This window comes from Triticum aestivum, chromosome 3A, assembly GCF_018294505.1.
Source record: "Triticum aestivum cultivar Chinese Spring chromosome 3A, IWGSC CS RefSeq v2.1, whole genome shotgun sequence".
Lineage (NCBI taxonomy): Eukaryota > Viridiplantae > Streptophyta > Magnoliopsida > Poales > Poaceae > Triticum > Triticum aestivum.
This window is the reverse complement of record NC_057800.1, coordinates 37130622-37181884: the sequence shown is the minus strand read 5'-3', so window position 1 is coordinate 37181884 and position 51263 is coordinate 37130622. Positions and strand designations below refer to the sequence as shown.

At 46.7% G+C, this 51263-nt stretch overlaps 2 protein-coding genes and 1 pseudogene across 3 annotated transcripts; 1 reads left to right on the top strand and 2 right to left on the bottom strand.

Annotated features, from left to right (window-relative positions):
- Nucleotides 1–10607: 10607 nt before the first annotated feature.
- On the bottom strand, nucleotides 10608–26126 carry LOC123056686 (protein FAR1-RELATED SEQUENCE 11-like; annotated as a pseudogene).
- A 1018-nt stretch (nucleotides 26127–27144) lies between these two features.
- Nucleotides 27145–30401, bottom strand: LOC123060058 (receptor kinase-like protein Xa21). The gene is made up of 2 exons (XM_044482625.1): nucleotides 27824–30401; nucleotides 27145–27725 (listed from the first exon to the last, which is right to left on the bottom strand). Exons 1-2 carry the CDS (start codon nucleotides 29985–29987, stop codon nucleotides 27340–27342), a joined length of 2550 nt encoding a protein of 849 aa, XP_044338560.1. The 5' UTR covers nucleotides 29988–30401; the 3' UTR covers nucleotides 27145–27339.
- Nucleotides 30402–43443: 13042 nt separating this feature from the next.
- Nucleotides 43444–47934, top strand: LOC123060057 (probable pectin methylesterase CGR2). Of its 2 annotated transcripts, none has more exons than XM_044482624.1 (7): nucleotides 43444–43647; nucleotides 43870–44072; nucleotides 44179–44218; nucleotides 44675–44716; nucleotides 45628–45993; nucleotides 46770–46825; nucleotides 47466–47934. In XM_044482624.1, exons 2-7 carry the CDS (start codon nucleotides 43950–43952, stop codon nucleotides 47610–47612), a joined length of 774 nt encoding a protein of 257 aa, XP_044338559.1. In that variant the 5' UTR covers nucleotides 43444–43647; nucleotides 43870–43949; the 3' UTR covers nucleotides 47613–47934. The 2 variants fall into 2 exon arrangements, with proteins under 2 accessions (XP_044338559.1, XP_044338558.1); XM_044482623.1 differs by having other exon boundaries at nucleotides 44179–44242.
- The last annotated feature ends 3329 nt before the right edge of the window (nucleotides 47935–51263 follow it).

The window sequence follows — 51263 nt, the reverse complement described above, 5'->3', positions numbered from 1 at the left end:
TACATGCAACAGTACAGCTCTGAAGATGGATTGGTGGCAGGTGGCTGCGGTGGCCTCATACCCGGCAGGCGTCCTGGTTGAGGAGTGCGCCGGACTGGTAGGGGCCCCATACCCGGCAGGCGTCCTGGTTGAGACCTCAGGTCTTAGATATTTAGGTTTGGCTGCGATGTCTGTTTGGTATTAGGCTCAGACTATCTGCGCCCCTTCATCAATTGAATAGGTGTAGCGACAATTGTTGCTTAGACGGTGGCTTTAATCTTGCTGTTGTATGGCTTTGTAAGGTCTTGTGATAATAATTAATAAAATGGCCGTATGCATCGCCCATATGCAAAGGCTGGGGGTCATCCTCCTTTTCTAAAAAAACAAGAATATCTGAAGGTTGGGTAGAGAGGAACAAAGATTTGGTGGAACCTCTCCACTTAGACCATTGAGACCAAGGCCAAGGCCGATAAGAGTAGAAATATTCAAGATGGCTTGTGGAAACCTGCCCGACAACTGATTAACACCCATAGACAGGTATTGCAAGCTCGAAAAATATGCAAACTCACTTGGGATATTTCCCTTGATGTGATTATACTCACAATAAATGGCGGTTAATGTTGTGATGTTGGCAATAGAAGCTGGGATGGTAACAGTAAGTTTATTAGAAGAAATCCTCAACACCTCAAGGTGATGAGGTAAATCAGTGGGAAGTTGGCCAACTAGATTGTTAGTTCTAAGATTCAGTACCTTGAGCTTTGAGCAGTTTGCGAAACTCGGCACTGTTCCCTCCAGCGTGTTATTATTCAAGAGGAGTGTTTGGAGGTGATTCAGGTGACCGAGCATGGGTGGGATCTCCCCGGTGAGCAGGTTCTCCGTCAAGACTAGAGAACAAAGGAATGTTAGGTTCTCAAGTGAAGAAAAATCTCGGCCTGTAAGGTCTAGAGAAGTGACACGACGTGGAGCCTTCACACTGCACATGACACCTTCCCAATCGCAAAAGTGGGTGCTCTCATTCCAGGACATCAGGGCTTGCTGTGGGTCGAGACTGATTGCGTCCTTGAATCCAAGCAGTGATAACCGATCCGTCTCGTTGTTTCCATGCGAGGAGGAGCTGCAGAAGACGACCACATCATGTGCACTCAAAGTCACCAGTACCAACTTTCATGCCCGGGTAGTTCTGTTGTACATATGTTGGTCGAGTTAGATTCCAGTATTCTCTTTATAGGAATGCATAGTAGGATGAAGGAGAAATTTAAATAGTATATACAGCTAATATAATGCTACCTCTGTAAACAAATGTAAGACGGGTTTTTTCGAACCATGCTATATATAAGACATTTTAGGTCACTAAAGTAGTAGTGGATATATTCATTATTCATGGAATGCACTTGAACGTTCCAGTGTGAATTACTTATCCACCTGGGGTTTGTTGGTCATCTTCTCCCACGCTAGCTTTTACTTCCCTGACTGGAACAAGAGCTACAGCTGCTACAGCCTACAGGGCAGAGGAACTGGGAATTTAAGTGATTAAACTAATAAAAAATGTGTTAATTAGCAGGTATTCATTACTCCACGGATGAATTACGTAAGTGCCTGCTCTTCTTCTTCTTCTTGTTGTTGTTGTTGAAAAGCTACAGATGCTGCAGAGCAGAGGCGAGACGTACAAAGCATATAATGTGTGCAAAGGTTTGCAGTTTGGAGCGAGTGTTTGATCGACCTTCACCACTACGGCCTTACTTTATAAGTACTAGCTTGCCGCGCGCTGCCCGGTCATCTTCGTTTAGTGTGCAAGTGGTTGGATCAGAATACAATATCACGTCTTGAATACCACGTACCTTTTCAAAGCTACTCCGTATATGCATGCATGCTATGCTTTCACTTTTTTTTTTAGAAAAGGAGGATGACCCCCGGCCTCTGCATCTGGGAGATGCATACGGCCATTTATTGATTATTCTCAGGACCTTACAAAGTATTACAATAATGAGTCTGAATCCACCATCTTGGCAACACATGCCGCTACTTCTATCCAAAATGATGAAGGGGTGCTAGCTGGACCACTACCCAAACCACTCACCTAAGCCTAACATTAAAAGCCGGAAACCGAAACATATTCGGAAGCCCCAGCCGAGCCACATACCGGGTCTGGGGCACAATCTGGTCAGACGCACTCGTGTGTCGTCACCGCCATCTTCCACAGGTCCGTCTTCAGATCATATTGAGGCTTCTACCTTGACTGGCCACTCTGCCATCGACGTCACCATGACGCCAGACAGCAACCTCCTCCTGCGCGAGTCCATCTCCGCGCATCAGGCGGCGAGCCTCCACAACGCCATGCCGCCGATCTTCGCCGCCATCAATGAGTGAGATGAAGTACCGTTCCACCATGGCATGTACAAGGTGAGGAAGGGCGAGGTCCCCATCGGAGACACGGCCGGAAGAGAAGCACCGCAGCCCCGAGACACTGCCCGGAGCTGCGACGCAGTAGTCAGGCGGGCCGCCACCAGGAACCAGACAAGCTCGCCATGCACACCCAGCATCCCCATGCCCAAGTCGGCGCCTTCAAGAAGGTGACGACGCTGTGGCGCCGCCGCCGCTTAGCCACCGGGGCTAGGGTTTTCACCCGGGCGCAGGGGAAGGGGGGAGGCAGGGGAGGTTTAGCCTCGGCGCCGCCACCAAGGAGGGAATGGTGTCCGGGACGCCATCGACGCCGTGACCGCCACCGGCGGCCAAGGGTTTCCCCCGGCCAAGCGCCCTGCCTCCACCACCGAACCAGCCACAACATCAGCAGGCGCGTGTACGCTGGAGATCCAGGCCGGCCGGAGGTCATGCATCACGAGCAGACCAGGATCGCCTCCGATCTGACGAGGGGAGCCCGGGGCCTCCCCGCGCCATGACCTGCGCCCACCGAGACCTCGCTGCCCGCGCAGCCGAGGGGATCCGACCTACCTCACCGACGAGCACTCCCCGCCGCCGGAGGAGCGCCGTCCGCACCAACGAGGCCGCCGCCTCAGATCCGGACCCTCACCATCGAAAGGGAGCGGTCTCGCCCCGCCGCCACCATCCCGGGAGCCGGCGCCGGCTTCGCCGGCCATTCCTCCGGTGGTGGCGAGGTGGGGAGGGAGGTTGGAAGGGTGTAAGGCGCCGGATCTGGGTTCCCCCGTCACCGCCAGAGAGGGCGACGCGGGGGACGCGGGGACTACGCATATCCTATGCTTTTTTTTTATCCAAGTGGCAGAAAAGAAACATCGATTCCTTTGCCACAACCACAATGGGCACATGGTAGTATATGTAACATCTGTGTGCGCCATCTCAAAACAACTGCCCGCAATGGTTTAGAGACTCTCTTTTGTTGTGCATGCAGAGAGAGACCGGGGAAGTCATCTCTTTAGGTTATGCATTTCAGACGGGCCTCCTCCATATTGAAATCCATAGTCACCACGCACAAGTACGATATCGATAATTAATTAACCTTGCCTACTCTTTCCATTGATTCCTGCTTTTACTTTAAGTTAAAAGAAAGGACAGGTAAGAGCCCCCGGTCTTCCATTGATTCCTATACTTGAATTGATGATTCAATACGGTCACGTGATCGATTGATGTGATGATCATGTATGTAGCAGGCAGGTTCTGACTGGACTTTCTAGCACGTAGAAATACAATAGCGGATCTGAATGTTCAGAGTGTTTTGGATGACATTCTGAATACACTTCTTCTTCGATAAAACCCCTCTAAACACTTTAACGGCTGAGATCGCATCGTACCCTTTCATTAAAAAGGGCAGGATCGTCCCAGCACATAAAAAGCCGCCGCCCGCGCGACGGGGCTGTACTTGCGCGACGGGGCTCTACGCCGACTACCCGTACACGCGTCCGTCCGCGTACGTACAACGACGACCAAAGAAAAAAAACGACGCGACCTGTCGAGCGACGTACTCGTAGCGACGTGGCGTCGGCTCGACGAAAAAAAAGACGATGCGGCGTGTGGGGACGAGACGACACGACGGGCGGTTGCGTGCCGTATAAGCGTCGGTCAAGGGCGGTTCCCGACGCGGCCGCCAACCCGATGCGCCATTAATGTCGGCGTTAAGCCGGGCATCGGTCACCTACCGGACGGCCTCCCCCACCCACCGACGTCTGCCTTTAAAACGCCGCTCGTCGCCCCGTCTGCCTCCCTCCAGTCCACTCGACGCGCCTCGACCCGCTCACCCCACCCACCGACGAGCTCCCTTTCCCGGCGGCCTGCATGGCGTCCGACGGCGGCGGCGGCGGCAGATCGTGGCCGACGAGCCTGGACACGCCGGAGACAGACGAGCTCATCCGTCTCGGATTAATGGTGCCGCCGGGCTGCCGTCTGCCTCATGCGTTCCACATCACCGCCGACGGGTACCCGACGAGGGGGCCTGGGGCGAACCCGGATGAGCTCCGCCAGCACGTGGGCGGCCGGTGGAACATCGCCGGCCACGCGAGATTTTGGGAGGGCAAGAACTACTGGGCCGTCGTCGTGCAGGCTCGTCGGGAGTTGCGGACAGGCGGCTCGTCGTCCGCCCCGCGCCGGCCCCCTTCGGCGGCCGCGCCATCTCCGAGCTCGTCTTCCGCCCTGCGCCGGCCCCGCCGTCCTCCTCCGGCGGCCGCGCCGTCTCCGAGCTCGTCCCGCCGTCCGGTTCCCGCCATCGCCCGGCCCGCCTCCCCTCCCGTCGTCGAGATCCCGCCGGAGCAGTTCGCACTGCGCGAGGACGGCGACCCCGACGACTGCCCCGACTATCTCATCGCACTGCGGGCGTCGCAGGCAAAAGCGGTGGCCGCGGCGGCGGCCGCGGAGGCGAGAGAGGCCGCCGAGCTGTAGGCCACACTCGACGCGGCGGCGGCTATGGCGGCGGCAGCAGAGGCCGCCGAGCTGCAGGCCGCACTGGATGCGGCGGCGGCCATCGAAGCGGTGCAGCCGCAGGTGGCTCCGGAGGAGGGCGACGGCGGCTACTGGGACGACGGCGGCAAGAGCAGCGACGGCGGAGACGACGACGACGGTGACGTCGGTGCAGGGGAGATCGTGGACCTCGCCGACTCCGACGACGAGTAGATTAGGATTAAGTCGTTATTTTAATTAAGTTTAGTTAAGTCCTGTTTAATTAAGTTTTTTTATGTTTTAATGTAAAATGAACCGTCGTTATGCTGAATGAACTATCGTTTATCGTTATGCTGGAATGAAAATTAGTATGAAATATTATGGACAAAAAGTGAATCATTTTATAAAATAAAAGTAGCCCGAAAGAAATTAAAATTAAATAGTTTACCGGTATAATTGAAAAAAGATGAAGAGAGGAAGAAAGGAAAAAGTATAAAATGAAATTCGAAGAAGGAATTTGTAATTTTTTTAAGAAAATTAGTTTGAAATAATTTTGAATTAAAAACAGTGCTTTAGGACTGTCGAAGCCGAAAACCGTAGAAAATGCAAACAGACCCAAAATGCACATAAAATTGGCACCCATGATTCTCATGTAGATAGAAGGCGATAAAAAAAATGGGCATGTTTGTAAGTTACAGAAAGAAAAGTGTTCGGTACAAACATTTTCGCACCGAAACCACCAGGTTGCACAGCAAGTGCCTGTGCGGTTTGCCGGAATGCGCCCAACTATTTGCAGCGTGTGTGGGGCCCCACCCGGGCAACCCACGGCCAAAATGAACGAAATCCGACAACGAACGCAAATTGCGTCACGTCCGGGCAGTATTTTAGGGGTTTTCGGCCCGGAAAATCGTAGAAAATCCATACGAACTCGAAACGCGGCAAATTTTTGCGTGCGTGCCTTGCATGGTCACTATGGCCCGTGAAAAAAAATGGGCACGTTTGGCGGATGCGAAGCGGAGACGTGCAACCGAGGGTCCCCTCCGGCCATACCGAAACCACCCCCTTCCACAACAAGTGCCTGAGCGGTTTCACGGAATGCACCCAACTTTGGCAACGCGTGTGGGGCCCCACCCGGGCACCCCACGGCCAAAATGAACAAAATCTGACAAGGAACGCAAGTCGCGTCATGTCCTGGCAGTATTTTAGGGGTTTTCGGCCCGGAAAATCGTAGAAAATTCATACGGACTCGAAACACGGCAAATTTTTGCGTGCGTGCCCTGCATGGTCATTGTGACCCGTGAAAAAAATTGGGCACGTTTGGCGGATGCGAAGCGGAGACGTGCGACCGAGGGTCCCCTCCGGCCATATCGAAATCACCCCCTTCCACAGCAAGTACCTGAGCGGTTTCACGGAATGCACCCAACTTTTGGCAGCGCGTGTGAGGCCCCACCTGGGCACCCCACGGCCAAAATGAACGAAATCCGACAACGAACGCAAGTTGCGTCACGTCCGGGCAGTATTATAGGGGTTTTCGGCCTGAAAAATCGTAGAAAATCCATACTGACTCGAAACGCGGCAATTTTTTGCGTGCGTGCCCTGCATGGTCACTGTGGCCCGTGAAAAAAATTGGGCACGTTTGGCGGATGCGAAGCGGAGACGTGCGACCGAGGGTCCCCTCCGGCCATACCGAAATCACCCCCTTCCACAGCAAGTACCTGAGCAGTTTCACGGAATGCACCCAACTTTTGGCAGCGCGTGTGGGGCCCTACCCGGGCACCCCACGGCCAAAATGAACAAAATCCGACAACGAACGCAAGTTGCGTCACGTCCGGACAGTATTTTAGGGGTTTTCGGCCCGGAAAATCGTAGAAAATTCATACGGACTCGAAACGCGGCAAATTTTTGCGTGCGTGCCCTGCATGGTCACTGTGGCCCGTGAAAAAAATTGGGCACAAAACATGTTTGTTTTTCGTGCAAAATTTATAAAAAATACAGTAAATAACAAAATTATACAAATAAATAAATAAATACATATTCAATATTATAGACTGGCCGCGGGCCCGACGCAGCAAAATATCTGCCCAATATCTGCACGAGCCGTCGCTATCCGAGGGAATATTCCCGACAACCGCGCACGTCGCCCAATCACGTCGCCCAATCACGTCGCGCATGCCCTTTTTGCGTCGTACGTGCCGACGACGCGCCCGATCTGATCCCCGTCGCCCGCCGCTGTCCACACTGTTGTTCCCCGCCAGACAGCGTCGCGCCGCCGTCAGCCCGCACTAGTCGACGTCACCACCCGCCGTCAGCGCCGGTCGTCAACGCCCACCGTCAACGCCCGTCGTCACCCAGCAATAGTCGACGTCACCACCCTTCGTCAGCGCCGGTCGTCAGCGGACGACGTCACCACTCGCCGTCAGCGCCGGTTGTGAACACGCCGTCAGACGCCGCCGTCAGCCGGTGTGATCGCCGTCGCCCGCTGTAGTCACCGTCGGGCAGGTATATATTTTAAAATTTTCAACATTATATAACACATTAGCTACGTGCAACGTCACATAGATATTTTTATATGCAGTATGGATATCGATGGTGTGATTGCATGTTCTATAGAAAAATGGGTTACTCTTGTTAATAAGTTAACATCAAGTCAGCGATTTACGTTTTACGAAACGGAGATGGAGGGCATGTTACGAATACCTTCGGTCAAGATGCGTGATAATTTCCTTGCGCTTATGATTCAAGGTTACAATCCTAGTAGTAAAAAATTCATGGTGGAAGAGGCAGCCAGAAAAAAAAGGGTTGATTTCACTGAGGCCTGATGATGTGTTTGCTATATTTGGTTTGAAGAATGAAGGAGTTGATGTTTCTAGTTTTTTGAGTATGGACCAAGGCAAAGCAATAAAAAAAATTCCAGCTAGTTTTGTTAACAAGAAGAATGGTAAAATATTGATTGATGATCTTATTGAGAAGATTGTGAGAAATAAAAATGCGGACGATGAATTTGTTCAGATGGCATTTCTCGTCCTGTTAGGGACTATAATTGCACCAGTGTCTAATGAGTACATTCCAAAGAATTATTATGCACTAGTGCAAGATGTCAGACAGATAAAAAAGTTCAACTGGAACGCATTCACTTTGCGGTTTTGTTTGTCGGAGATTGGTACGGTCTTGCAGCCCGGTCGTGTTAGGGAATGGCCACGTGGCAACCTAGCACTTCTGCAGGTATGATTTATTTTTTAAATTAAATAGTTGTATTATGTAATAATAGTGTAACACATGCTAAATGGTTGTTTGTTTGTTTTGCAGTATCTATATTGGGAGAAGGTGCAGCCAAGCACCGGTCCAAAGTATGATCCTTTAGCATTGTTGAGCCCCTTGATGAGGAATTGGACAGAAGCGGCAGCAGAGAAAAGAGACAAGTACGACTTTCAAAATGGTCGTGGTGTTGGAATGGTAATACGTTAAATATTTATTTTTTCCATTTAAAGTCTGCAATTAATTATTAATTAAATATGATTGTATGATTTTTTATGTTGTAGATCGATGACACCATTACTGAAGAGTACCGCTTAAACAAAATAAGAATGGAACAGGCTGAAAAGAACAAGAAATCCAGTACAAGAAAGTCTAACATTACTGGAAGGAGAACAGACGTGAGTACATCTGAGGCTTCAGCTACCCAGAACCCTATTATGGATCGGATTTTGACTGAGCTGAAGCATATTCGTAAGGATATGCTTCGTATGCCGGAGCTATGCGCACAGGTACAAGTTTTCTGATTTTGCCGTTCACAATGGTTTTCGATGTGTCACATAACTAATTACAACTAATTTTTAATCACAAAGGGTCATAGAGAAATTGAACAAAAGCGTTGTATTTTACAAAGCCGGTGATAGTGAAAAAGAAGAAGAGAATGACTATGGTGAAAATAGTGAAGGTAGAAACTATGGTGGAAAACCTCGTAAGGAATTTGTATATAATCCTGACGTGGACAATTTCAAAACACCGGGAAAAAAGAATGTGCAAGAGGATGATGAAGATGATATTAATGATCCTGAAGAGAAGACACCTTATTATTGCACACCTGAATATTTCGATAGTTTCAAGGGTGATGAAGAAGATCCTATCGAAGTTCCTGAGGTATCTGATGAGAAATCCGTTACATCTTTAGGAACAGATGAAATCACATCACGTGGATCGGTAGATTGTATTGGAGAAGATGAGGTACAGGAGAAGGGTGTATGGAAACGGAAGCGGAGATGATCAAACCTTATAAAGTCTCCTTATATTCCCGTTATACCTACAAAGCGTGCAAAGCGTTCAGCAAAAGCAAGTGAGTTTTATCATATTATTTTCGAGCTGTAATTACTACTTATCATTGAATTATTAACATATTACCATCATGTATTGCAGAACTATTCGAGAAAGAAGTCTTTGAAGAAGAATACGATGTGATTAAAACTAGTGTTAAGTTTGTTCGTGCTTATCAGCGGTCAGCAAAACATAGAAAGAAGGAAATATTCAATGATGGCATGCACGAAGGTCTGAGTGCAGAGAGGGCTTGTAAGATTCTTGACCATGAATGGTTAACCGGTGATGTAAGTTATTGTTCTGTTTTCCATTAGCATTAAATGCAAATTGGAATTGTTATACATCATTTAAATTATTTTCAGGTTATCAATGCTTATTCGTCGTATCTGTTGGGAGTTGTTGGTGAAGATCGTCATATAATGCCGACCTGCCTGGTCAATTGGTTACTTGAATTTAGACCGGACACCCAGGGAGGAAAAAATGACAACGAAGTTGTGGCGAAGAAGAATGAACCCTTGAATAGATGCACCGATGAGTATTTTAAAAAAGATAAGGTAAGTTCAATTGCCTTAAAGTATGGATATATGGGATATAAATAATAAGTAGTATATGTTGATTGCATCATATTTTCGTTGTGATGCAGCTTTATATTCCTCTTAATAAGGGAAATACCCACTGGGTTTCGGTTGTCATGCATCGCCTGAAGGAAGAGTTCCATGTTCTTGATTCTTTGATGGGACCCGAACTTGACAGTGAAATTACAGAAAAAGTTGAGGAGCTGTTACGGCATAAATTTACATGAGCATATTGAAATTATCATTTAGTAACTGAACTATGTTAAATTATTTTCGTGCTATCATGTATATGAACAGAAAAAACAACTTGGATATGACATACGTGATGCGAATGCGAGCGGTGCTGTGAATTTTCCGGATGTGTCTACCTGTCCTATCAAAACGTATAACATCCCACAACAAGAAGACGGGTGAGTGAATACTTTCATATTGTTTTAATATCTTACCTCAAATGCGAACTTATGAACCGTTGTTTGTACGGACCAGCAATTCATGTGGAATATTTGTTCTTCGATGCTTTCAATATTGGAACGGTGAAAAATGGACAAGCCATTTTTCTCAGGTCTGGTTTTATTTCAAATGCTTATATTCAATTAAATTCATTATGTAATACTATTTGAATTGTACTAATATGAAGTTCTAACAGGGGTCAATTGATAAATCGAGAGACTTAATGATTGCGCAGCTTATTTTTTCGGAGAGAAATACGCTCAACGATGTGAAGGACAAAGTTACCCGGCTTGCAAAGAAGAAATAAATGTGGCAAAAATTTTATACAAGAAAATTTTGTAAGCTCAAATAATATTTACATTTATTTCGACTATCATATCTTGTGATGAAGAAAACACTACTATTTTGAATATTTAAGTCGAGAATGACATTTGGATTATTATGTTGTCTTCATGCCGTTGTCTTTACATTTGAAATCTTCATATTTATAGTTGTGCAGTCGTCAAATTGTTTTCCTGTATTGCTGAATGTTAAAAAAAATGTACATGTATTTATTATGCACTTTAAAGCACTGTCGCCGTCGCTTATTATAACACCGACGTTCTTAATTTCCTTTTCTACAAAAAAAAATTGCCGACAAGTGTGCCGGCCAGTCTGACGTCAGACAGGACCGACGGCACTGTCCAACAGGGCAGCGTCGAACGACGGGTAGCATAACTAATCAAGGACGCTCGACTGCAAGTGCGCCGCCGGGTATATGTGACGCCCTCGATTCAATCGTACACTAATCATACACGCAAATGTGTACGATCAAGATCAAGGACTCACGGGAAGATATCACAACACAACTCTAGACACAAACTAAAATAATACAAGCTTTATATTACAAGCCAGGGGCCTCGAGGGCTCGAATACATAAGCTCGAAAACACAAGAGTCAGCGGAAGCAACAATATCTGAGTACAGACATGAGTTAGACAAGTGCCTTAAGAAGGCTAGCACAAAAGCATCTACGATCGAAAAGGCAAGGCCTCCTGCCTGGGAGCCTCCTAACTACTCCTGGTCATCCGCGGTCTCCGTCACGTGGTAGTAGGCACCCTCGGGGTAGTAGCAGTCGTCAAAGGTGTCATCTGGCTCCTGGACTCCGTCATCTGGTTGCGTCATCCGAGAAGAATGGAAAAGGGGGAAAAGAGGAAGCAAAGCAACCGTGAGTACTCATCCAAAGTACTCGCAAGCAAGGATCTACACTACAGATGCAACATTATCAAAGGAAGGCTGTATATGTGGACTGGACTGCAGAAATGCCAGAATAGAGAGAAGGCCTAGTCCTATCGAAGACTAGCATCTTCTGGAAACCACCCTCTTGCAGCAAACAGGAGGAAGTAGAGTAGCATAAAGTAAAGTAGTAGTAGCGTTATCAACCTCGGCCAGAGATCCTTTCTCGACTCCCTGCGAGAAAGAAATCCCAGAGCCGTACTATCCAATCATCATCACAATCCAATTCTCATCACCATCCATTTCTCATCTCAATCCATTTCTCATCTCAATCCATTTCTCATCACCATCCATTTCTCATCTCAATCCATTTCTCATCATGAGTATCCAGTTCTAGTTGTATCGATCGGGATACAACTCCAAGTGTCCGTTACCGTAGGACAGGCTATCGATAGATGTTTTATTCCCTGCAGGGGTGCACCAACTTACCCACCACGCTCGCTTAACTCCGGCCGGACACACTTTCCAGGGTCATGCCCGGCCTCGGCCAAACAATACGCCGCAACCCGACCTAGGCTTAATAGAGAGGCCAGCACGCCGGACTAAACCTATGCCCCCAGGGGTCATGGGCCATCTCCCCGGAAACTCCTGCACGTTGCGAACGCGGCCGGTGAGCAGACCTAGCTACCTCCTTAAAAAGGTAGGTGCTTACCAGTCCAACCCGGCGCGCGCCGCTCAGTCGCTGGCGTCTATTAAGCTTCGGCTGATGCATACGACGCAGAACGCCCATACTATGCCCACGTGATGGTTAGTGCTATCAGGCCAGAGGCCCCTCGGATCAAATATCCAAATCATAGTGGATTAGGAACGCGCGGTAACAAGTAGAGACTCACGAAATATGTGACCCCGTTGCCCCGTCTCGAGGACTTGCGGCAAGGGCTAAGAATGCCCGGCCACGCCTCGTAATTATCTCACGGGCACCTTCCAGGTCAACCCGACTCCTCATCACTCGCAATTATGCTCGCGCGGGCACCCCTCAGGGTCGACCCGTCTTTAGTAACATGGTTCAGTGTAAAGTCATAGTAACCATAGTAACTGTGTGTTTAAACATCAAGGGGAAAACCCGAGGAATCACCCCCGGAGAATTCCACTCAATGTAATCATCAAGGTGAACGTAAGAGGAATCACCCCCGAGGTTCACACTTGAGGGGTTGCACGACAGAGTCATATCGGAAGTGGTTAAGGTGGAATCACCCTCGATGACCACGACCGAATAGCTACACTACAGGGTTAACATCAGAAGTGCTGTAGAGGTCTCACCCTCGGCACTCGATAGTAACCCAGCAGTGTCGAACAACTAAGGGGAAATTGATGTGCGGTGCCGGGGCCTGGTCTTCAGTCCCGTTGATCGGGTCTTCAATGATGAAGCAGGGGCAACAAGGACAAGGTGGGGGTCACTGATGGATCACTAACCAACCTATACTAAGCAGTTTAGGATAATCAAATAAGGTACAACAGCAGATACAAAAGCAGGCTATGCTAGAGGCATGTGACAGCTGAACGGACCGCATTTTCAGATTCGTTGGATTTTTCTGGGCAACTTTCATATAAAAACATTTTCATCGGAGTTACGGTTTATTTTCTATGAATTTTTAAAGTTTAAACAATATTCTGGAATTATTTAAAAAAACAGAAAAGGAAATATGATGTCATCATGACATCATAGAGAAGTCAACAGTCAGCAGGGCGGCTGACCAGGTCAAACCTGGCCTGTGGGTCCAGCGGGACCCACATGTCAGCCTCTGTTAGTCTAACAGTGTAATAAACTAACTAATCTAGGTTAATTAGCTACTGGACCCCACCTGTCATAGACTAATTGGCTAAACTAATTAGTTTTAATTATTAATACAATTTAGTTAGAAAAGGCGGCGGGGCCCGTGTGTTAGTGGCTAGGGCCTGCCCAGTCAGCACAGTTGACCTTGGTCAACTGGCCAGCTCGGGCCCCTGGGACCACCAGGTAGTGACCCTTGGGGGTGGCCCCGGTCGGCCACATCAGCGCGAGCGCCGGCGTCTAGCCGCCGGTGGCAAAAAACCACGGCGGAAGCATGACCAGCGGGGGGGATTTAGCTACGGGGCGTCTCCGGGCTCGTGTCCTAGCTCGTTCGAACGAGCGGACGAAGCCGCATCATTCTGCGGTGGTGGCCCGGGCGGGGAGTGGCCGGAGTGCCGTCGGTGGTGAGGCAAGGCGGCGGCCGGAGATGAGGGTGGTCGGGCTAGCGGCTAGGGGGCACGGGGAGGCACGTGCTCAGGCTCGTTTGGCTCCTGGGAGCTCCAGGAGTTCAACGGTGGCCTCAGGTGGCGGCGACGTCGACCACAAAGACGGCCACGATCTCGTCGGCGGCGAGCAGGGCACGGAGGCGGCGACAGCTAGCTACGGCGCGGGAAAGAGCACGGGGAGAGAGGGAGAGGGAGTCGGAGGTCCGACGCTCACTTCCGTTGCTGGGAAGGCCCGAGGAAGAGTCGAGGTGGCCGGAGACGGCGTCGGTGTGCGGCGGCCCGAGGCGGACAGAGGTTGAAGAAGGCGGCGTGACGGCGCTCTAGCGCCTCCGAGCTCTTGCGGATGGCACCAGGGGGCGTAGCGGATGATGGCGAGGAGCTACGTCATGGTGAATACGCGCGTGGTGGCCGGTGGCCACGAGGGCGACGGCGGCCATGGCGGCCGTGCCGTTCGGATGCGATGGGGAGGGGATCTGGGGTGCGAGGAAGAGACGAAGCGGGCGAGGGGAAAGGACTGGCGCGAGTGGGGTGCGGTGAGTGGGCGGGAGGGCTCGAGGCATCGAGGGGACGTCGCCCTTATCCCTTCCCCGACGGGGACGGTGACAGGGTTCGGTGGCGACCAGCGAGCGCGACCACTGGGTCGGGTGAACAGAGAGGAGGGAGGCGACCGGGGGGAGGTGGGCTGCTGGGTTGGGCCGCCCAGATGACAAAGGCCCAGGGGGGTCAGGGGGTTTCTTTTTCTTTTACCTCTGCTCTTTTCTTTTTACAAAAAAAGCATGGTAATATTTGGGCTGCCAAATGGATTTTGTAAAATGTGGGACTTGGCCACATAATTACATTGAAATAGCTAGCACTGCCACAAAAGGCTGTGAGGCTTTTGAAATAGTTTGAAATTTTTATAGAGTAAAAAGGCATTTAAACTATTGTTTTAGCCACTGCTTTAAGTAGTTTAGGCCACTTAAACCCTTTGCAAAAATGTTGGTTCACCACCAATATTAGTTGTGGAATATTTGGCACATGATGAACATTTTTGTATTCATGTTTGAGAAATTTTTGAATTTTGGACTTGATGTTTTGAACAAGTGGCAACTAGCAAGGTAATCATGATGACATGGCATGAGAAGTGGGAGATTACTGTGGCATGAATCTCGGGGTGTTACAAATCTCCTCCACTACAAGAAATCTCGTCCCGAGATTTAAGTGGGGAAGTGATGGGTAACTTCAGGAGGACTAAACTTTATAGGGTTAATCATCTCGTGAACAATTCAGGGAATGTGACAGAAGTATCTCTCGAGTCGATACTTAAGAAAACATCAAGAGCAAAGTATGAAGGTACAATAGGAAGTTTCATGTGAATGTACAAACGATCGATACCTGAACAGAGTATGAGAAGGGGGGCTCAATGCATTGGGAATAGATCATCTCTCAGAGGGTGGCTCATGAGACACACAAGGTTAAGAGCAAAGGATACTTCGGAATTAAGGATGTACAGGAGAGTCAGGTTTCGATCCAGTGGAACTGTGTGTTATGGGCCCACCATGTGGGTTAAATGCAGGAAGGGTGGTGACATCTTGCACGGTCATGAGGGAAAGGCATGTCAGGGGATAGTCTGTCAGTTATGTCGCCAACAACGTTGGTACCAAGGGCGAGGGACGAAGAGAACCATTTTCCTGCTCGATTAAACGAGGCGGACCAAAAGGCGAAGTTCTCGTCCATCGGTGGTTACCAGAATGTCAACAGCAATAATAACAAGGTCTTACTGACCAATTGTACACCGAGGTGTTTACATAAGCCGGGAACTATTACTGCTTAGAACATATGGATCACAAGATAGGTTAACAAAACAATGGGAAGGAATATGTGATTATTATGATAATCAGACCAATGGAAAGGAAAGATGTTTATACCCAAGTATTAGAGTATAACTTTCCCAAAGAAAGGCAGAGCATGATTGGACTCCAAGTATTAAACCGTTTAGACAAAGGGGCAAGGAATTTATGAGGTCTACACATACAATGGTGATTGGATAATTAATCAAGAATAGTTAGCATTGCGCTCCCAATGTTCTTGTTGATGATCGGAGTACCACACACATGTTTCGGGATAGTGTTGACATGGTCATCAGGGAAAGGTCGGACTTCAGATACACAAAGGATCCATCGGAAACAACTTAGAAAATAAGTCATACAATTTCAGCAAAGAAAAGATGAGGGTGTGGCCGACGGGCTCAGCAACAATCCATCGACATGTCAAAAAGGGTGTATTACCAAAATTATGTGAACAAGTTTGTGTTGGGGAAGGCAAGAATGTTGTCGATGATAACTTAAATCATCGAGGGGCAAGGATTGTATTTCTCATCAAGAATTCGATTGATATCCTGGAAGAGCTCAGAATGTTGATGATGATCACGAAACATTTGTCGAGAGATTTCATGAAGATGTAATCGATCGGCGATGACATCAAGTCAAAGGAATGATGAAGCGAAAGGTTATTGGAACCACGGGTGCGACACAAACTCGAAATTAAGCTTGCTATTCAAGACAAAATGATATGACGAGGAAAGTCGATGTAGGCTTAGCTCATCGTCAAAAATTGTGCTCCGGGAAGAAGGATCAGGTAGCACAGTTAAAAGTTGACATGATAAAAATATATAGCCGATCAGGCTAGGAATGATGTTATGGGGTATAAAACTTCCCAATATCAGATACTAGGTGTAATGCCGGAAGGTAAGTCGGAGTAGAGGTTGGACGGGGGAATGATTTGCAGAGGATAAGTATTTTAACTTATCCGGTAAATGGAATCAAGGAGGAAATATGGTCGGAACCACGATTGTAAAGGATCAATTCATAGATACAAGCTGAGCTTGTACCAAAGAAATAATTATTTCATGAGCAGCTTCCATGATAAGTTCTACATCGGTTCCATGGGCATGAACACAAAGGTTCAAGGTCGACTCCCACTTCTTCAATAGATAACCTTTCATTCACTCCTCGTTTTCGAAGAATTTGTAGTGCATAGGATTTATCTGGCGAAGTACCAGAAGAGTAAGACTCGTGAGAACTCTCGGGTTCATACGAATTATGGAAGGCATAAGTTCAACCCATCAGGGCATATTTTACGAATCTATACAACCATCAACCAAGCAAGAGATACGATTTCGAAAGCAGAGTACTGAAACCAAAGCAGGTGATACAATTTACCGAAGGTAGTATGTATCAGGGAAAAACTCACAAGATTTTGGATGTGAAGGGCACTGTCGGATAACAACCCAACAATGGATCTGGCGATTCACGACAGAGTTGAGGTGAGTATCGGTAATCAATCAGATGAAGAAGGGGATGCAAAGGCATCAGCTTATAGAAACTTATGAATAATTCGATGCTTGAGTACAAAGGAGTTATGGTTCCAAGATGAAGGATCAGAAGCAGAGGCTCTGATCAAAAGATGAGTAAGTTGAATAGACTTAGAGGTGCACCCGATCAAATCTTGATTGGGTAAGAACCAGCTCATATTCGAAACAATGCTTGAGCCGGAAAGAAAATTTCCAAGGATTAATTGATGATCGTGTGCATTCTCACAGATGCTGAATCAACAGGATCAGAATGTTAATCCCAAAGGATTTTAACGAATATCGCTAGACAAATGGAATTAACCAGAAAGCAAGTATGCAAGAATTCCAAGAGCAACAGGTTGTAGAGGATTTTCGGAAGATCAAATAGTATTTCGAAGAGTTTTGTGAACCACACGAACAACTGAGGATGAACTGATCCTCGGTGAGTGCGAGGAATTATTCGAAGGGGGGGTATTCATGGAGCAAAGAACTGCAAGGCAGTAAGCTCAAAGGATTCTCGAAAAATAGAGAATTTCGGGGCATCTTGTAATATCAGAAGCAACTAGGGAGGAAGGTACAAGCGGCAAGGATGTTATTCAAGGGGATTATCGGTGGTCAGGAACTGCAAGGCAGTTGGTACAGGGTCTCGAGAAACATCGAGAAGTATCCGCAGCATCTTCTGGCGAAGCAAGCGATCATCGATAATGTCGAGGCTCTCAAGGAGGAAGTGGGTACGAGAACCTAATGTCAGAGTTTAGTAAAACGGCTAACCCGAATAGAAGAGAGATCAGAGTCCCAGAGTATAGACGAGGAATAAAAGATCCTAATACCACCCAATGGCGACGTGGGCCCGTAAGCCACACAGCCAATGTTAGTAAAAGTTTTTCGGTGACTAGACTCAACTTCGTCCAAGGAGTTGGAAAGGGGCTACCTACAGGCAGTCGGCTCTGATACCAACTTGTGACGCCCTCGATTCAATCGTACACTAATCATACACGCAAATGTGTACGATCAAGATCAAGGACTCACGGGAAGATATCACAACACAACTCTAGACACAAATTAAAATAATACAAGCTTTATATTACAAGCCAGGGGCCTCGAGGGCTCAAATACATAAGCTCGAAAACACAAGAGTCGGCGGAAGCAACAATATATGAGTACAGACATGAGTTAGACAAGTGCCTTAAGAAGGCTAGCACAAAAGCATCTACGATCGAAAAGGCAAGGCCTCCTGCCTGGGAGCCTCCTAACTACTCCTAGTCATCCGCGGTCTCCGTCACGTGGTAGTAGGCACCCTCGGGGTAGTAGCAGTCGTCAAAGGTGTCATCTGGCTCCTGGACTCCGTCATCTGGTTGCGTCATCCGAGAAGAATGGAAAAGGGGAAAAAGAGGGAGCAAAGCAACCGTGAGTACTCATCCAAAGTACTCGCAAGCAAGGATCTACACTACAGATGCAACATTATCAAAGGAAGGCTGTATATGTGGACTGGACTGCAGAAATGCCAGAATAGAGAGAAGGCCTAGTCCTATCGAAGACTAGCATCTTCTGGAAACCACCCTCTTGCAGCAAACAGGAGGGAGTAGAGTAGCATAAAGTAAAGTAGTAGTAGCGTTATCAACCTCGGCCAGAGATCCTTTCTCGACTCCCTGCGAGAAAGAAATCCCAGAGCCGTACTATCCAATCATCATCACAATCCAATTCTCATCACCATCCATTTCTCATCTCAATCCATTTCTCATCTCAATCCATTTCTCATCACCATCCATTTCTCATCTCAATCCATTTCTCATCATGAGTATCCAGTTCTAGTTGTATCGATCGGGATACAACTCCAAGTGTCCGTTACCGTAGGACAGGCTATCGATAGATGTTTTCTTCCCTGCAGGGGTGCACCAACTTACCCACCACGCTCGCTTAACTCCGGCCGGACACACTTTCCAGGGTCATGCCCGGCCTCGGCCAAACAATACACCGCAACCCGACCTAGGCTTAATAGAGAGGCCAGCACGCCGGACTAAACCTATGCCCCCAGGGGTCATGGGCCATCTCCCCGGAAACTCCTGCACGTTGCGAACGGGGCCGGTGAGCAAACCTAGCTACCTCCTTAAAAAGGTAGGTGCTTACCAGTCCAACCCGGCGCGCGCCGCTCAGTCGCTGACGTCTATTAAGCTTCGGCTGATGCATACGATGCAGAACGCCCATACTATGCCCACGTGATGGTTAGTGCTATCAGGCCAGAGGCCCCTCGGATCAAATATCCAAATCGTAGTGGATTAGGAACGTGCGGTAACAAGCAAAGACTCACGAAAGATGTGACCCCGTTGCCCCGTCTCGAGGACTTACGGCAAGGGCTAAGAATGCCCGGCCACGCCTCGTAATTATCTCACGGGCACCTTCCAGGTCAACCCGACTCCTCATCACTCGCAATTATGCTCGCGTGGGCACCCCTCAGGGTCGACCCGTCTTTAGTAACATGGTTCAGTGTAAAGTCATAGTAACCATAGTAACTGTGTGTTTAAACATCAAGGGGAAAACCCGAGGAATCACCCCCGGAGAATTCCACTCAATGTAATCATCAAGGTGAACGTAAGAGGAATCACCCCCGAGGTTCACACTTGAGGGGTTGCACGACAGAGTCATATCGGAAGTGGTTAAGGTGGAATCACCCTCGATGACCACGACCGAATAGCTACACTACAGGGTTAACATCAGAAGTGTTGTAGAGGTCTCACCATCGGCACTCGATAGTAACCCAGCAGTGTCGAACAACTAAGGGGAAATTGATGTGCGGTGCCGGGGCCTGGTCTTCAGTCCCGTTGATCGGGTCTTCAATGATGAAGCAGGGGCAACAAGGACAAGGTGGGGGTCACTGATGGATCACTAACCAACCTATACTAAGCAGTTTAGAATAATCAGATAAGGTACAACAGTAGATACAAAAGCAGGCTATGCATCAGAATAGGAGCAATCAATAACAGTAGCAAAATCTAATGCAAGCATGAGAGAATGGAATGGGCGATATTGGGATGATCAAAGGGGGGCTTGCCTGGTTGCTCTGGCAAGGAGGGGTCGTCGTCGACGTAGTCGATCACAGGGGCGGCATCGGTCTCGGGGTCTACCGAAGAGAAGAGGGGGGAGAAACAGTAAATATAAAGCAAACATAGCATCACAAAGCAGAACGTGGCAATATGCTGTGCCGGGAGTGACCTAACGCATGGCTACACGATATAGGTGAAGGGGGAAATCAACCGGGAATGTATTCCCGGTTCCGGACCCATGTCACACAGATGACCGGAGGGGAAATTTTCCATGTTCAGCATGCTAGAGGCATGTGACAGCTGAACGGACCGCATTTTCAGATTCGTTGGATTTTTCTGGGCAACTTTCATATAGAAAACATTTTCATCGGAGTTACGGTTTATTTTCTATGAATTTTTAAAGTTTAAACAATATTCTGGAATTATTAAAAAAACAGAAAAGGAAATATGACGTCATCATGACGTCATAGAGAAGTCAACAGTCAGCAGGGCGGCTGACCAGGTCAAACCTGGCTTGTGGGTCTAGCGGGACCCACATGTCAGCCTCTGTTAGTCTAATAGTGTAATAAACTAACTAATCTAGGTTAATTAGCTACTGGACCCCACCTGTCATAGACTAATTGGCTAAACTAATTAGTTTTAATTATTAAAACAATTTAGTTAGAAAAAGCGGTGGGGCCCGCGTGTCAGTAGCTGGGGCCTGCCCAGTCAGCATAGTTGACCTCGGTCAACTGGCCAGCTCAGGCCCCTGGGACCACCAGGTAGTGACCCTGGGGGTGGCCCCGGTCGGCCACATCAGCGCGAGCGCCGGCGTCTAGCCGCCGTTGGCAAAAAACCACGGCGGAAGCACGACTAGCGGGGGGGGAGGGGATTTAGCTACGGGGCATCTCCGGGCTCGTGTCCTAGCTCGTTCGAACGAGCGGACGAAGCCGCATCGTTCTGCGGTGGTGGCCCGGGCGGGGAGTGGCCGGAGTGCCGTCGGTGGTGAGGCAAGGCGGCGGTCGGAGATGAGGGTGGTCGGGCTAGCGGCTAGGGGGCACGGGGAGGCACGTGCTCAGGCTCGTTGGGCTCCTGGGAGCTCCAGGAGTTCAACGATGGCCTCAGGTGGCGGCGACGTCGACCACAAAGACGGCCACGATCTCGTCGGCGGCGAGCAGGGCACGGAGGCGGCGACAGCTAGCTACGGCGCGGGAAAGAGCACGAGGAGAGAGGGAGAGGGAGGCGGAGGTCCGGCGCTCACTTCCGTTGCTGGGAAGGCCCGAGGAAGAGTCGAGGTGGCCGAAGACGGCGTCGGTGTGCGGCGGCCCGAGGCGGACGGAGGTTGAAGAAGGCGGCGTGATGGCGCTCTAGCGCCTCCGAGCTCTTGCGGATGGCACCAGGGGGCGTAGCGGATGATGGCGAGGAGCTACGTCATGGCGAATACGCGCGTGGTGGCCGGTGGCCACGAGGGCGACGGCGGCCATGGCGGCCGTGGCGTTCGGATGCGATGGGGAGGGGATCTGGGGTGCGAGGGAGAGACGAAGCGGGCGAGGGGAAAGGACTGGCGTGAGTGGTGTGCGGTGAGTGGACGGGAGGGCTCGAGGCATCGAGGGGACGTCGCCCTTATCCCTTCCCCGACGGGGACGGCGACAGGGTTTGGTGGGGACCAGCGAGCGGGGCCGCTGGGTCGGGTGAACAGAGAGGAGGGAGGCGACCGGGGGGAGGTGGGCTGCTGGGTTGGGCCGCCCAGATGACAAAGGCCCAGGGGGGTCAGGGGGGTTTCTTTTTCTTTTACCTCTGCTCTTTTCTTTTTACAGAAAAAGCATGGTAATATTTGGGCTGCCAAATGGATTTTGTAAAATGTGGGACTTGGCCACATAATTACATTGAAATAGTTAGCACTCCCACAAAAGGCTGTGAGGCTTTGGAAATAGTTTGAAATTTTTATAGAGTAAAAAGGCATTTAAACTATTGTTTTAGCCACTGCTTTAAGTAGTTTAGGCCACTTAAACCCTTTGCAAAAATGTTGGTTCACCACCAATATTAGTTGTGGAATATTTGGCACATGATGAACATTTTTGTATTCATGTTTGAGAAATTTTTGAATTTTGGACTTGATGTTTTGAACAAGTGGCAACTAGCAAGGTAATCATGATGACATGGCATGAGAAGTGGGAGATTACTGTGGCATGAATCTCGGGGTGTTACAATATATAAGCTGGTCGTCGCGCGCTCCGTCGGGCGAGGTGGGACTAAAACTTAGCTATCGCAGCCGCCGTGCCTGCAGCGATGCGCGTGACCACGTGGGCCAGCCCAATACCATTGTTTCCGCCCGCGGCGCGACGACGGCTCAAGTAGCACGCGGCGCGACGACGGCCCAAGTAGCACGCGGGGCGACTTGGAATGTTTAGTCCCACCTCGGCCGACGGAGCGCGCGACGACCGGCTTATATACCCGGCGGCACATAGGCTATTGAACTCCTTTCGTTGCCTCGTACTGCTGCCGCCGTCCGACTCTGCCCTGTGGGACAGTGCCGCCGGCTGACGCTGCCATTGTGGGACAGTGCCGCCGGCGCACTTGTCGGGTGTTTTTTTTAAATGACGGCGTTCTAAGCGACGGCGACCGTGCAATGCAGAAAATATACAGTAAACAGCGACGGCAGTAGTATACAAAAATGAGCATATCAAAATAAACAACAGCGACTTGCACAAAATTAATAGTAAAAATTAACACATCAAAATAAACAAAGTAAAACTCCTTCTTGCATTACATAGTCTGTTATCAAAACCAAATAGTCTGACATCAACGAAGTAAAATAAGTTCATATAACATATTATAACAATTATTCAAGATCAAATGTATAGAACATTAAAAAATTGTCTTCAATGAAAGGGTGGAACGATCTTCCATAGCCATCCATAATAAAACTGTCTTCAATCAAAGGGTGAACCAATCTTCCATACTCCACAAGTTAAGCAAAGTTCCTACATAACAATAAGATATGTCTTAATTCACAATGAACAAATAAATTCGGCTTGAACAATAACATATACAATAACATAAGAAAATCATACTTAGGATTTTGAGGGCACGTGGACTTATAATGACCCGCAACACCGCACTGTCCACATTGACGTTTGCTTTTCTCATCAAAAGCTTTTGGTCGCCCATTTTTAGTGACATCAGGACCATCCTTACCGCGGCCTTTAACATTCTGTTTTTGTGCGCCTTTGGTGTTAACTTTTGCGGAATCACGAACAAGACCATGATTTTGATTAGGCTCGAATGCATCGTCGTTCACAAACTGTACCTCCGCACCAGGCTCATCCTCCTCGGTGTAATCATTATCTATTATGTCCCTCAGAGCCGCCTTCAACTTGTCGAATAAAAATAGTTTATGGCATGCTTTATGAGTTGCTTCAGCAGATAAGATAGTCAACTCGTTGTACCTAGCTCTGTCCCCTGCACCTGCCCATCCCCATGCAAACAGATCGCTAGTGCGCTTCACGGGAAGTCCACCCCTTGCAACTTGGCTCAACCCCGCAGTACTAAACACTTAGGTATCTCACGTAAGCGTAGCTGAATCAGAACGTGAAGAATATGTTTGCAAGGAAGTTCTTTGCGATACATGCTTCTGCAACTGCACTTCATAGTTTCTTCTAAGTTACCTGGGGTGTAGTCCACAGTGAATCTGATATCTCTATTTTCCTTCCATGTCAGTATGAATTTGTGAGTGTCTGCTCCTCTCAGTCTCTCAAGGACCTCTAGCTCCCATGCCTTCTTCATATCTTCCTGCAAGATACAAAAGTTTGCCGCAGTGAACTCACGGGCAGCTGATTTCTCAATATCTTTACACTCATCCAACACTGGTACTGGAACTGTCTGTGAGTTTGTGTAATCGTCATGCGCCTCATTCTCACGGAGACGAACTATGCAGTTCTCATAGTGCACAATCATATCAACAATAGTCATACCGGAGTCTAGATGCAAGTGAAGGCATGAATTCAGACTCTCACTTCGCTGGTTACTTCGCATACCTAAGAAAAACCCACCCGACAGATATGATGCAGTCCAAAGCCTTTTCTTCTTGTACATCCTACGTAACCATGTCCTTGTTTTCTCCGACTGCCATTTGGCGGTAAACGCTGCCCATCTCTCCTCGAATACCTTTTTTGAAGTGGCATAATAAAGTAGAGACCTGAACTCCTTTAGAGACTTATGATGAAGGTGTTTCTGCATGTTCTTCTCAATATGCCACGAGCAAAGACGATGCCAAACCTCCGAAAGTACCTTTCTTATGGCCTTAATCATAGCTGCATCTCCATCAGTAATTACTGACCTGGGCCTCTTCTGACAGTGAGCCCTCAAAAACGTCTGAAGCAGCCAGACATATGTATCTTCCGTCTCGTCAGACACAAGAGCACAACCGAATATCGTGGTGCAACGGTGGTTGTTCAGACCGACAAAAGGTATAAATGGCATGCCATACCTATTCATCCTGTATGTGTTGTCGAAGACTGTCACATCACCGTAGTCAACATAGTCTCGACGTGATTGAGAATCACACTGGAATATGTTTTTCAGCCTTCCTTCATCATCGACGGTGTGATGAAAGAAGAAATCTGGATCTCTCTCTTTTCTGATCATCATGATCCCAATGGCAGTGTCTGCATCACCTTGTGCAAGCAACTTCATTTTTTCTCTATAACACATGTTATAAAGCTTCTTCCTCCCAAAACCAGCCTTTGCATATGACCCGGACCTACTGACGAGTTGATCATAAATCATATGTTTCCTGATTCCAGCACCTGCCATGGTTAAGATCTCAGCCTTCTGATATTCTTTTATCTAATTGTGAGACCGAAGAAACGTGACTTCATCCGGTCTAGCTAGAACGTGACTGCGATCATCATTGAAACTGCTGACATACCAAACGTCACGCTCTTTATCAAGTTTCAAAGTTATATGCGCATCGCAGAAGCAACGAGTCTCCCCTCTCAGCCTGCGGGTCCTGCCTTCCATTGTACAATGTTTTTCCTGTCGTTTCCCAGCTCTCGCACACATATACTTTTTCAAGCGCTTAGTTGCCTCAGGACCTTTCCAATATTTTAGTGAGTCCTTTCTTATGCTGAAACCACGCTCGTATGCATACTGATTATAGAAATTGTAAGCATCTCCTAATGACTTGAACGTCTTCCTCATGACCTTCCAATGCATGTCCAATGATTCTTGCTGATATTCATCAAATCCGATGTCAAAATTAAACAGATCATCACCAACATGCTCATCATTCCCGCTTGTACCATCTACATCTCCCTGTAAATTAATGCATTAAACCATTTATGTCAGTCAGTTATAACTTTAAAATGTACTGTAGTGATGTAAGTTTCAAAACTTACTTTGCTGGAGCTGTCATCATGAGATGCATCAACGTGCGATTTGTCACTTTCATCGTCCACAATATTCCTCACAAAGTCCCCGTCCTCGTCCATCTGCGCGCATTGCAAAAAGAAACATGTAAGCGCTCATATGGTTATTATGTCATTTCTTCTCTGATTTTATTAATAACATACCCGGAGTGCACTTTCAGCAAATGAATCATCTATATCCATATCATCATCATCATCGCCATGTCACTGCATCATGCAAAAAAATATTAAATTTTCCGTGCGGTCTATCATATTTACCCCCTCATATTTATTGTTTTATCAACATTGATCACACTTACATTGCCACTATAAGATTCATCCAAACTCATGTAGTTCTCCTCACGAGGTTCATCCATATTCCGTGACGAGGTTTCGTTGTCCTCGCCGTAATCATCGCCATCATAATCTCCCTCCTCCTCTAACTATATATAGTTAAAAAAAATTGTACGATGAATCAAACACCGTGTAACATCATCCCTAAAACAACTATCTTATCAAGCACAACAATGTCTCAAACCAACCTCTTGCACGGCGGCGAGGATTTCAGCTGGATCCATTTCCTCCGATGACGAATGTGATGACGGCGTGACGTTGCTGGCCGGCGGAGGCAGGTGTCGACGGCGTGAGGACGATGACTGGTCGTAGTAGGCGTAGTGCGCGGAGGGAGGCGGCGACGTAGATCGCGGGTGGGCGGCCATCTGGGCAACGGGAATGGAATGCGGCGGCGGGCACGCGCGCGGCAGCGGTAAAGGCGCCGGCGCACGCGCGGCGGCCTGTTTGGGCCGCGACTCGGGCGACGGCGACTTCGTGCAGATGGGGGCCAACGTGAAGACGGCGTGGATGCGTTAGGGTTCAGGGTTTCGACGGCGGGCGTCGGCGGCTACCGTGTCTTTTTTTTTCCTCCAACAACTGTCGACACCAATGTCGAGACGTGAGGGCGTACGGCGACGGGTGCGGGTACGCGGGTGGGCGGGCGTACAACGACGGGTGCGGCATACGCGGGCGGGCGTACGACGTCGCGCGCGACGTATGGCGTCGGGTGGGTATTTCTATACCTAATGTGAAATTACCATACTACCCACTATACGTTTTAGGGGGAGGGGGGGGGGGGTGTTGTACCGAAGCACTCCCCTTCTGAATATGTGTTCTTGCTGCAGTCGATCCTGCGGCAGACAAACTTCACACTTCAAAGGCACAAAGCTGCTCGGCGCCTGAAGCAGACCCTACAGGCAGGCCACTGGTTTGCATTTGTTCCTTATATTCTCGTCTGTCCCAACTAGTAGAGAGTCAACTAGTTGTCGTGATGCTTGCTCACTGTCATGTGTCAAGTTCTGGGAAAAAAATGTGTGATTGTCAGCACAGGTGCCTGTCTCTCGGACGCTGATCTACTTAGAAACATCTCTCTGGCAAATGTGACAAGGTTACAGTAGTAGCTACACGGTGGCAGCAAAGCAGATCATATATAATCGTTTGGGTTCAGACTAAGTAGGAGTACATGGCTGGTCTGAATTTTGCTGGAAACTCTGTATCCGGTTGAGTGACCATCACACAGAACTTATTCTTTTGTTCCTTTCTCCTTATACAAGTACTACTTTGTGCTAAATCAGCGACAATAAATATGAATCGGAGGGAGTAGTAAATAAAATATATGTTTGTTTTGTAATATTGATACATGAAAATGCTATTCATCTCAGTTTTTCAGTGCCCTGGGCTGATACAGTAACACACAGAGGGTTTGGTTGTAAATCTGGGTCCTTACATACATTATACTCCCTCCGTTTCAAATTACTCATCGCAGAAATGGATGTATCTAGAACTAAAATACATCTAGATACATTCATATCCGCGACAAGTAAATCGGAACGGAGGGAGTATGTGATAAACGTCAATTATACAAGTACAACAACTTATTCAGGTAGCTAATGTTACTGAAACAACAGAACTGCTTCTCAAATATGCATCCTTGATTCCATGTAGCTTGGCAGACACCTCCTGCATGTTGATGCGTTCACCTGGAGATGACTTGGTGCAGCAAAGGCCAATGTTTAGAATAGGTAGCAGACAATTTACACCTTTTTCCCTCAACGCCACTGGAGTTTCCTCCAACTCCTGTAGCAGCTGGGGATCGACCATCTCCAATACCCTATCAGGGAAGCTAATCTCTGTAAACTTCACAATGTTCAGTCCATCCTTAAATATGTCATTAGTTGGCCTTCTTCGAATGAATATCTCGAGGAGAACGACACCAAAGCTGTAAACATCCGCGGCTGTTGAAACTTGACCACCTCTTGCATATTCTACAGATTAATGAATAGAGAAGTAGTGAATTTTGCTTTCATTGATATACAATGGAGAAAATAAATGTGCTGACATGATTTTATTAAGAGTCAATTACCTGGAGCAACATATCCAATTGTTCCCATTACGGCAACCGAAGAAGAACTTGAATTACACTGAGATGATGTAGTTGAGCCAACTTTGAATCTTGCCAGGCCAAAGTCTCCAACATGAGCTGTCATATTGTCATCCAAAAGAATGTTGCTAGGCTTCAAATCACAATGAACCATTGTGCCTTTGTTGTTGTGGTGTAGGTACTCCAGTGCATCTGCTACATCCACCAAAATGCTTATGCGTTGAGCCATTGTAATGACGTACCAATCAGAAGAGCCTTCATGGTCCCGGTTCGAGTATAGCAGTTTATGTAAGTCTCCTCTTGGCATCAGCTCGTACACTAGGGCCTTGAAGTCATTACCATTAGAATCGATGCTTGAGCATGCAGTTATGATATGGACCAGATTACGGTGCCGCACATTTCTCAACACATTACATTCTGCAATGAAGCTCTTTTGCGCTCCTCTTGTCTCTAAGTTGAAGACTTTTATGGCGACCTCATTTTCATATTCCACTAGTTTTCCTTGGTATACAGAACTATAACTCCCTCTGCCAATTAGGTTGGACGTTGAGAATCCATGTGTTGCTTTGGCTAGGTCCTTGAAAGAAACTTTGAGAAATTTTGTAGCAAATGATGGCAGTGATACAGAATTCCTCTTGTGTTTTCCTCTCCAAAGAAATAAAACAAATATGACCATAGCAAGTGACACCATGCTGGCTATTGGAGTAATTATTTTGAGCATCAGGGATCTCTTGTGCCTAATTGAATTTAAAGGCATAACAGAACATGCTAGCATGTGTAACTCTAGTACCCCACCACAAAGCCCCTGATTTCCATCAATCCGCACAATAGTTGCATTCTTAAATATCCCTTTTGTTGGAACCTCTCCTTTTAGATGGTTGAATGACAAATCTAGTTTCTCAAGAAGTTGTAGGTTGACAAGAGATGTTGGTATTGACCCAGTTAAGTTATTGGCAGACAAATTCAAAACTTTGAGGCCGCTTATGTTGCCTAATGAAGCAGGAATACTTCCGCTGTAAATATTCGAGCCTAGCTCGATGTCTTCTAAACTTTCACAATCACCCAAAGTGTTTGGAATATCTCCGGATAGCTTGTTCGATGAAAGTAACAAATGTACGAGTTGTTTGGCATTTCCAATGTCGGTAGGAAGTTGTCCATCAAGGCTGTTGGAAGACAATTTAAGTATGAACAGTGTTGGAATTTTGAAGATCTCCATTGGAATTCTACCACTAAGATTATTGTTGTAAATGTCCAAACATTGAAGCATTGGTAAGGTTCCGAGGCTTGGTGGTATATGACCAATGAACTGGTTCGAGTCAAGATATAGAGATCCTAATTGAGACAAGTTTGACAAGGATGATGGAATACCCCGGGTGAAGTAGTTTCCTCCTAAATCTACTAGTTGCAAAGTTTTAACTGTCCCTATCCACTCCGGAACCACACCCGTAAAGTGATTAGCCCCCAATGATAACAGAATAAGGTTGCAAAGGTTCGCTATGCCCGAAGGAAAATCTCCTGATAGTTGATTTTCTCCCAGGTATAATTCTTGGAGTTGATTGGAAAGGTTACCCAGTGAACTTGGTACATGCCCCGATATACGATTCGAACTCAGGGAGAACATCTGTAGCTCAGTGCAGTTACCTAAGTTGTCCAAAAACACCCAATCTTGCTTGCTATTAGCTTGGAGTTGATTTTGTCCAAGATTTAAATATGAGAGTTTGGTAAGTCTACCAATCGTGGTGGGCACCAATCCGGTGAAGTTGTTGATTGATAAATCAACATCATATATATTGGAAGCATTAGTGAATGAACTAGGAATGTTTCCTATAAAGAAGTTCTCCGCTAATACAAGTATCTGGAGATTGGGCAGAGAGGCACAGAGATTTGGTGGTACCTCTCCACTTAGACCATTGGGACCAAGGTCAAGGCCGATGAGAGTAGAAAGATTCAAGATGGCTTGTGGAAATCTGCCTGTTAGCTGGTTGACAGCTGCATACAGGTACTGCAGGCTAGCCAAATCTGCAAACTCACTTGGAATATTTCCCCTGATGTGATTATAAGAGAAGGTAATGTGGGTTAGTGTCGTGATATTGGCAAGAGAAGGTGGGATGGTGCCAGTAAGGTTATTATCTGAAACCTGCAACATCTGAAGGTGAGGAGGAAAATCAGCAGGAAATTGGCCGACTAGATTGTTAAATGCAACATGAAACACCTTTAGCTCTGTGCAGTTTGCAAAACTCGGTATCCTTCCTTGCAGTGTGTTATTATTCAGACGTAGGGTTTGGAGGCGATGCAGGTGACCGAGGGAGGTTGGGATGTCTCCAGTAAGTGTGTTCTCTTCAGGGCTAGAGAATGTAGAAATGTTAGGTTCCCAAGTGAAGGAGAGATTTGTCCTATTAAACCTCGACTTGTAAGGTTTAGAGAGATGACACGACGTGGAGCCTTCACTGTGCACAAGACACCTTCCCAATTGCAAAAGTGGGTGCTATCATTCCAAGACATGAAGGCTTGTTGTGGATCGAGACTGATTGCATCCTTAAAGTCAAGCAGTGATAACATATCTGTGTCATTTCCATGTAAGAAGGAGGAGCTGCACACGACGACCACATGATGTGCACTGAAGGTCACCAACACCAAGAGAAGTAGCTTTTCGACTGTATTCACTTTCATGGCCAGGTTGCTCTGCATACATGTATATGTTGATCGATCATCAGTATTCTCTATGTATGCATACATAAGGTAAAGGTTAATTTTAAGTAGTCAATACTACTAATATAATACTCCCTCCGTTTCTTTTTAGTCCGCATATAAAGTTTGGTCAAAGTCAAGCTTTGTAGAGTTTGACTAACTTTATATTAAAAAATATAAACATTTACAATATGAAATCAACATTATCAGATGCACCATGAAACATATGTTCATACTATATAGTTTTAGTATTATAGATGTTCATATTTTTTATATAAATTTGGTCAAACTTTGTGCAGTTTGACTTTGACCAAATTTTATATGCGGAGTAAAAAGAAACGGAGGGAGTACTCCCTACATCTCTATTTACATGGTACCATCCTGTTTCGTGATTGAATTGGAGCAATAATTGGACCCTTAATATATTAGTCACATGTTATTAAGTTATGGTAAATGTTAAAGTCCAACATCATATTCTTAGTGTTTCTCAGCGAACGCCCAGATTTGTCATGTGAAAACAGATAAATTTACCATGCTTACGTAGTAAAGGATTCACCATGTTTCAAAATGAAAATTGCCATGTAGTGCAAAATTGTCAGAAAAATTGCCATGTTGCAGCTACTAATTGCCATGCATTCAATCGAGATACGACGTACCTATGGGCGTCAGATTTTTAACCTATAAATCTCACGTCAGATGCATATTGAAATACTAAATTATACTGTCGGAAACTATAACTTTTATGACGCATAAACATGTTTTGCTGGTCAAAATGATTGTCAAAACATGTTTTGCAGACATAGTATTCATTTATTCATGGATCGATCGTGTCGTGGTGTGAATCACATACGTACCTAGGGATCTCCTTTCCAGGTTTTCCCTCCTCCTCCTTCTTTCTTGTTGTTGTTCTTCTTCTTCTTGTTTTGGAGTGCCTACAGCTGCAAGGCAGAGGCGAGAACATGGTTCGGAGTTTGAGTGTTCCCCATTGCGCCTTGCTTTATAGGCACGAACCTCGAATAAAAATGCACTAGCTTTCTGTTGTCCACTCTCAGACGATGCACTAGCTAGCTAGATACCCCCTCCGTAATGAAATATAAGATCATTTAGATATATAAACTAGTGATGTAAACGATCTTATATTTTTTTACAGAGGGAGAGTACAATGCATTATACATGGGTTCGATCATCGGTGTTTAATTTAGTGCACAAGTGGTCTGATCAGCATATAATATCACGTGGGAATAGCACCCACTTTCTTCACCGTTCAAAGCTGGATATGCATGCTATGTATTCACATGGTTATCTAAGGGCGGGGTTTGCTACTATGGTGTCAGGCGCACTGACTCTAATCATGCCATCTAGTGTCGACTTTTGACTTGGCAGGCCGGGGTTAGGCCGGAATCCACACCAGGGCTGGTCCTTGGATAGATTCATGTACTTGGATTTGGATAGATTCATGTAGCACGCAGGTTCTGACCGAACTTTCATTGAAGAAATAAAACTGAACCACTGAATATTCAGAGTGTTTTGGCTGTTTTTCTAAATCTGTGTTCTAGCTGCAGTCTATACTGCGGCGGAACAACTTCAGAGGCGAAACCGTGCAAAGCTGCTTGCCGCCAGCTTCCTCGATGCAGACCTAACAGGTGGTTGTTTTGAACTTGTGATTCCTGCACTGCATATGCCAAGAGTCAAGCCATGAAGTTATGACTGCCTACAAAATTTTGGCTGTTTGATGGTGACTTAGGTGCTGATTGTAGAAATTGTAGGATGGATGAATATTGTGTTGTTGTGATCTAACCCTGGGATTATATAGAGTACATGATGGGGTAGAGACTTGGAGTACAATACTCCAAGACAAGACATTACTAATTCTATCTCTATCTCAAACACATTATACTTCTAACATTCCCGCTCAGTCGTAGCGGGAGCGAAGCGCACGATTGCGACTGAATTTGAAGTCTTGGGCTTCTGTCGTCTCTGATGTGTCGGCACCTAGGGCGGTGACTGCGTCTCCTTCTGGTGCCTTCCTTGTCTCTCCTCTATTCCCTCCCACAGTCACAGCGGAAGTGGCGTGGACGCTAGTGACAATGCGGACGCTGTTGACTGGAGTTGTTGCCGATGAGTAACTGTAGATGTAGCCATTAATGTGATGTCGAGGTAGCCGATGATGGTGATGTAACTGTGGTCAAGGTAGTCATAGTCGATGGTGTAGTCGTCGTGGATGATGAAGCCACACAAAGCCGGAGACGAAAAAAATGCACTATGTTGTAGAGGACGAAACTGCAGTCGTGAACGATGCACCTTGCGAATGTCAGAGTGTGCCGTCAGCGATGAGTCCACCGGTTTTGGCAGGACTGGAGAAAACCCATCAACCACACATCGGTTTTGCCAGAATCGTGTGGCCGTGTAGGGGTCGTCACTACAGTGACAATGTGTCGACGCAGTCGTGTTGTCGTGGATGACGTGGTTGATGTCGTCGTCGTGACGTGGTCATTGCCGTCGTCGAGGTCGCGTCTTGCAGAAAAGTCTATCAGACGCTAGGTATCCATCTTGTGGACGAGGCGGCGGCGGTGTGTTGACAAAGTTGTTGGTCAAGACCATGTTGATGAAGACCTTGGCGATGAAGTGTCGGCAATGACTTTGCAGCGGCGTGTCAACGATGATGTCACTTGAAGGCGTCCCTGGCGACGACGATGTGTCGATGCCGTGTCGCGTCGGAGAAGTCGGTGCATGTCACGGTCGCTTCTCATAGATGTGCTCGACTAAGATTCTTTTTTCTTCTTGAGCGTGATGTAGTCATACAGCTCAATGATGTGGCGCAGGTCGGTGCAGATTTCTCGGTGCAGGTTAGACAGCTCGGTGAAGGTACAGATCGGCGGCGTTGGTCTGTTAGAATCCATGTTGTATACGTTTGTAGATACCTATTCGTATCTACCTTGTACATGTAATACCTACTGCTATATATTGAGAAGCACCGCATCCTATTGGGATTGTGCGAGACCCTTCATCAATTACGTACGTCTTATATGGTATCAGATAGGTTACGATCATGACTTCCGCTGCTTCTTCGGCCGCCGCCGTCGCCCCTTCGACAGCCGTCGCCGCTCCATCAGCCGCTGCACCCGCGCAGGGGGTCTTCTCTCCCACCCTTGCTGCTCTTCTCGCCGGCACCAACGGCGCGCAGAACGCCCTCGTCGTCAGCTCCGCTACAGCCAGCGCCAGCAACCTCGGCTCCTTCATGGCCGGGTTGATGCCGTCTGCTTCTTCAGCTCCTCTGGTCGCCGCAGTCCGGCCTGCTCCTGTTCGCCTGCCCATGGTGTCCGATGTGCCCACTCCGGCGCCGTTCCACTTTGCGCATCTGCTGACGATCAAGTTGTCGGCGGAAAACTTCCTCTACTGGCGCGCACAAGTTCTTCCTCTCCTCCGTATCCACGATCTTCTCGGCTATGTTGATGGATCGCTACCGTGTCCGTCACCGACCGTCCTCGCCACCACTGCTGATGGCGCGCAGCACCTAGTTCCTAACAGGGCGCACACGAGCTGGGTACAGCAAGATCAAGCCATCCTCTCGGCGATCCAATCGTCGTTGACGGAGGGGGTGGCTGGCATGGTTTTGTTTGCTGCAACTTCCCAAGACGCCTGGACAACCCTAGAGAGTAGTTTCTCCTCCCAATCCACGGCGCGCTCCATGGCTCTTCGTCGGCAACTTCAGGATATTAAGAAGCTTGATCTCTCGGCCACCGTCTACTTCAACAAAGTTAAAACCCTAGCCGATACTCTTGCTGCCATCGGGAAGCCTCTAGGCGATGAGGAGTTCACCGGATTTATTCTGGGTGGTTTGGATGGTGATTATGACTCGCTGATCGAGGTTGTCCAAGGACGCGACACTCCGATGCCTCCTCGCGATCTTTATGCTCGACTTCTTCAGACTGAGCAACGCATTGAGTCTCGACGATCGGTTGAGGTTCATGGTGGTTTCTCCATAGCTAATGATGTGACTCGTGGCGGTCCACGACAACCCTACCGCACCGGTGGGAACATGTCTTCTTCGTCGGGTGGCAAGGCAATTCTTCCCTCGCCATCACAACAGCAGCAGAGCTTCACCAACAACAAGTCTGGATCCTCCTGCCCTACGTGTGGTCGTCCTAACGGCGGTCGCCCCACGTGCCAGCTCTGTGGGTTTCAGGGGCATGTTGCATCTCGCTGCCACAAACGCTTTAAGCGTGATTTTCTAGGGATCGGCAATGATGGACGCAACAATGAGAGGCAGGCTGCCATGGCTACTCAAGGACCCATTGGCTCTGGTGGTTCTGGCCACGGGCACACTCCCTCCTACCCCATTGATTCAAGCTGGTACATGGATACTGCAGCTACGGATCACATGACCAGTGAGATGGACAAGTTACACTCAAGCCAACCCTACCTCGGCCATGACAAGGTTCACGTTGCAAACGGGTCAGGTATGCACATTACACATATTGGTCAATCTTCTCTTCCGACTAGCACATCTGGGGAGCTTCAACTTCACGATGTTCTTCATGTTCCCGATGTTACTCGCAATCTTCTATCTGTTCCTAGACTTACTCATGACAACGACGTTTTTGTTGAATTTCACCCTTTTGATGTCTTTGTTAAGGATCGCGCAACGAGGGACGTTCTTCTTAGAGGTCACTTCCAGCATGGTCTCTATCCACTTGATGCACCTTCAAGGTTCAGTGTCTTCAGCAGTGTTCGTGTCAAGCCGTCTCAGTGGCACTCGCGTCTTGGTCATCCAGCTACTCCCATTATACGTCATGTCCTTCGTCGTCATCAACTACGAGTCGAGTCTAGCAAAAAAGATGAGTCCGTGTGTGATGCCTGTCAGCAAGGCAAAAGCCATCAGCTCCCGTTCCCGTTGTCTAGTCGTGTAGTTACAGCTCCTCTTGAAATTATCTTTTCAGATGTATGGGGTCCTGCCCAAACTTCAGTTAGTGGTCATAACTACTATGTTAGTTTTATTGATGCTTATAGTCGATTTACTTGGCTTTATTTTCTTAAGCGCAAGGCAGATGTGTTCAATGTTTTTCTTCAATTCCAAATTCATGTTGAGCGTCTACTTAACCATAAAATTCTTCATGTTCAATCAGATTGGGGTGGGGAATATCGCAATCTCAACACATTTTTTGGGAAACTTGAGATTACACATCGTGTGTCCTGTCCACATACACATCAGCAGAATGGCTCCGCTGAACGTAAGCATCGACACATAGTTGAAACCGGTCTAACTCTCTTAGCACATGCATCTGTACCTTTTCGTTTTTGGACTGATGCCTTTTCCACAGCTTGCTTCCTCATCAACAGGCTTTCCACACGAGTTCTAGCCATGAAAACACCCATTGAGTGTTTACTTCAAGAGACACCTGACTATACATTCCTCAAGATTTTTGGTTGTGCTTGCTGGCCACACCTTCGGCCTTATAACCGTCACAAACTTGAGTTTCGATCAAAAAAATGTGTGTTTCTTGGGTATAGTTCTCTTCATAAAGGGTATAAGTGTCTCCATGTTCCGTCTAATCGTGTCTATATATCCCGTGACGTTGTCTTTGATGAGAACCTTTATCCCTTTTCTAATTTACCCGCATCACAAACTCCATCTAGCAACTCTGATTCTCCATCGGGTCCTTCATCTGACCAATTTGTAGATGCTGCATACTCTCCTTTTTTGCTTCCTAACCATGGTACAGGTACTGGGCGAGGTGCACAGCTAGAGTTGCTAGATGATACAACAGCTCACGATGATTACATGCAAGCAATTCAGACCAATGCATCAAGCGATGCTCACGTGCATGCGCGAGACGTTGATTGCATGCAGCGCCATGCAACGGCGGCTCGGTCCGAGCCGGATCCAGCCGAACGACACGCCGAGCCGGAGCCGCGCTTTGAGCCGCTCGTGGCTCCCGGGTCAGCCGGGTCTTGCATGGCTCCTGTGTTCGCTGACTCACCAGCGCTGGATACCGAGCCGAGCTCCCCAACGCCACCAACGCCTGCGACTGACCATGTCATGGCTCCGCCTGTGTCGCCTGTGTCGGCATCTTCTGGACCGTTATCGCCCGTTCAGCCGCCGGCCCCTGTTGTTACTCGACGGGTGCATACACGCAGTCACGGCATTTTCCAACCGAAGCAACGAACTGATGGTACTATTGCTTGGCTGGCTACTTCCATGGCGCAGGCTGCATCTGATCCGACGTCCGAACCTCGACATTTTCAAGCAGCAATGACCATACCTCACTGGCGAAATGCAATGGAACAGGAGTTCCTCGCACTTCAGAGAAATGAGACCTGGCAACTTATTCCTCCTCCTTCCGGGGTAAATGTGATTGATTCTAAATGGATATTTAAAGTAAAAAGGCATGCTGATGGCTCTATTGAACGTTACAAGGCGCGACTGGTTGCCAAAGGATTTAAACAACGATATGGGCTTGATTACGAAGACACTTTTAGTCCTGTCATCAAGCCTACCACTATTCGTCTTCTTCTCTCATTAGCAGTTACTCGTGGTTGGTCTCTTCGACAGTTGGACGTCCAGAATGCATTCCTTCATGGTGTCCTAGAGGAAGAGGTTTATATGCGACAACCTCCTGGTTTTGTTGATTCAGATCGTCCACATCATCTTTGTCGGCTCCATAAAGCAATTTATGGTCTCAAACAAGCCCCTCGTGCTTGGCATGCTCGTCTTGGTTCTGCTCTTCGGTCGCATGGATTTGTTCCCTCTACTGCAGACACGTCTATGTTTCTTCTACAGCGCCCTGGGCTCACGATGTATCTATTGGTTTATGTTGATGATATTATTCTCATCAGTTCTTCATCTACTGCAGTTGATAAACTCATACTAAGTCTTCGACATGACTTTGCTGTTAAGGATCTTGGTCCTCTTCACTATTTTCTGGGGATAGAAGTGACTCATACTGCTGCTGGTCTCTCACTCACTCAGAAGAAATACTCTTTGGACCTTCTCCGGCGTGCGGGCATGCTGAAGTGTAAACCTGTCACCACACCCATGACTGTGACTGAGAAGCTCTATGCTGATGTTGGTGTTCTCCTCTCGCCTGGTGATGCTACAGAGTATCGCAGTATTGTTGGTGGGCTACAGTATCTTACTATTACTCGACCAGATCTTTCCTTTGCAGTTAACCGTGTCTGCCAGTATCTTCATGAGCCTCGTGACACACACTGGTCTGCGGTCAAACGCATCCTGCGTTATGTTCGTCTCACTGCCTCCTTCGGTTTGCATCTTCGACCGACCACCTCTAGAGTGTTGTCTGCTTTCTCTGATGCGGACTGGGCAGGGAGTCCTGATGACCGGCGATCTACAGGGGGATATGATGTGTTCTTTGGTTCCAATTTGATCGCCTGGAATGCTCGCAAGCAAGCCACAGTTTCTCGGAGCAGTACAGAAGCTGAGTACAAAGCTGTTGCTAATGCTACTGCCGAACTCATTTGGGTACAGTCTTTGCTGCGGGAATTGGGTATTCCTCAAGATGTACCCCCAGTTCTGTGGTGTGATAATATTGGAGCTACATATCTTTCATGCAATCCTGTCTTCCACGCAAGGACGAAGCACATCGAAGTTGACTTTCACTTTGTGAGGGAACGGGTTGCACAAAAGCTACTACAAATCAAGTTCATCTCATCGAAAGATCAACTTGCGAACACTTTCACTAAGCCATTGTCACTTCCCTTGTTTGAAGTTTGTCGGCGCAATCTCAACCTTCTTGACACCGGTTAAGATTGAGGGAGGGTGTTAGAATCCATGTTGTATACGTTTGTAGATACCTATTCGTATCTACCTTGTACATGTAATACCTACTGCTATATATTGAGAAGCACTGCACCCTATTGGGATTGTGCGAGACCCTCCATCAATTACGTACGTCTTATATGGTCGATGCAGGAGGTGATGTAGCTGGGCTCGGGATGCAGCACTCGGTGTAGATGATGGTTTGGTGCAGATGCAGATCGCTAGATGATGGACAGCGGGTCTGAACAGAGACAGGGCCGCGCCGGACGATCTTATTGGTATAGGCATAGTGCCTACACGGATTCGATCGCGAGAAGCGCCGTCCTGTGTGCTCTGGATAGACGAAGTGGTTAGCACCGATGGAAATTACCTGCATGGTTGCATGCAAACATAATGATTCTGCTGATCTCCTTGTGTGCCTAGCTCATGGTTGGTTGCTAGATCGATGAAGCCAACTTGTTCCTGGGCTGGAGTCCCGCGCGTGGAGACAGCTGTTGCCTGCCGTGTGTAGCCCGGATCGAAGCTGGCGCTGCTCCGCCGCCCGAGCCCCGCGTACGCCTGCTCCTCGCGATCTCGCTCAAGTCGCCGGCTACTCGTAGTTTGCGCGCGTAGCAGTCGATCGTGCGGTCGTGACAGGGTCAACCTGCCCCGCCGCATGAGTGTGCCGCCTTCTGGTTTATTGGCGACGGCTTGATCAGATCGGATGAAGAAGTCGGTGCAGACGCAGCCGCCGGGAGATGCGCGTATACGAACGAGATGGATGCCTACGCCTGACGTATGAGAATGCATTTTCTTTTCACCGAATTGCATCTAAGGATCGTCGGATTTTTTTTTATAGCTAATGGAAAAACTAATTTAATGAGAATTTCTAAAACTGAAATTGATCTAATGACGGGGAACTGAAAATTTGAATCTAAACTGCGAGAACAATCTAATCTTTGATTGATCGGGTGTCGTGCCCCCTCTCCTCGGGGCTCGGTGGTGGTGTGCTGCAGAAGTGGTGTGACCGCTCTAATACCATGTAGAAATTGTAGGATGGATGAATATTATGTTGTTGTGATCTAACCCTCGTGAGGGATTATATAGAGTACATGGTGGGGTAGAAACTTGGAGTATAAGACAAGACATTACTAATTCTATCTCTATCTCAAACGCATTATACTTCTAACGCTGATGTCTCTGACGCCGACCTTAGAAACGACGGCTTCTAGCTGGAAAATGAGACAAAGGTACATCAGTCGCTCGACAGCGTACGCAGCAGGATATTATGATAGTTTAGGTTCAAAATAAACAGTTATATGCTTGTGCTGCTCTGATTTGGCTGAACATCATACATTCGGTTCAGCGAACTTATTATTGTGATTTAGCTTTTCTTGTTTCATCATGCAGGTAAATTTAACAAATGTCAACTTGGAGGGGGCACTTGTGACAGGGAACACTCAATATATTTGGATTAAAGCCATGAGATCAATGTCGATCAGAGTCACAAACCATCTTAAAACCTCTTGTGTTCATACAAAAAACCATATAGTCATGTCATTATAATGTACAAAAAGGAAAATTGAACAGCTTTGATCCAATCAAATTCCATGGACATGATTGCAGTAGATTGAAGGTTCTTGTACTATTGCATCGTCAAGTCTTGTCGTTCTCATTACTTTTTCCTCTTCGGCTTTTACTGATGTTCTACTATGGACGATCAACGGGACTACATATGCATATTTGCTGATGAATGAGAAGAAACTTAGTGTCAATATGCAGGAATTTATCATCCGCTGGCTTCATCTCTTGTTCTCCATCTGTATTTCTCTATTGCGACATGGTTATTAGTTTTTTTTTTGCAATTGTTGTGCGCCGGGGTAAATACGACTACCAGAAATGCCACATAGGAAACTCTCTTCTGCAAATGTTGAACAAGAATAAATGAGAATGGAGAGACTAGACAGTTCAAATGTTAATCTAATTCTTGAATAGTATTTGGCAATTAGGTCTCCCAATGTGGAGAGAGTCCCAAGAACATGTAAAGAAAATACATCAGGGAATGGTTTCTAAGAAATTAAGTGATTACTCGGATGGTGTTAGCCTGTCAAACATTTTTTATCCAACATTAGTTTTGCAACATAAAAGTTTAGGAAATGTGATGGTTTGTCAACAAAGGGTGGGCCACGATTAGGTCTATGACCCATGGACCATAGAAATATGAAATGTGGCAAGGCATGTCTATGACATAAACCAAATAAACTGTGAACATAGGGTGTTGCTCCCTCTGTTCACAAATATAAGATGTTCTAACTTTTAGTGTGTTTATTCACTCATTTTAGTCTGTATGTAGTCCATATTGAAATATCCAAAACATCTTATATTTGTGAACTTAAATAGTAATTAATAAAATAGTGGGTATAATTATATTTATTATTCTCTTTCTACTTTCTTCAAAAATGATAGGATCTTATACTATGTTTCCTAGTTGCAGCCCATCCTGAAGGAGGAAGGGGAAGAGGGGGGATAGGAAGAACACAAACATCTCATGGTTCTCAAGCCCCAAGTGAAGGTGGAAGAGGGATGGGAAGAGCACACGCTTCTCAAGCGTCGTTATCAATTGTCATGGGCGAACATAAACCAAAAGAACGGCATCATGGTTTAGGTTGTATTTCGTTGGGCTTTATTACCAACTTTTGCTTTGAAGAAGCTAGAAGCCAACCAAAGGGATAAATTTTTGAAGCAGTTTTTGGAGAACCCACAGCTTTTATGCAGTGCAAATCTCGCAGCAGGCCAACCCCAACTTCTCAGGCTTCTAAACCAACCGTTTTCAACCGTTCCCTAGAACTTGGATACTATTTGCCCTCCTTTACCACTCCCAAGTGAAAAATGATTCATTATTTTTCTTCCAGTGCGTGTGACGCGAGCAATCGAACAACCCTCCTCCTCCCTAAAAAAGAGAGCTGCCAAGGGCTCCCCCATTCCTTGCTCTCCTGTAAAAAAACACAAGACCAGGAAGCAGTCGTTGTTATCACGAGCTAAGGTTGGATCACCGGGCAGCGCTGCCATTTGGCCGGTCATCCATCGCTGCGCCGCCCTTCGACATACCCTCCCTCGATGCGCTTCCATTTCCCCGTCTGTCCAGCCACCCAAACGCTACCCCTCCATGCACTACATCGAGCCGCTGCCCTCCGTGCACTGCATCGAGCCGCTGCCATCCCCCGTCCACAGCAAGGTACTCCACTCCTCCCCTCTCTCATCCCCCCACCCCCGTCCATACTTCCTATTGATCTCACCTTCTCTGTTCATGTAATGTTTTTTTTCCAGCTTTCAGTGATTGGATGATTATTAGCCATAAATTGGATATTGTGAGTTCACATTCATTAGTACTTTGTTGCATATTGCTACTCTCTAGTGCACTTTCAAGTTTATATGTGAGTGGATTTGTGCTTCATATGTGTATGCGCTGATGCTTATACGGGCAAATGATTGCCTTTTTTGTTTGAAATTATGATTCGATAGCATCCAGTTCTAGTAGTGCTATGCTCATGCAGATTTGACAGTTCTTTTGTTTACATAATGTATAATTGTTACACAAGGGGTGGAGTATTGACCTTTTTTTGCTTGATTGAAGTATGACTGAGAAGGCGGTGTGGGATGATGTCCATCTAAAGAAACTCATTGGAATCTTGAGAGAAGAGGTTGAGAATGGGAGTGCCATCGTTCCAGGACCTGCACATGACACCTTCCCGATTGCAAAAAAGAGTGCTACCGTTCTAGGATCTGAAGGCTTGCTACGGATCAATGCTGATTGTATCCTTTGAAGTCGAGCAGTATAACCTATTTTGTCTCTTTTCCATACAAGGAGTAGTTGTTGACTACAAAAATGCACCACAAGGCACCAGGACCAAGATAATTAAGTAGATAACTGGCAGTATTCATGGCCGGGTAGCTATACATGTATATTGGTCGAGACAGCTATCCAAAGATTAACAGCGTGATTTACTTGAGGATTTTTCTCGCTATCATTTTTTCCTTTGCCGCTGGGGAGAGAAGGCACAAAGAAGAGACCAAGCATACACGTGTGCAGTTTTGAAGTGTTGTTTGATTTATCTTTTTTTAGGGAAAAAAAAAGAACAACGGAGTGTTGTTTGATTTACCTTTTTTTAGGAGGAAAAAAAGAACAATGGAGTAGTGTTTCATTTACCTTCGCCATTGCAACCTTACTTTATACTAGTGCTTAAACTTGGGACAAGGCCCGTGCCATGCCAGTCAGGTCTGAACCCATTGTGCTTCGGACCCCGACAAACCGGACTAGACTGACCCAGTTTACATGCCAAGGGATTGCCCAAGCATGGCCTAATGGCCCATGCGGCCTTTGGCCCGGGCCATCGCAGACATGGCCCAGTACAATAAATATTACACTTCATCATTTTAAATCAAAAAATTTAACTACATTATGCATTTTCTATTTTGAGCAACTAATTAAAGCACCTTATGAAGTACTGTATATACTACTCCCTCCGTCCAAGAATGTAAGACGTTTTATGACATTGCACTAGTATAAAAAAATGTCTTATATTATAGGACGGAGGGAGTAATAAATATTTATCCGAAAAGCCCTATTTTTTTGTTTACGAAAACATGACTACATTATACAGGTTCCCCTAACAATCACAACACGTGCCGGATGCAACCGGGCCGGCCCGGCCCAAGCACAGCCCGCATCACGTGTCACGACCTGACACGGCGACGCGGGCCGGCCGGGTTTCATGCCGGCCCGGAAAAAGCTGGCCAGCGTCCACTCTGTCCAGTCCACTCGAGCAGTGCGTTGCAACATCAACAGGGGAAATGACAGTGCGAGGCGCGCCGATCATTTTGACCGGGTCAACGCATCGGTTCGACCGTTGACGCGGCCTAGCTGGTGTGGGTTGGGCCGGAACCCACCTCCCAAACCCGGGCCAGCGAGCCGACGGAATGGAAAAAAATGCGAAAATAAAAGGAAAAAAAATAGAGTCACAGGCCCCAGCGGTCAGCGTGCGGCAGCGCCGCGACCGACATCCCCGAATCTAATGCGCGCCGGGATTCGGGCCGCCCCGCACTAATCCACGGCGCACCGACGCGTATATATAGTGCGGCACGATAACAAAACCGATTCGGGCTCTTAACTCCGTGACAGCTCCCATTCCCGTCCCTATCTCGTCGGATCGCCACCCACTCGCCTCGCTCTCCCCCCACCCCACTCCACTCCGATCCCCCGCCCCGCTCCGCCGCCCCCCAGATCCGCCCCAACCCTAGCGCCCCCGCCGACGCCGACACCGACGCCGTCACCCCCTCCCCGCCACCGCCGCCGCCGTTACAGGTACCCACCCTCTCCTCCCCCCCGCAGCAGTCGCCGCGATTCCCGGGGTTTCCGTGCGAGCCCGCGGCGCGCGTGAGCCCAGGCCCAGTCCCCCGCGCGGCCGATCGATCTGCCTGTGCGCCGCGGGGGACGCGCGCGCTCGCGGCATTGCGGGAGTTGGTTTCTCTTAGGTTTTTGTGGGTGCGGGCTGTTTCAATCTGACGCCGCGACTCGTCGGCGCAGGGTGATCGAGGAGGGAGAGGGGAGAAGCTCGGCCGAGCGGATCGATCCCGTCGGGCAGGGTGGGGACCAAGGAGCGGAGGATGTCGAGGAGGGCGGTGAACCCCGGCCGCCGGGCCTCGGACGGGGGCCTGCCCACCGTCGCCAGCCTGCTCCACCACAAGTCGCGCTCGCCCTCCGTGCTCACCATGGCACTGCTCGCCCTGGTAACCACCTTTCACCCCCTCTTCTCCCTCGCTAGAGTGCTGACGCTGTTGTTTGGCTGAATGCTCAAGACGTTTCTGCTGCTGGTTGTTTGTTTGTTTGTTGCAGGGAGTGATTATTCTCATCGTCTACTTCAACAGCGGCTCAGGTGGGTTGCAAATTCCCAGCTTTGGTACGCGTTTCCCTTGCCGTGTGTCTGTGTAATTGCTGTGTAGATTGCAAAATGGCTGGCAAAATTTGCAACACTGCCATGAAAGCAGCTTTGTTGCTCTGTTCTCTGCTCTGCTTTCAACTGAAGTTGTTTCAGTTAGCGAGTCGATACTGAATTTGGGAGTATGTGTGCTTGTAGTGATGTTATTTGTGATAAAGTATCTAGAGTAGAGTTGTATTGTACCTGCTGTTTATATATTAATTGATCATCCACACTTTATTCGAAAATAAACTGGTTGTCACATTCAAATAGTATTGGGGTTTCTAGGACTGTTATACGGTGTTATGGATATACTCTGTGATTGAAGTTACTGATCTGTGGTCTGGCCTCAGTGAGAAAGATGTAAATATTGTGATCTAATACTTCTTGTTTGACTCTTTCCCCAATGGCCAGGTGTAACTGTTACGAGCAGAGAATCTGTGAGCAGAGCTGAAGGTATATAATTCTTTTGTGTCACTTCTTCCGTGTGTCAAGCCGAATCTTACTCTTATTTATAGAGTCACCTGATGCAAGTTTCTGAATTATGCCTCCTGAACTTGTGAGTTGGATACGTTGTGAACGTTTTTACTTGTAACTCGAAACTGTTCCCTTTTCTGTCTGTTTCAAGCTTACTCTCGTTATAATGTATTGTGCAGTTGTTTGTTTCAAACTTTTTTGCTACAAGTACCATACTTTGCATTGAAGATATTATATTCTGTTGTTGTATCATTGTTTAATAGCACTACAGCACATGATGCTCACATGGGACATCCACATTATATGTGTTGATTTGATTGATAATAGGAGTGTCCTGGGCCTATCCTGCATTTTGACTCTTATCTATATTTGTTCTTCCAGCCTCCTAGTTTGTTTGTTATAAGGTTGTCTTTAGTTTTCATTAGGAGATGTAATAGTGCATATTAAATTATTAATATGCTCACACAACAAGCAAACTGTATCTTACCAACATAATTTTGTCGTGTGGTCTGCTCTAATGCAGGAAATTTGTTATCCTTGTTTACTCTGTTATCATAATCGTCAGAATAGCCAAGTAGTAAATCCCCAAAGTTATAATAAACTACTCCCTCCGTCCCACAATATAAGACACTTTTATAAGTTATGTTAGCTTGCAAAAACGTCTTATACTATGGGACGGAGGGAGTATCTTAGAAATGGTTAATTATCAGCTTGTTACAAGCCAACACAGATATTTTACAGTGGCCTGGTCTTCAGTGAACATTGATTTTTGGTTGATCTGATTGTGTTGTGTGTTACTGTCTTCTTTGTATTTTGTTTCCCAGATCATGACTGGGAGGAATTGTATGGTCCTCCTTTAATTACCTCCTTTGTTTTGCATTTGCATCCAGGTTCTTGCACATCAGAAGTTATGCAGGCACTTCCTTATCTTAAAAAGGCGTATGGCAGTGCTATGCAGAAGGTTCTCCATGTAGGCCCAGATAGTTGTACAGTAGTTTCTAACTTGTTGAAAGAAGGGAAGGAAGCATGGGGAGTGGAGCCTTATGATTTGGATGATGCTGATAGTAGCTGCAAAAGCCTTGTGCGCAAGGGATTTGTCCGTTTGTCTGATATCAAGTTCTCTCTTCCATACCGCCCAGATTCTTTTAACCTTGTTGTCGTGTCAGATGCTTTGGATTATCTGACCCCAAGGTATCTGAACAAAACACTTCCAGATTTAGCAAGGGTCTCCACCGATGGCCTTGTTATCTTTACTGGTATGTCCTTCTCTTTTCATTTTGGGACATTTACTTCCTTTTCTTTGGGAGGACCTTTATTTTATGTACTCCCTCCGTTCCTAAATATAAGTCTTTGAAGATATTCCACTATGGACCACATACGGAGTAAAATGAGTGAATCTATACTCTAAAATGCATCTATATACATCCGTATGTGGTTCATAGTGGAATCTCTACAAAGACTTATATTTAGGAATGGAGGGAGTATAGTTGCATGCATTTGTTCATCTTCAGAGATAACATTACTGATCTTCTTTGTATGTATTTCTGAGATATAGAGAGAGCAATCCTTTTTATTTACTTTTGCCTTGTTCCTGCCAATGTTCTGCCAATAGTTGAGGATGGCTCCCCTCGAACTTATTTCTGATAATACTGTTATTAAGTAACATAGCAGTGTTATTTGGATATAACATAGTCCACAAAACACAACTTTGACCACTAGTTGAGTATATCTGTAGATCCCAACAATTATAGTAGCATGGAAGTACTTTCCAAATCAAATCTTTAGTTCCTTCGTTCCGAGTATAGATGTTTCTAAACATATTGGTGCCAAACTGTAGAAACTTTGGCCGCGCACATCCTGAAATGCTTCCCTTTTCTGACTTGTTGGGGAATAGTAGTACAGCTTGATGTTTGTATTTATACAATATTATTTAATGACCATTAATTCTGTGGTATATGTACATGTTTTGCTTGTGTCTGGTGGATGATATAAAATATCCAAGCTAATATTTATTTCTGTTACTCTTATCCAGGCAATCCAGGACAGCAGAAGGCTAAAGTTTCTGAGCTACCAAAATTTGGAAGACCGGTACGTACAAATGACTTCTCATTGCTGGCATGGCGGCCTTAAGAAATGTTTCCTACTCCCTCCGTTCCAAAATAGATGACCCAACTTTGTATTAAAGTTAGTATAAAGTTGAGTCATCTATTTTGGAACGGAGGGAGTATATGACATCAAGTTCATGATGTCCACTTTACTGAACTCAAGCTAAAACAAATTGAACACATTTAATGCTCGTGACCCAAAAAGGAATCATTATAAATCACTGAAGAGTTCTGTGTTTACCCAATAGGTTAATAGTCACCCAGTGATCCGTGCTTATGCTTTACCAAATCCTGCTCATGTGACATTTTCATGTTTGGATATATCGCATCAATACATTATAGAATGAGTTGTATCTCATTATCTCATATGTTAACCAAGTTTCTGACCTACTGTGTTGCACATCAGTGTTGCACATTGCCAAGTCTGCTAGGCTGTACATTTGTGCTATTGATTGTGAGATTTGTCAGTAGTAGCTGATGTAGTGCAAGTATTCACATGCTCCAGAACCTATAGAATAAGGAAGCGCCTGACTGAAGGCTGTGAAATTCTGATGATACTTTTCTGATCCAGGTGACAGAGAGCCTTGACTGACAAAACCTGCTGTGTTTTGTGTTGTTGACAGGCAAAGTTGCGGAGTAATTCATGGTGGACGCGCTACTTTATCCAGACAGGCTTGACAGAGAATGAAGGGCCATTGAAGAAGTTTGAGCAGGCTGCTTCCAAGGGCAACTACGAACCGGACTGTCAAATCTTCCACCTCAGCTCATAGTATCTTGCCGACCGGGGCAACGTCTATCCATGACACCTTGGATCACCGCCACACCGTTTTTGTAAGCAATATCATCCCCCGCCCACTCTGTGCGGAGGAAGTGTGTCACACGAAGAGAGCCAGCCCTTCTGCCGTAGGTAGCTTGTGTAGAGAGGCTTTACCACCTGTTGCTAGAAAGATTCTTTCTGGAGATTAAATTATGTGTTATTATTAAGCAAGGCCAGAGGACAGATATATATGCGAGAACTTTACTACACTGTTGTACGATGTGTTACATTATTGGGTGTCAAATGTAAACTCCTCCAAGAGAGGCTGATTGTCATGTGTCGTGTCTCTTTCTTGTTACTTGGATGGGTGTCATTGTCGTAATTTTCTCAGTTTGGGTGATGCTTGAGAAGGATGGTCTACCAGACATAGGATTAGAGATAGTACATATTTATCTTTGTAACGATAAGTTGATGTCCTAATTTGAAGCTTTGCTAACAATTGCGTATAAGAAACAGGAAGGCATAACAAACCCCATTAGATTATGTCATGAGGTCCTTTGTTTTCAAACCACACCTCTGTATTATATTCTGTTCTTTGTATTGGTCTTCCTTGAACCAGAACCAACAGATTTGTTCTTTTTTTGTTCTTGTGAACATGCATATTCAAATATTCCATACCTGTCGCATACATATGAAATTGCATCTGATTAAAAAAAACACATGAAATTGCATCTTGTCCTCTCTTGAAGTGCAGACATCAACTTGCTCTCACAAAATTCATTTCGTCAACAGACGCATGCAACCCATCGCCATCATTATCATCACGAGTGTGTCCTCTCGTTGACTAATCCAGTTCGCAAGCCGAGCAAGGCCGTAATCATCCACTAACCTGTTTATAAACCCCCATAAAACAATCTGTTGCCTCCATCCTTTCCTTCCGTGCCCCTATACAATACACAAGGATCATGGAAGGCTTGCTGCCGTTCCTGTACAGGGCCATCCTCCTCCACTACATCGACGGCGGCCGGACGCCCACCGGCGACAGCCCCTTCCCCCGCAGCGACTCGCCATCAACCTCACGGTCCTATTACGTCCGCCTCGCCGGCAGCGCCGACGACTTTGGCCGGCTCCGGTTCGCCCCCACTTGTCCCGCCAGCAGCGACGCGCTCCTGTGATGGGAATAATGGATAATCATCTTCTCTCGTTTCCGGGGTCCTTCTTTCTTCTTCAGTAAATTTTAGGCGTGGGTACCTCTGGGTGTTGTACAGTATGGTTTTGTGGTTTGCATCCGCAGGAAAAGCAAACTGGATCAAAGATTTACAGTACTATAGTAGTACGTTCCAGTTAAATACAGTGATGATGTTGCTGCTGCGGTCACCTCGAGATTTCAATGGTTTCAGCAGCAGTTGGCAGTATTTCTTACATTCTCGTCAGTAGCCTTGACACTCCAGTGATGTTGTGTGCATGATGGCTTCTACGAACACTACCAATTTCGTCATAATGGATGCTTAAGCTTTCTAGCTTTAATTTGCACGATCTACAAAATTTACACGATTTCTAGGGTGAATGGTCTTCACCCTACACTAGAAAAGGCAAACTGAAAATGTGTGCCAAGTTGACCAGGAGTGCGATTTACTCCTCCGCAAAAAGAAGCGCAAGATGATCTCCAATATATACATGTAGCGGATGCTGGAAATACAGATTTTATTAAACCCAAATAATCTAGCTAGGAATCAGGCCACCTCCATATCGGATTAGAAAGCCTCCTAATCTCCTCTGGGGCCATATCTGCAAACTGGTTGAGTCTTAAGGCCATTTCTAACCGATCCCTAATGAATAGAGGAGGATACGGTAGAGTAAACTCTTGTTGGAGTATATTTACTCCACTAAGATTTGGCCGGACCTAGCTCATCCCCTATATTTAACGGAGTAAATGTTTGCTTTTTTCTAAACTTTGCATTCTACTACCTCTCTCCCAGTTTACAAGGCGTGCGCGTGCCCCTAGGTCGTCAATTTGACTAACCTAATACAAGTCATATATTACAAAAAATATACCAATATAAACTTTAGATGTTCTATTTCCAAACTGTATAATTTTTGTGTTATATAGTTTATATGAAGGTGATAAAATTGGCAACCTAGGTATACGCATAGGACTTTTAAACTGAAACGGAGGTAGTAGTATACATTGCCACATTGCCACTACATATTAGCTACTCCCTCCGTTCCAAATTACTCGTCGTGGTTTTAGTTCAAATTTAAACTACTAAAACCACGACGAGTAATTTGGAACGGATGAAGTACATATTGGCACACATATAGAAACCGAACATAAATTTGAATGTTCAAGCAAATCATGGATATAGTTTACAGACCAAATTATTCAAATTTAAGCACACCGAATGGTCCAAACGTAACAAATAACATGTGATAGAACAATTAGGATTCGCTATGACGTTGCCAGTGATGCTCAATACGATCTTCTTGGAGCTGAGCATGAACTTGTCGGTTCTCGATCTTGCGATGCCCTTCAAGGAATGCCAAGATCCTATTCGGATCATACTATGACTCAACCGGAGTCCCGTTGGTGATGTGCCGAAAGTTCTCAGGCACATCCCTCTTGTTTTCAATGATCATGTTATGCAATATTGGTGCAACAAGTCATGATCCGTCATAGAACCTTGGAGCTCCAGTACTCGGCAGGGCCACGAACAATTGCAAAGCGCTTTTGTAGCACACAGAAGGCTCTCTCCACATCTTTCCTAGCAGCTTCTTGACATTGAGCAAAGTGAATATTTTTGTTACCTTTTGAACACGAAATTGTTTTGGCCAAAATGGCCCATTGTGGATAGATGCCATCCGCAAGGTAGTAACTCATCGAGTAGTTGTGCCCATTGACCGAGTAGTTGCAAGTAGGAGCATCTCCTGTAATAAGCTTGGAGAACAGTGGTGATCTCGACAGTACATTCAAGTCATTACGAGAGCCAGGCAAACCAAAAAAATGAATGCTATATCCAAAGATCCTTTGTTGTAACTGCCTCAAGAATGATCGTTGGATTGTCGGTGTGGTCTTTGTACAGACCCATCCACCCTGCAGGACAGTTCTTCCATCTTTAATGCATACAGTCAAGTGATCCAATATAACGCCCTCGATGCGGCTATATCTCCCACGTGTCGAAGCACGACTTAGAGGCATAACCGCATTGAAAGCAATGTCGCAAGTGAGGTAATCTTCACACAACCCATGTAATACATAAGGGAAAAGATACATAGTTGGCTTACAATCGCCACTTCACACAAATACATGAATAAATCATTACAACATCCAAATACAATCAAGGTCCGACTACGAAACCAAAATAAAAGAAGAACCCCAAATGCGACAAGGTCCCCGATCGACCCCAACTGGGCTGCACTACTGATCCACTAGAACGAAACAACACAAAGGACAAGATCTTCATCGAGCTCCTCCTGAGCTTGGTTGCGTCATCTGCACGGACTCATCGGCACCTGCAAGCTGGTTTTGGAAGTATCTGTGAGCCACGGGGACTCAGCAATCTCGCACCCTCGCGATCAAGACTATTTAAGCTTATGGGTACGGTAAAGGTATGAGGTGGAGCTGCAGCAAGCGACTAGCATATATGGTGGCTAACATACGCAAATG

What these genes read in the sequence shown, in the direction of transcription:
- LOC123060058 (XM_044482625.1), bottom strand. Translation starts at nt 29,987, where the DNA reads ATGTTGCAGGTTTCAGATAATAACCTTACTGGCACCATCCCACCTTCT. An exon ending in AATTGGATATGTTGCTCCAG is followed by an intron (nt 27,726 to 27,823) that starts GTAATTGACTCT and finishes ATTAATCTGTAG; the next exon opens with AATATGCAAGAGGTGGTCAA.
- LOC123060057 (XM_044482623.1), top strand. Translation starts at nt 43,950, where the DNA reads ATGTCGAGGAGGGCGGTGAACCCCGGCCGCCGGGCCTCGGACGGGGGC. An exon ending in GTTGCAAATTCCCAGCTTTG is followed by an intron (nt 44,243 to 44,674) that starts GTACGCGTTTCC and finishes CCCAATGGCCAG; the next exon opens with GTGTAACTGTTACGAGCAGA. An exon ending in TGGCCTTGTTATCTTTACTG is followed by an intron (nt 45,994 to 46,769) that starts GTATGTCCTTCT and finishes ACTCTTATCCAG; the next exon opens with GCAATCCAGGACAGCAGAAG.